Genomic DNA, 72,089 nt, shown 5'->3' with positions numbered 1-72,089 from the left:
ACAATATGGTACACTTTTTGAGAGGGTCAGTGTTTAGAGCCATTTCTGCAATTGTTTCCAATCGCTTCTGGAGTAAGGGGGAGTTTGATCCCTGTGATGCAATGAATGTGGTGTAAGACTATTTCCACAAAAGCCTGTATCTTTTCACTTTCCACCAGCAATATGCATACGTGCCGTGTTGTTGACACCCTTTCCAACAGAAGGGCGATTTTGTAGGACATATGTGTGACATTTGTTGTGGCGTGAGGTACCATCTAGTCATGGTTTTGAGGGTTTGGTGTTCTATGGAAATAATAGAGGATTTAAAATTCGGAGAGTTCCATAATTCTGACCATGTGGCATCATCTAGAGGGAGTTCGCAATCCCTCTGCCATGACAGTCGGTAGGGCAGAGGACCAAGCGATGACTCTCTGAGTAAGAGTTGGTAGAGGGCAGATATCAGGCCACGATTGCGAGATTCAAAGAGTTTTATGATCAATTCCAGATCTGTGTGTGGTGTCTGAAGGAGAGTGAGTATTTTGTGTTGATTACAGTCGTGTTGCAATTGTAAGTACATGTACCAGGGTATTGCTTGACCCAGAACTAATTCTAGCTCTGACTTTTGTAGTAACCCCTGTTTGGAGGCCAGGTTACAGTAAAGTGTGATACCGTGATTTATCCAGCAACTCTGATCTGATGGTGACACACTGTCAAGAAACCAAGGTTGGTTGATGAAGGTGGAGTAACGGGAGGGTTGTGGGAGAAGTTTTCCGGCCATTGTTCTCCACAAGCGAATGGAGGGGTAAAGAAAGATGTGTTTATGTGCCAGGGTTTGTGGGATAGGTTCTGACCCGAAAAGGGGAGTTTTGATATTTTTTTCTTGGGTGTTCAGCTAGTTGGGCTTTGTGTGTATGTGTGGGGTCCACGAGCTTTGTGTGGGGCAGGATATTTCTCAGCTAGGGTTTCCAACTATGGCTTGGGAAATTCCCGGAGATTTGGGGCACTGCTGGGGAGGGGTGGGAGCTCAGCAGGGGTGTGATGCCATAGAATTCCCTTTAAAGCTGCCATTTCTGTGCTGGTTCTTACCTTTAAGGTGGTAAACACCTTGGGGCCAGGGCACCTGAAGGGCCATCTCCTCCCACACTATCCAGACTGCTTGTTTAGATCTGTTCAAACTGTCTGTGTTTCCATGTTCGGAGCTGTGGCACTTGGAGACTAGAGACGTGGAATTTTGAATGGTGATACCTCAATGAAATATCCTGCTAATGCGAAAGTGCTATCCTCTTCTATCTAAGTTTCTTAGAACTGTGTAATGGTGAGTGTGTTTGTGATATTGTATGATTGTGAAGAATTTACAGTAAAGGAAATAATTTTATATTGAAACGTGCCTCTGAGTCTATTCCTCGTGAGCTGGAAAAAGCGGGACCCCTGTATACACTGGTGCTTGCTCCCTTATTTTGCCTATTGCCCTTAATTTCCCCAAATATCAATCAGAATCAAGGCAATTTGAGTCTTGAAACCAAAACTGAGCAAGAGCAGAGTTTTTTTGTGAGTTGTGAGCGGTATAATGGTACAGAAATAGCACTTAGCTGTCATGTACAGGCAAAACTTAAAGCTCAATGGCAGCTGCTTTGAGCCCCCATTTGGATGAAAAAGCAGGGTACAAATATTTTAATAAATAAAACCAGTATTAAAACCAAGAAAATTAATTCCCCTTTGTGCAAAAATATAATATCACTACAGAGTTTTGATCAAGTACTTTTACTGATACATGAAATGTATTCTAACCAATGTATTCTAATCAATATGCTATAAATAAGACACAGTTCTCTCAGTTTTTAACTGCAGTCTGTTCAAGAGACACGTAAATTGCTAGTAGAAGTGAAGATGTGATTGAGTTGGAAAACTCTTTTACTACAAGTTCAGGATGCGAAGCCTTGTAATGACATATTCCAATCTCTAAAAAGTATTCAAATACTGTACCTTGTTGTGAGCAGAAACATTGAGGAAGGCTGGAAAGAGATATCTCGGTGGCAATGGCTAGGGGTGCCTATAAATTTAGGCTGCAGCTCTTGGAGAAGTTTGGCTTTGCCACAGTGACGTAAGCAGTTGCAACATCCAGGCCAGACTATTGTAATACACTCTGTGTTGTGTTGTTTTGAAAAATTATTGGAAAGTTCCATTACCTTGATTTCTTGTTTTCATATGCCTGATATAATTCTCTTAAGCTCTACTTTTCTGTAACTTTAATTTTTAAAAAATTATGTGTATTTCCTTTGAAAAGATGTTGGGCATTTCTTTAGTTTCCACGTGATTGAACATGGTAAATTTACATTAACGGAAACTATCTTTAAACTACAAATACTCAGAAGCAAGATCATCCACACTACAAACTACAAATACTCAGAAGCAAGACAAATTACCCTGCATGTGGTAAAATTCCTAGCAGCTCTTGTCAAATCACGTGACAACTTTTGCAGTAGCAACCTTTAAATTCTTCCATGTTTTCCTGTGGAACAAGGTTTATTGTGGGACGAGGGTTCGCTGTTTATCACTCCGGTTGCAAAAACAGTAAAGACAATAGATAAATAAACTACCAATAGATAAATAAATACCTGGTTGCAAAAACAGTAAAGACAATAGATAAATAAACTACCAATAGATAAATAAATACCAATGGATATGAGACTTAATTTTGTATGTAAAGTGCTGTCAAGTTGCAGCTATCATGTGACTCCAGCAAGGGGTTTTCAAAGCAAGTGAGAAGCAGAGATGGTTTGCCATTGCCTTCCTTCGCAGAGTCTTCCTTGGAGATCTCCCTTCCAACCCTGCTTAGCTTCCAAGATCTTATGAGACAGGGCTATACCATACTGCCTCTCCCTGAAACCTAATTACAAAACAAATAAAAATCCCTAAAGGACACAGCATGAAGTGATGCACTTTATGTATTGGGTTAATAAAATGCCACAGCTTTATTAAGCTTACAACAAGGATCTGGAAGGGATAAAACTAGTTAATACCCCATTCTCTCATCAAAGAGCAAGAAATGAAATTCTTGGGGGTGAGGTAGAAATAGGCCCTCTGCCATACCTGCTCTTTGGTATACTCTACAATGGCTTCTGAATAGTAATAGATACTGTTCAGATGCCTCCTGGACAAACCATCCCTTTGAGGGACCTGCCTATATTCCTTTTTTCCTACCCTTTAAACTGTGGGCCAGGGAATTATAACTACTCCAATGGGGTTCTTGACTCAGTTTCCTAGGCCCAGTTAGCTCTGAGTTGTTGATCTGAGAATGCTCCCAGTGCCATCCAATTAATGGATCTCCAGATTCTCTAATCTAGTTTATATGACATTACCCACACTTTTCTTGACGACAATGAACAATCAAGACACTCTGGCCCGTCAGGGAATTCCTCTCCACCAACATACAATGTAAAGTGTGGTCAATTTAATCAATCAATTAACTTAATTATTACTTAGTTTATTAGATCCAGAGTGTTTTATGACATCCCCCCTTCTTAAGTTTATCCTCACAACAACCCTTTGAAGTAGGTTAGGCTGAGAGTATGTGACTGGTCCATCCAGCAATCTTCCATGGCAGAGTGGGGATTCAAACCTGGGAGATCTTAGCCTGACAGTCTAACCCAGGGGTGTCAAACCTGTGGCCCATGGGCCAGAAGCGGCCCGCCCAGACCTTTAATCCAGCCCAGGATTGGGGCTCTCTTCTTCCCTTCTCCCTTGCCCAACCGCACTGTTCTCAACTTGAGCTGTGTGGGAGTATAAAGAGCCAAGGGTGGGGCTGCCTCTGAGAGCAGGAAGTAGACGGTGGGGCTGCCTCTGAGCAGAGAGCTCAGGGCATGGCTGCCTCAGAGCAGGAAGCAGAGGGTGGGACTACCAAACTTCCCAGCCACTGCTCCAAGCCTCCATAGTCCTTGTTACAGGTAGGAGCTGGGGGTGGTGGTGGTTCTTCTTCTGTGATCCTTGTGCTTCTTTTTTATTTTAAAACTGGCTTTGCAAAATCCCATAATTCCCCCACCTTTCCAGTTTAGGCAGTTTTATTACCTCAAACCACACTGTTAAGAAAAACACCCTGAGACTCTGGAGAGTAGAGCCACTGCCACTCTGAGTAGACCTGGGCAGGGGGAGAGAAGCTTGCAATGCATAGCCATTTTGTGTTCTTCCCCTAGGCCTTAGGCTCAGACCATTTATATTTGTAGTTTATATTTCTGAGGGGGGGGATGGTTGGGACCAGCCAGGGTTAAAATAGAGAGTTCTGCAAACTCAAGGGACTCCAGTTTTGCAGAGAAATATTAGTTTTAACATACACACCCTCCTAATGTGCAGTTCCAATGAAATAATACCAGGAAAAGTGCTAAAGAAGACACCTAAAATTATTATCTCAAACCACCCTGTAACACCCCCCCCCCCAGACCCTGGAGAGCCACTGCTACTCTGAGTAGATCGAGAGTGCGGGGAGAAGCTTGCAATGATCAGTTAGTTGTTTCATGTTCTTCCCCTGGGTCCTAGGCTCATACCATTTATATTTGTAGTTTATATTTTGGTGGGGGGAAGGTTTGGGACTAACCACAGTTAAAATATAGAGTTCAGCAAAATCAAGGAACTTGAGTTTTGCAGAGAAATATTAGCCCCTAATGTGTGGCTCTAATAGAATAGCTGCTTTTTGTTGTTCAGTCTCACAGTCGAGTCTGACTCTTCGCAACTCCATGGACTACATCACGCCAGGCCCTCCTGTCTTCTGCTGCCCTCTGGCGTTTGCTTAATTTCATGTTTGTTGCATTGGTAACACTGTCTAACCATCTCATCCTTTGCTGTCCCCTTCTTCTTTGACCTTCAATCTTTCACAGCATCAGGATCTTCTCCAGTGAGTGCTCCCTTCCCATTTGGTGGCCAAAGTATTTGAGCTTCAGCTTCAGTATCTGGCCTTCCAGGGAACAGTCAGGGTTGATTTCTTTTAGGATTGACTGATTTGATCTCCTTGCAGTCCAAGGGACTCTCAAGAGTCTTCTCCAGCACCATAACTTGAAAGCATCTATTCTTCAGTGCTTGGCATTCCTTATGGACAACTCTCGAAGCCATACATTATATCTTTAATTTTGTTTTCCTGTGTCCTTCAGAAAGTTTATTTCTCTGCTACCTGGCATTACATTTTATAACACATATGGCCTGGCCTGACAAAGTCCAATTTATGTTAAATCCGACCCTGATAAGAAATGAGTTTGACACCCCTGGCCCTACCACTACTCCATGCTGGCTCTGTATTTGGGTTAAAAGGGAGAAAACATGGGAAGGGAAGCTGGGAGCTCTGGTAGTTTCTACAAAGGCCATGTGGTAGCAGTAGTTGAACTAAGAGAGGGAGACAAAAGCACCTCCAAGGGGTGGGAAAGCTGGGTGGCTGGGCACATGCCAGGTGGAGACCTTGGATGACAGCTGATGCCCAGACTCCTTGGAGGGCAAGATGGAACAAGGCTTGCAGGTTGGAAGGGGCTCTTCTGCCTAGGGTTGCCAACCCCCCCCCGGTTTGGCAGGGGTCCCCCGCTTTTTTGGAGCTTCTACCCGCCGGTGGCTAGCTGGCCGCTGGGGGAAGCCCTGCCCCCAAGCCCCAACACTTGCTGCCACCCCTCTCCCTTCTCTCTTGAGAGAGAGGAGGGAGAGGGGTGGCTGCGGGCCAGCCATGCACCCGATCTCTGCTCAGAGATCAGTCGCGTGGAAATGCCGGCTCCCTGCAGTTAAAGGGGCCCCTTTAACCGCAGGGAGCTGGTGTTTCGCGCGCCCGATCTCAGCGGAGGTTGGGCACATGAGGAAACGCCGGCTCCCTGCAGTTAAAGGGGCCCCTTTAAGTGCAGGGAGTTGGCGCCCCTGTCGGGCAGGCAGGACATTCTCAATGTGATGTCATCACGTCGGGATGCCCCGCCCCCTCCTGGAAAACACCCCAAAGTTCCCCGCTGTGGGTGAAGATAGGACTTGGCAACCCTAGTTCTGCCACAGGGCCCAGCGTGGCTCTCTTTTCTGCGCCATCTCTTTTCTACCTTCGTCCTTTTCTAGATGTTTGTTACATTTCTTTAATTTGCAAATTAAGTTCCCATCTCTTAGAGTTCAGAATGTTCATTTCCTTTGAGATTTTCGTTTCCAATATTTTCTAAGGCATATTTTTAATTTTATTATTTTCTGAACTCATCCTTCTAAAATATTTTATTCATCTGCTTATCATTTCCATTTTCATTCATCTTAAAGTCACTCTTCATAAACTTTTGAATGTAAATAATTCATTTCAGAAATCACTGTTCTTAAAATTTTTGCCCACACTTTCTTAACGTCTGTCACACTTCTATCTTTCTCTTCCTCTAAAGAACTCAGAACGGGAAACATGTTTCTTGCCCTCTTTGCAAGAACCCTGTAAGGTACCTTAAGCAGAGAGAAAATGACTGCCCAAAGTCATCCAGTGGGTTTCATGGTTGAATGGGTCATTTAACTCAGGGCTTCTACTCTGAATCTAAAGCTATAACCACTTTACCCCACACTTGGTGTCTTGCTGCCCTTTGTTTTTTGAAGCGGCTTGCAAGTTTCAACTCATTAAAATGCAATATTTTGCAAAAATATGAGTTAAAAAAGACAAATCCACAGACAAAATTCTAATTGTCCAAAAATAAGCTTAGTGAAAACCAAACTGTATGCTGCCAAAAACTTTGAGAAATAGAAGGGTATCATGTATAAAACAAAAACCAGTATCAGTTACATGGGCTTTATGCAAGGACAAAAGGAATGGAAAGAAACGTGCGCCAGTTGCAAAAGAAATAATTATGCATCATTGAAAAATCTAAATTCTTGCCTTAGATACTCTCTTGAGTTTAGTTGCAAAAGAGATGGTTTTGTAAGCCGGCTACTAATAAAACTATGATTTTTTGTTGTTCAGTCGCACAGTCGAGTCCGACTCTTCGCGACCCCATGGACCAGCTCCCGCCAGGCCTTCCTGTCTTCCACCTTCCTCTGAAGTTTTCTCAGTTTCATGTTCGTTGCATCTATGACACTTTCTAACCATCTCATCCTTTGCAGTCCCCGTCTTCTTTAAAAGTAGTTCAAAATGTTTGTGCCAGAATATGGTTATTTCTCAATTACAGAAGCCTGTACCTTGTAAAATATAAGCTATAGAAATAACAGCTGTGTATCACAGTCCCCTAAATACAGAGCATAGTTATGATCTAGACGCTAGGTGCTGCTGTTGTCCATGACTGGAAAGGCATAACTACGGATGCTAACAAAGTGAATTTTCCAAATGGCTCAGAATTCGGGATCGAAGAAGAGCGCACTGATTGTATTTTTGTAGCAAATTCAGCATTCCAATATTTTCTTTTTTTGCCAGAATCATGGATCCCACAGGAGGGAATTATTTCACTGGAAAATCTTTATTTTGTGGCTGCCATGAAGAAACAAGTAACCTAAGATGGTGAGCGCATGGCTGGCATGTTCTATTTCCTTTTAGCCAGAAAAAATGCTTGATGCCAGAGGAGCTGGAACCTGGCATCGTTGTTGTAAAGAATCTGAGACCAAGAGTCAGAAACATTCAAATTCACAGCCTGCCTATTATTTAATGCAATCAAACATTTGGATTTGCAGTATGGGACATGATTGTGAAGGGAGGAGCTGCTTGGGCAGACAGTAAGTTATATACTTGAGCTTATAATCGTTTTGTGGGACCTGGATGTCCATCTGCTCAGTTTCCCAGCACAGGCAATTCTGCTTCTAGGATCTGAATTGCTGCTTGTGGGTTCTATATTTCCAGATGTTGATATAAATGTTTTTGTCCCAGTTAGTGGAGATCCATGGCAGACAAAAGGACTGTTAAGCTTTTGAAAATCAATGGACGGAATGAAAGATTCCATTCCCAATTTAAGATAAAAAGCAAATGATGCCTGGCCTTTATAGAGGCCTGAAATGTTCAATATCAGGATCACTGTACTGGATTCCTGTGACAACACTCGGTATTTGATCGGAATATTTACATCATCAGTATGGACAAAGGCACAATCATTAGCAATATACAGCACAAGAGATAGAAATTATTGGAATAGTGACACTGCAAAGAAATGAATGAAAATGATTTCCTGTAGACGACCACTGGAGATGTAAAGCTTGAAGATGGCCTAGATTTTGAAGGATGTAATTACTGCCAACAGGAAACAGAAGCAGACATTGCAGGTCAGCTTCCATTAACATCCTTTGCTCTGTGTAGTGAAATGTGGTCGACATGGATGAGAGTGTGTGTGTGTGTGCTTGTGCAAAGTCGGCTGCAACTCCACCATGCTTTGCACAGGGCTGCAATTTGTATGGGGGAGAAGTTGTGGAGAGCTTTTTTAGCCTTGTGCCACTAAATTGAAAAAAAATTGGGGGCATTTTCATCGATGCCCTAGTGCAGCTGCATTTGTTGTTGTTGAGTCGCACAGTAGAGTCTGACTCTTTGTGACCCCATGGACCCCATGAATCACGCCAGGCCCTCATGTCTTCCACCATCCTCCGGAGTTTGCTTAGTTTCATATTTATTGCATTGATAACACTGTCTAACCATCTCATTCTTTGCTGTCCCCTACATAGTAATGTTAATTTCCTGTCCTTCCTTGCAAATTTGCTTGGTTTTCTCTTTGTGATTCTCTAATTTGATCCTGCACACTGGTCGTGATTTTGGCAGTTTTTAAACTCCTCCAAATGGATTGTTCCCAAGTGATTCTTAAGTCTGGTGGTTCGCAGAAGATCCTTGTGGCTCAGCCATCATTTTAATGTTAGGCTTCCAGAGACTGCCAAAATGGTCCCCCCCAAAAACTTTGTTCACTAAAGCATTAAAGGAAAAAATGTTTTCAAAGCTTTAGGCTTCCCATCCCAGTGTCTTTCTCTCTCTACATCTCATGTCAGTTTCATTCCACACTGACAATCCCCCCTTTTTGTTTGCATGCAGCACTGAAAGCCTTTTTTTGGTTCACACTGGGGACACTACCATTTGCCTCTTCTCTGATCCCCCTTTCAAGTCAATACCAGCAAGGAACTAAACCTCATGAAGCTCCTTTTAAACCTTTCCTTGTCGTTGTAATTTTTAAAAGTTCAGCTCTCTGAGAGTAGCGATTGTCCCATATTGCTAGACTCATGCTGCTTGTCAAAATAATTAAAAATAGGGACTTCTGGTTTTGGCAACTCAATGGCAGATGTGTCTCTCGGGTGCTCCCGAGGACATGATCCATGAACCAGTGGATTGAGAGGGGGTGCGATTGTACCCACCCCCTAGGGGCCCATCCAAGGGCTCCAAGCCATGGGGCGTTGAGGGTTGCCTCTCCACCGGTGCGTTGCCAGGGGATTGAGGCACTCTGAATGCCCTGAAGGTCTCGCCGCTGCGTTCCCGCACTGGGACTAAAAGGCACACACCAGGACAAGCGTGTGGAGATAGAGCGCTTTAAACGTTTGAAGGCGAGATCAATATGATTGACATTAAAGTGAGTCTGGTTGAAATGAGCACCAGAGAACCGGCTGAAAGTCTCCCTTAAACTAAGTGAGAGGGAGGGAGGGCGGACTTAAAGCATTATTGGATCTAAAGCGGACTTAAAGCATTATTGTTTGAGGGGGACGGGGAGAAAAAGTGATACGGGACTAAAGTAAGGAACTTACAAGAGATTTCCAAGCGGTTTGCAGACTTTAGAGACTTTTGGCAAAATAGAGTAAATGTAAACATCCTCAAAGATGTCGCACAAAAAGACGGAGAAAGACAAGCTTTCGAAACCTAAGCCTCCTTGAGGAAGTGCGAGCCCAGCGAGTGCAGTCACGCGACCAGACACAACCATAGACTTTTAAAAAATGTTAACAGAGGCTTTGCGACCCCTGTTGGAGCAAATGAAAACACTCAATGAAAATCTTGCCACACAACAACAACTAAACGAAACTGGGGAAAAAACCAGAGCAAACAGCAGAGAATTTAAAAGAAGTGGATGCCACTACAAAAAAGCTTCAAAAACAAATGCAAGAGATGGAAAAGAAGAGAAACTCTGATGAAGCGCAATTACTAAAACTTCAAATGGAAAAGGCAAGCTTTATCCTGAGGTTTCAGGGGATTCCTGAGATTAAAGGGGAGAACCTCAAACAGACTATGGCTGATGCTTTGGGACCGGTTGCAGATTTAAAAGTGGATTTCCTTTTAAGTGAGATGGATGTGATCTATGGGTCATAGTCAGAATATATAAAGAAAAATAATCTGCCCGGGGAGGTTGTGGTGAGGTTCTCCAGAAGACGTGAGGGACCAGATCTTAAAAGCTACAAGTGAAACTGCCCTTAAAATCAACGGTAATGAGATAAGAGTTTTAAAAGACATTCCCTTTGAAATAAGGAAAAAGAGGAATAAATACAGAGACTTGGCAATGTTTTTACAAAAGAATAACATCTCTTACAAATGGATCCTACCATTCCTGTCTTCAAATATAAAGACAAGAAAGAAAAAAATTGACTCTGTTATGAAAGCAAGAGAGTTTTTGAGGCCGCGATCAGGACCAGCGGGAGAAAATGATGAGGACAAAGGGAGCGACAACGAATCACCTGCTGAAGAAAGCTCAGACTCGGAACTTGGGGCAGCTGCTCCTAAGCAAGCCTATCATTTGAAAGAAAGAAGACATAAAAAATGAGATGCTGATTCTCTCTGAAGTTTGCTTTTAACTTTATACTTGACTCTAGTTTAGGACCTTACCAAGTCAGACTATCTTGACTCGAAGTATATAAGCAAATTTTATGGTTCACTTGCAATGTAATAATATAACCTCAAATATTACAAGCTAAGATATGTAACAATTGTAGTATCTCCACCTCTTGGGTTTTTAGTGGTTATGTTTTACTTTCTCCCATAGTTTGTAGTTTTCCCCATCCAGTTATTTTCTTGTAGTTTCAGAAAATAAAAAAATTGTTAAAAATAAAAAATAATAAAAAATAAAAAATGGAGCTTGTACGTTGATGAAATGGGAAGGATGGTGGAAGGTGCAGAGTGGGCAGAATGACCTTGATGTGGGCGGGGGAGTGACCTTTGAAGGGCAGCAAAAGGGTGTGTGGGGGAAATCCAAGGAAATTTTGAATTACCTTTGGCTTGGAAGCAAAACAAGGGAAAAATCGGCATAAAAGCACTCTCAGAAGAGCTGGGGAAACAGCAACCAGAAAGTGAACTGGGCTCTGAAGGGATGAAAATCAATACAGGCTGCGGTCACACGGAACAGTAGCCACACTAGAGAGATGGAAGACATGCGGAGTTTCCGGGCGCGATCTCACCGGCACATCTGGGAAACGTAGCGCTTCCGTGGCTCAACTGCGGCTTCCCGCCAAAGAAGCGCAGGGGCAAGGGCAGGCGTCTGATCGCGTTTCTGGTGGCATCCGGCGCCCGCCCATGTCCCCTCGCAAACAGGTTGTTTTGTTTTCCCAAGGCTCCACGGATGCGCACAGGCACCCAACAGAGCATGTGCACACTTCCGTTTTAAAACGTAAACAAAACACAACGATCTAACCGGAGTGACGGCCCTTTTCTTTCTTTGAAGTTTCGGGAGAATGGGGGGGGGAGCGAGGCATTGCCCCTGAACCGCAGGTCTCCGCGCTTTTGCTCTCTGGTGAGTGTTGAGATCAGTCCCCTCCGAAGGGAACTGCCCTGGCTCCAAGTCCAAAGCCGTTTAAGTCAGCGAGGGGTGTGTGTGTCGTGCTTCCGAAGAACTGGGCCTGCGTGTTTCTTGCCAGGTGTAGCTGTCTGCAGCTAGGCTCCGCAGGCGAGGGGCCCCGCTTCTTTGCTTGTGGTGTGATCGGCACCCCCCCTCGCCACGGAACTTCGACGGAACCTCCTCGGGAAGTCTGGTCGTGAAACCGCGGGTTTGTTTGCCCCGGGGCTAACTGCCGCACTTCCCCGCCACAGTTTCCTGGCTGTGTGACCGGGACCAGAGAATGACAAAGAAAACTCTACGGACATGCATGGTGAAAGCGAGGGGAAACACCTGTGCATAATAGAACCATGTGTATACTTTAACCACATGATGGTGCTCTTTATTCACGTGTGAATATTTATGAGGTGGGAGAGAATTTCTCCAAAAGCAAGACCTTGAAAGACAAATGATCCTGGACAAAATATTAGACTCCAGCTGCTACAGACATTTTCCTATCTTGTTCTTTTTCAAATTTGTTTTGCTATAAGAGATCTGCATTAATGACAATTCTACATCAAGATTCTGCATTGAAACTGCTACAGCTGGTTTGCCCCACTCCAAATGGGGAGTGGCCAGCTCCATTATTTTGTTCTGGAGGAATCCCAGTACGGCATTTTTGTGAGCCGCATTGCCTAGGATCTGGACTTGAAGTGGGTGAGTTGGTGCCTCGGATGTTTCAAGTGGAATCCCAAGGTCGTGGCGACTATTTTGATGTAAATGTGCAGAATGGAATTTTGTTTGTTAATTCCCAGATAGACATGGAGGAGCTTTTTTCCAAGATCCAAGAGCCCTGTTTGTGCTATTCATCTGGAAGTGATCCTGGATAAATCTCTGAAGGTTTTCTGTGAGTAAGTAGAGTCCAGACATAAATGGAAATGAGCTAAACATACCACTTGCAGAATCTGTATTGCCTTGCTTTTGCTAACCTTTAGCACACACTTTTTTTTTTTAAGCACACGCTTTTGATCAAGACCTTGGTACGATAGCTGTAATATTTTACCAGCTTAGTTCAAATGGATATTTCATACTAGATGTGCAGAGGAAAAACAACCAGCTGCCCTCAGAGGATATTGTTTTAAAGAATATTAGGCAGAGAGGAGTCACCCACTTTACCATTTGTTACTCGTGACCACTGATGGGGTAAACCAGAGCTGGTTGAACTGGTTAGCACTGTGCTGGATGCAAATGACATGCACACATCTTTAATCTATACATGAAGTAGGTCTCTCTATAAAATGCAATAAATGGGACCCTAGTCATTAAATTAAATGCTATAGACTTGGATGAAGGAATCAATAAAGTGATTTTTAAATTCTATTGTTGTTCAAGTTTCATCCAGTGAGAAAGATGAGTTTACAATGGATACAGGTACCGGTGAGTTCCAAGCCTGGGATGAAATAGATTTTGAAGTTCAACATTTATATGAAATGAAATTCAAATCGAGGCTAAAGATAAAGGTCACCTCCTGTTAACAGGTTATGGTAAAATTATAATAACCATCATAAATGTGAACGACAATGTTCCTGAAATATCTCTGAAGTCCCTTTTGTTGGAAAAGTTGGCAAAAATACTTAGTTATCCAGAGTTTGCAATGGATCTTTGCTTCACTGGAGAGGAGGCATTTCTTTCTTTGTAAAAATATTTCTAAGGGAAGGGTACACAGGAAAAGCTACAAAATAAAAGACCTAAGGCTACATCTCTACAGCTACAGAACAGACAGACCACAGGGTCTCACAACAACAGCAACGGAGATTCTTCTTCTTGGCCCCTAGAAGGAAATCACCTGAATATATTAACCAATGATTGTGAGTAAACAGACTTAGATTTCGTGGGCTTTGTTTTCATTGGTTCTGTGCCAGGTGTCCTTCTAGGTCAGTCTAAACAATAGCACACAAGGTAAATATATTAACCCTATAATGACTGAATTAGACCTTGCAACACACACATATTTCCAATACCTCTTCTCAGGGTCTAACATGTAAGTCATTATTCATGCATATACAAACATCATTCATTATTCACTTTAACATTTGGATCAACCATATTCAACATTTTACAAAGATGTTCAAATTTTTAGTCAGAATGTCAGCCACCATTTCCTCTGTGCGACAATGTTCAATCTCTATTAGCCCTTCTGGTACAAGTCTTTCACAAGCGCACACTTAATTTCAATCGATTTACTTCTTGCTGTGGTGCTTTCTCTCTTACATATAGTAATACAAGCCTGATTGTCCTCAAACATAAGTATAGGTACAGGTTCTCTTATTCCAAAGTCCTTCATTAAATGAAAAATCCATTCAAGTCTACTGCAGGCACTTGCTGCTGAAACACACTCAACTTCTGATGTAGACTGCGCCACAACAGTTTGCTTTCTACTAGTCCAGTCTATTAGTCCATCTTCACAGAAGATAGATATCCGCTTGTTGACTTGAAATTGTTCAATTCTTCTCCCCAGTTGGCGTCCATATATTTAACTAGCCTTGGCCCTTCAGATGGTGCAATTTTCAGTGCTAAGTCCATTGTTCCTTTCAGATACCTTGCTAGTTTCTTTATTGTGCTTCAATCATGATGGTTAGGCAAACTCAGTTTTCTGCATAAGATGCCAACTGCTGCTGTAATGTCAGGCCTCGTGGTTTTGCTTAAATAGAGAAGTTTTCCAACTGCTTCTCTGTATTCTCCAATGTCTTTGAGAGGTCTTCCATCATTTTCCTTTAGATATCCAGGTTCAAGTGGTATGGATGATGCTTTGCAGTTTTTCATACCAACAGATTCTATAAAGTCCATAATTTTTCATTTCTGGCATAGAAGAAAGGTTCCATCCTTGAGTCTTTCAACTTGTATTCCGAGGTAGTGTTTTACATCTCCAAGCTGCTTGACTTCTACTTCCTTGTTCAGTCCATCAGCCATTTCTTTAATATCCTCTCTGTTTTGACAAGACACAATCAAGTCATCAGTGTAAACAAGAATGTACTGGTATTGTCCATTTTAAATTCTAGTGTACAGGCAAAGTTCAGCTTTCTCTTGCTCAAAGACTTGGTTCTGTAGTAGTCCTGTAATTTTGTCATACCAAGCCTTTGCTCCTTGTTTTAGTCCATAGAGTCCTTTGTTGAGTCTGTAAACATGATTTTCTTATCCTTCAACTTTGAAACACTCAGGTTATTCCATAAATATTTCCTCAGATAGTTCTCCATTGAGGAATGTAGTCTTTATATCGAGATGCTCTACTATCATGTCTCTTGATGCTGCGACACTAAGAAGTGTTCTGAACGTTGCTTGATTGATAACTGGAGCAAAAGTCTCTAGTAGCCAGTCCCATATTCTTGTGAATAGCCTGTGGCTACTAGTCGTGTTTTGTATAGTTCTACAGTTCCATCATCTTTATACTTGATTTTGAATACCCATTTGCATCCAACAGGCTTTCTGCCTGGAGGTAATTTTGTTAGAGTATGCGTCTTTCTCATATATGGATAGTATTTCCTGTTCCATTGCTTCAATCCACCTCTCTCTTTCACTCGCAGGTAAGTTGCATACTTCTTTCCAGTTCTTAGGTTCTTTTGCAGATTGAACAGTTTCACAAAATCCATATTTCTGTGGTGGTTGCCCTTTAGTGCTTCTTTCCGTTCGTCTCACACTGGTTGTGAGTTCTGTCGTGGGTTCTGCTGCCTCCTCTGGTGTGGTTCCCACTTCCCCTTCTGTTCTGGTAGTTTCTTCAGAAGGTAGACTACAGGTCACCACAGGTAACCATGCAATCAATTCTTCAGGAGCAGTCTCAGAACTCTTTGGATCAGTTGCATTGGAAGCAAATTGCTTTCATTTCAATACACAACATTGCGTTCCCCAACTGTGTGATTTTGGGGGTTGTATATTCTGTATCCTTTTCCACCAACAGGATACCCTACTACAAGTCCAATTTCAGCTCTGGGGTCAAGTTTTCCCCTTTTCTTTTTTGGTATGTGAGCATACCATTTGGAACCAAAAGCTTTGATGTGCTTTAGTCCAGGCTGCTTTCCAAACCAGGCCTCGAAAGGAGTGGTTCCAGTAACCTTTGAGGGTACTCTATTGTGTAAATACACTGCTGTGTTGACAGCCTCACCCCATAAGGTATTTGGTAGACCAGAATGTATTAGCATAGCCCTACACATGTCCTGGATTGTTCTGTTCAGCGTTTCAGAAGATTCATTTTGTTGAGGCGAGTGCAGGATAGACACTTTGTGTTTAATCCCTTCAAGTTCCAGAAATCTTTTAAATTCTACATTGCAATATTGTCCACCCCCATCAGTGTGTAAGCTTGTTTGTAATCGTGGCCACATAGCATTTGAATTTATTCAGCGTCTCATCCTTGCTCTTCATCATATACACAAAAGTATATTTTGGCTGCGGTCACACGGAACAGTAGCCACACTAGAGAGACGGAAGACATGCAGAGTTTCCGGGCGCGATCTCACCGGCACATCTGGGAAGCGTAGCGCTTCCGTGGCTCAACTGCGGCTTCCCGCCGAAGAAGCGCAGCAAAAAACTAGTACCTCCGAGGTACTAGTTTCCGGAAACTGCGGGGCAAGGGCGGGCGTCTGATCGCGTTTCCGGTGGCATCCGGCGCCCGCCCATGTCCCCTCGCAAACAGGTTGTTTTGTTTTCCCAAGGCTCCACGGATGCGCACAGGCACCCAACGGAGCATGTGCACACTTCCGTTTTAAAACGTAAACAAAACACAACGATCTAACCGGAGTGACGGCCCTTTTCTTTCTTTGAAGTTTCGGGAGAATGGGGGGGGGGAGCGAGGCATTGCCCCTGAACCGCAGGTCTCCGCGCTTTCGCTCTCTGGTGAGTGTTGAGATCAGCCCCCTCCGAAGGGAACTGCCCTGGCTCCAAGTCCAAAGCCGTTTAAGTCAGCGAGGGGGGTGGTGTCGTGCTTCCGAAGAACCGGACCTGCGTGTTTCTTGCCAGGTGTAGCTGTCTGCAGCTAGGCTCCGCAGGCAAGGGGCTCCGCTTCTTTGCTTGTGGTGTGATCGGCACCCCCCCCTCGCCATGGAACTTCGACGGAACCTCCTCGGGAAGTCTGGTCGTGAAACCGCGGGTTTGTTTGCCCCGGGGCTAACTGCCGCACTTCCCCGCCGCAGTTTCCTGGCCGTGTGACCGGGACCATAGTTTTGTTTTCAGTAAAAGTCAAAGTATTTGTTGCTGCCACAGGATGGTGCTAGTGGACCAACAAGATCACTGTACATAGTCTCTAGGAACTTCTCCCAGTGAACTTTGGAGCAGTTCCCTTCGCTTTGAGACATGTCACATTTTTGCCTTATCACAACATACAGCAGAAATTCCACATTCTTTTAACAACTTTTCAACACTCTGCATACGGCGATGTGCAAACTACAAAAGCTATGTATACAAGCAATTCTGATGACTACAAGAGCCATTGCCAGTTTGATAAACTTGTGTCTCATTAGTATCAACAACTTCTGAGTCTCCACTAACATCCACAAGATAATGAAATCCATTTCTCTCCTCCAAATTCAATTCCAGGCATTTCAGCAACAATCTTACTTCCTTTCCTTCTCTTAAGCAACACAGTATGATTACCATAAGCCTTTTGTTTGAAATCAAATTATTAGCTGCTTCAGGAATCAGAGCCACATTGTTTAACTTAACATCCATCACTTCTCCAGTTGTACTGAGGAGTTTGATTGGCACTGTCCCAACACCCTTTACATTGGGAGGTTCCTTATTAGCCTGATACACTTCAGGCCTTTTGTTAGTATCAAGTCCATAAAACAAGTCCTCATATTTGCAAATGTGTATACAGGATCCAGAGTCTACTAAAAATATTTTCTTATTTTCATCATCATCATCATCATCATCATCCATCAATCATCAATCATCAATCAATCATCATCATCATCATCATCATGGTTTCTAAAAGCATGGCCTCTGCTAGATGCATGAAAATTTCCCTTTGTCTGAGGTCTAAAACCTCTGCTATTATTTCCTCTTCCACCAGGTGTCACTCTTTCAGTCTGAATACATGCACCAGTGGTCTTTAGTCTGGCATCCCTTTTAAATTCACAATTTCTGGCATTTTTAAATTCACAGTCCCTGGCCAAATGATTTTCACCACATATAAAACATTCAATTTTCTTTTCTGTTTTAAATCTGTGCGCATGTTTCAAACTCAGAACAGACATCTCATTAGATAAAGCATCCTTACTAGTTCTGGAGTCATACTCTTCCTTTAAAGTCATCAACAAGCCATCAAGTGTTAGATCCTTTTTGTGTCTTAGAATCATTGCTAGCCCTCTGTAACTCGCAGGGAGGCCGTTAAGTATAGCAGCAATCATGTCTAACTGGTCAGGAGTCTTCCCAAGTTCTTTCTATTGATTGTAAGTCCCCATTAGCTTCTTTAATTGCTCAGGCAAAGAGTCACTTTTTTTTACTTTAAAGTCAAAAATCTGAGCCTTCAAGTAATAAATCCTACTGGTAGTTTCCCCTCCATACTTCTCTTTCAGGTATTCAATCATTAGCTTGAAGGTTTCTATGGTATGCAGGCTAGGCACATCATGACAATTAACTGAACCCATAATCAAGGACTTGGCATAGCCATCTTGTCTTTTAAAGGCACTTTTCTCTGGCTCACTTGCAGGGGCTTGCTTTGTTAAGACATCTTCAGCCCCATATACTTGCAGTCTATTTTTAAGGAAGCGCAGCCACCAATTAAAATTATGCTGGGTTAACTTCAGTGGACCTAATCCCCCTGGATTGGGATCTCCGGCGTGGAACATACATCTGATGAAGATGAAGCTCTGGAAGATGTGCTTGAATCATTCATTCTGATCTGCAGGCTTTAGCAGGCACTGAGCAGGGACTTGCGGGGTTAATCCTTTCCTTAGAGCAATTGGTTAGAGCGGCTGGCTGCAAGCGATCAGCTCCCCTGTCCTGATTCCAAATGCGAAAAAACCCTTCAGACATAGTTCTCAGCATATGCAAGGCTGGTGTAGGTGAGATTTCTCTAATCAAGCAAGAGTTAGTCATCACCTTTCACGGCTACAGTATGCAACTTGCAGAGAGAGTAAAAACTTGTAGGAAAAAATTGTTGTTTTAAAAATCAAGCTTTGCAGCCTTGCTAATTAGCCTTTCTCTCAATCCAGTGAGCATTTTTTTTAAACTTGCTTTTATTTAAGCATAACAGGCAACCAAGTAACCATCCAACTTTGCTACCAATATATTGGAAAAATTGGCAAAAATACTTAGATATTCAGAGTTTGCAATGGATCTTTGCTTCACTGGAGAGGAGGCATTTCTTTCTTTGTAAAAATCTTTGCTTCTAAGGGAAGGGTACACAGGAAAAGCTACAAAATAAAAGACCTAAGGCTACATCTCTACAGCTACAGAACAGACAGACCACATGCTCTCACAACAACAACAGCAATGGAGATTCTTCTTCTTATTGGCTCCTAGAAGGAAATCACCTGAATACATCAACCAATAATTGCGAGTAAACAGACTTAGATTTCACAGGCTTTACTTTCATTGGCTCTGTGCCAGGTTTCCTTCCAGGTCAGTCTAAACAATAGCACACAAGGTAAACAGATTAATCCTATAATGACTAAATTAGACCTTGCAACAGACACTTATTTCCAACACCTTTCTGTGCCAATAGTAGAGGACTCTACACCAAGATTTGTGGTGGCCTTGATCAGTGTCTCAGATAGAGACTCTGGTACCAATAGGCAAATGAACTGCTCCCTTTCAAGTTGGTGTCCACATTCAAGAATTATTTCTCACTGGTACCGGCTGAACCTCTGGATTGGAAGAGAGTTTCTGAGTATAGGCTCATGGTGATGGCTCAAGACCAAGGAGACCCATTACTGTTATCCACCCACAGCCTGGTAGTTTCCATTGATGATGTGAATGACAACTTGCCCACTTTTGTGCAGCCCTCCTACACTGTCTTTGTGAAAGAGAATAACTGTTTGTGCCAGCGCCCAGAGTTCAGAAGCTAGGTGTGATCCTGAATGCCTCACTGTCAATGGAGGCCCAGGTCACAGCAGTTGTAAATCTGCCTTTCTCCACCTTCGGCAGGCTTGGCATCTAGTTCCCTACTTCTCTACCCATGACTTAGCTACAGTGATCCATGCAACAGTCACTTCCAAACTGGACTATTGTAACTTGCTTTACACGGGCCTACCTTTGTATCTGATCTGGAAATTGCAGCTGATGCAAAATGCAGCAGTGTGCCTGCTGACTGTGATGTTTTTGCGGGCAGACATTTGGCTGGTGCTCTACGAGTTGCACAGGCTGCTGATAGAGTTCCATATTTGTTTCATGGTGTTGGTACTAACCTTTAAGGCCCTGAGCGGGCAGAGAGCAACATACCTGCTGGACCACCCCTCCCCTTATGTACCCTGAAGAGACTAGGGCCAGGGCATTTTTGGCCCTGGCCCTGACCTGGTGGAATATGCTCCCATTCGAGATCAGGATCCTTTTCTGTTGTGACCTGCCCTGAGCCCACTCATGGGGAGGGTGGGATAGAAGTCCAAGAAATAAAACAAATATAAACCTTCCTGGTGCCCGCATCTTCACAGTCTGCCTCAGACCCCAGTGTAGCTGAGAGTGCCCTGATCAGCTAGTGGCTGGATGAGACGCTCTGGCTGCTATTGAGCTACACCTTGGTGCATTCAGAGATTGGGAAGCTGTATGCCCTGTAGCTCTTGGATTATGAGGAGCTGAAGCTGCTGGAGTTCCAGGTGAGCGCCAAGGATGCTGGGTTGTCCTCTTTGTGTGGCAATGTGACCATCCAAGTCTTTGTGTTGGATGAGAATAACGCACCAGTGAAGTGGGCAGCTGGTCGTATTCCAATCGTCACAGCCACATCTTTGCCGTAGGGGTTGAGGAGGTTGGTGGCAACAGTGACCTCATGGTCTTCAGCCCTAGTGTTCCTGTGGCTCCTGAAAAAGATATAAAGGCCCCAGGCACATGGGAGGTTTAGGGCCGGAAGAGGGACAGATTGGGGGCGCAGCAAACGGGCGTGATCCCACTGCAACATCTGGGAAGCGGCGCGCACCCGTCTCCGATCCGGCCCTTCAGGCCGAAAATCCACAGTGAAAACAAACCAACTACAGAGGTGGACTTACCAGAAAGGCCGTGGCAAGCGTGGCCATGAGATCGCCAGCACATCCTTCTGCTGGTGCATCCGAGGCACCTGGCCGAACTGCGCATGCGCACACATGTGCATCTGGCTGCTTCGGTCTCCCATCGGTGGTTTCCTCCCTGGCATCTGATCGTGCCGGGGAGCAACGGCGTGGCGGCTCAGGGCATCTGTGTGATCCCGCCGCCGCGTGTCTCTTTTGGTGCGGCTCTGAATAGCCACACTTTGGCCGTGTTTTTTTCTGCCGTGTGGCAGGGGCCAAAGATGAGAAACGGATCTGGGAACAATCTGTGCAGGTCAGGCTCACATTTATGTCCAAAGATATTAGTTCATTTTTAAAAAGGAGAATATGAAGAAGAAGAGGAGATTGGATTTATACTCTGCCCTTCGCTACCCAAAGGAGTCTCAGTGCGTCTCACAATCTCCTTTCCCTTCCCCTCCCGACAACAGACACCCTGTGAGATAGGTGGGACTAAGAGAGCTCTGAAAGAACTTGTGACTGACATAAGGTCACTCCAGCATCTACATGTGGAGGAGTGTGGAATCAAACCCAGCTCTCCCAGATTAGAGGCTGTGCTCCCAATGACTATACCAAGTGTGGAACTATGACTGATTTAAGGGAAACAAATATGTAAAATCTAAATTGGTCATAACAGCAAGAAATTGGTCATAACAAATGTAGCAAGGGGGGGATAGGAAAAAAGTGAATTCCACGGAGCTTCTCCCCACATCTCAAGCAGTGTTCCCTCTAAGCTGAGCTAGTGTGAGCTAGCTCACAGTTTTTTAGCCTCCGGCTCACACATTTTTGTCTTAGCTCAGGAAGGAGGGCTCCAGAACTAGCTAATTTATGCAGCAGCCAAATCGCTCGCTCATGACTTTAATGCCAGTAGCTCACAAAGTAGAACTTTTGCTCACAAGATTCCACAGCTTAGAGGGAACATTGATCTCAAGCAGTACTGAATGAAAAATTTCTTGGCGTTTTTTGAATCATGCTAGATTTTTTTCATCTGCTTTGATCTAATGTTTCTTCTGATGATTAATACAACTTGGAATTTGTACTGAGGAATGAATTGCAGATTTCTGCATAAAATAAATACACTTTTTGTCTCTGGTGAATTCACTGATTTTCCACCGAACAAAAGAAGTTATGAGAATGTCCCCCATTCAAAATCTCAAAATATAAATTTGGGGAGGAAGCATGTCTGGAATGCAAGGCAATTCATGTGGTCTCCCTTTCAATGTCAGCCATAGATGTTATTCCAGATATTGTAAACTTTGTGCCATAATTCCAGGTAAATGCCATATAAAAGGTTGTCATTTACAGAGCTGCTTTATAAGTAGGGTGTGGCTGAACAACGATTGAAACTCCTAGCAGAGTGACGCTGTAAAAGATTATATTAATACTAACAACAATAATAATGGAACAAACACCAAAGGAACAAATATTCATTCATATATCATGCTGAATTTAAAGGTGGAAATACTTACTTGATCATGATGGCCAAATGGAGACAATATACATTAGAAAATATTTCTGAAGAAAAAAGGTTATCCTGGCTATTCATCATACATTTAAATATCAGATTGTAAAACAGAGTATATAATTGTATTTATTCATTTAGTCGCATGATGTCGCTCTCTGCTCAGATATCTTGTTGAGAACAACAGTGGGACAAAGGGCTCTTCCTCTGCTTTGTCATCAGTCTTCTAACTGGAGGAGCAAGAGGAATATTACCAGAGTGGATTGACTTTTTACTTTACTTTACAAAAGTATGGTACAAAAATAGGGGAATGGAAAGGAGTATTTCTGAGATGGTTATTCCAAGAAGAGGCTTCTTGCTGAGGAGGCAGCTCATGCAGCTGGTTCTGTTACATGCTGCCTGGGAAATGGGGAGCAGCCAACTCCATTATTCTGTGCCAGAAGAATCCCAGCATGGTACCTTTGTGGGTCGCATTACCCAGGATCTGGGATTGGATGTGAATGAGCTGATGCCTCGGATGTTCCGGATGGAATCCCAAGACCGTGGGAACTATTTTGAGGTAAATCTCCAGAATGGGATATTGTTTGTTAATTCCCAGATAGACAGGGAGGAGTTATGTGTCAAGAATTCTGACTGTGCTGTTCACCTGGAGATGATTATGGATAAACCCTTGAGGATCTTCCATGCAGAGGTGGAAATTCAGGATATAAATGACAATCCTCCCATATTTTCAGCAGGGAAACAAACTCTAAATGTTGCAGAATCAATGCTTCCTGGGGCGCATTTCCCTCTGCAGGCAGCCTCTGATGCAGACATTGGTTCTAATTCTCAGTTGAAGTACAAGCTTAATTCCACAGAATTTTTTGTTGTTGAAGAAAAGATTAATGACCAGCACAGTACAACATTGGTACTTGTTTTAAACAAACCTCTGGACAGAGAAAAAATAGCTGTGCATCATTTATTACTTACAGCCACTGATGGGGGTCAACCAGAATTCACAGGGATGGTCTATCTTGAGATCACTGTAATAGATGCAAATGATAATGCACCAGTGTTTAATCAGTCTGTTTACAAGGTGAAATTATTTGAAAGTGCAGCAGATGGGACACTGGTCATTCATCCCAAAACAACAGACTTAGATGAGGGAATTAATCAGGAAATCTCTTACTCTTTCAGTAATAACGTTCCTTCTAATATATTTACTATTGATTCTGATACAGGTGAGATAAAAGTGAAAGGAAAAGTGGATTTTGAAGAGAATAGTGTTTATAGCGTCGAAATAGAGGCAAAAGATAAAGGAAGCCCTCCTTTATCTGGACACTGCACTATCCTTATTGAAATTTTAGATGTAAATGACAATGCCCCTGAGATATTGTTGAAGTCCATGGTGGTGCCACTGCCAGAGGACTCCCCACCAGGGACAGTGGTGGCCTTGATCAGTATCTTGGACAGGGATTCTGGGGCCAATGGGCAAGTTAGTTGCTCCTTGTGGCCCCCTGGACTACCATTCAAACTTATATCCACTTTCAAGAATTACCACTCGCTGGTCCTGGCTGAGCCTCTGGATCGAGAACAAGTAGCAGAGTTTGGACTGCTGGTGATAGCCCAAGACCAAGGGGATCCATCACTGTCAGCTCGTAGCAGCTTGGTTCTTCCCATCAGTGATGTAAATGACAATGCACCCACTTTTGCACAGCCCTCCTACACCATCTTTGTGAAGGAGAACAACCCACCTGGAGCACACATCTTCACAGTGTCTGCTTCGGACCCAGATGTGGCTGAGAACGCCTTGGTCAGCTACTGGCTGGATGAGAAGCAATGGCCGCTGTCGAGCTACATCTCAGTGCATTCGGAGAGTGGGAGGCTGTATGCCTTGCAGCCCTTGGATTATGAGGAGCTGAAGCTGCTGGAGTTCCAAGTGAGGGCTAAGGATGCTGGGTTGCCCTCTTTGTGCAGCAATGTGACAGTGCAAGTCTTTGTGTTGGATGAGAATGACAATGCCCCATCAGTGTTAGGGCCAAAGGGGAGCCCCATCCCACTGATGGTTCCCATCACGGTGGGGCAAATAGTGGGCAAGATCCATGCCCTTGATGCTGACTCAGGCTACAATGCCTGGCTGTGCTATGAGCTGCATGAATTGACTAGTGGGCCTTGGCAGGTAGGGCGCTACAGTGGTGAGATCAGCACCACAAGTGTCCTGGATGTGGCAGAGGGCGGCAGCACCTATGACCTGCTGGTTCTGGTAAAGGACCATGGCAAACTGCCACAGTCAGCAACAGCCACTTTGAGTGTCTCACTGATGCTCACCGCACAGATAATCCATGTTGATGCCCATCTACCTGGGATGGGAGGTAATCCTCATGCACGGGTAGATAATGCCAATGTATATCTAATCATTGCCATATGTGCAGTGTCTAGCTTATTCCTGTTTGCAATCATAATATATGTGGCTCTACGGTGCCAGAGCCAGGTGGAGGAGACAATGGTGTATGGTCCTGGCACAGCCACATTGGTGTGTGCCAGTGAAGTGGGCAGCTGATCGTACTCGAATCGCCACAGCCGCATCTTGGCAGGGGTGAGCGGGGAGGCTGGTGCCAAAAGCGACCTCATGGTTTTCAGCCCCAACATACCCATCTTAACAGAAAATGGAGAAGTGAAGAATGGAAAGGAGCTACTTCCAGATCCATCTGGAGAGGTGAGTTCCAAATGTTTTCCTTAGATTTATTACACTGCGGTATTTCAGTTTGTCACGTGGCATGTTAGTCTTCAGCGTACTAGAAATGTTTTTAATACTGACCATTGAAAAATCAGTCATAATTTCAGAATGAAAAAGGTTTTAGCTTGAGATTTTCTTGATTTTGCCTTTGGTATATTGTCGCCTTGCTTATTTAATATATATGCAGAGTACATCATGCGAAATGCTGGCCTAGATGAATCACAAGCGGGAATTAAGATTGCTGGGGAAAAGATCAACAACCTCAGATATGCAGACGATAGCACTCTGATGGCAGAAAGTGAAGAGGACCTCAAGGGCCTCTTGTTCAGGGTAAAAGAGGAGAGCGCAAAAGTGGGCTTGAAGCTCAACATCAAAAAAACTAAGATCATGGCATCCTGCCCCATCACTCCTTGGCAAATAGAAGGGGAAGTCGTGGAAGTAGTGACAGACTTCACGTTCCTGGGATCCCAGATCACTGCAGACTGTGACAGCAGTCATGAAATTAAAAGACGCCTGCTCCTTGGGAGGAAAGCGATGGCGAACCTAAACAGCATGATGAAAAGTAGAGACATCACCCTGCCAACAAAAGTCCGCATGGTCAAAGCAATGGTATTCCCAGTAGTCATGTATGGCTGCGAGAGTTGGACTATAAGGAAGGCCGAGCGCCGAAGAATAGATTCTTTTGAACTATGGTGCTGGAGAAGACTCTTGAGAGTCCCTTGGACTGCAAGAAGATCAAATCAGTCAATCCTAAAAGAAATCAACCCTGACTGTTCCCTGGAAGGCCAGATAATGAAGCTGAAGCTCAAATACTTTGGCCACCCAATGAGAAGGGAGCACTCACTGGAGAAGACCCTGGGGCTGGGAAAGACTGAAGGTCAAAGAAGACGGGGACGGCAAAGGATGAGATGGTTAGACAGTGTCATAGATGCAACGAACATGAAATTGAGCAAACTTCAGAGTACGGCGGAAAACAGGAGGGCCTGGCGAGATCTTGTCCATGGGGTCGCAAAGAGTCGGACTCGACTGTGTGACTGAAGAACAAAAAAGTAGTGCCTTTCTCCAGGCATGTCAGTTGTAACATACCGCTGTTCTGCTGGGTCTCCCAGTGTGCCCCTGTCTCATGCCTCCCACTTGGGATACTTCAAATCCTCAGCCTATTTCTGCTTCATCCCCATATTTTCCTGAACCCCAGCAATTCAAAATACAGAAGTAAAACAACGTATCTAATATATATCTGAAGAAAAAGAATGCAGGTAACTTCCCATCTTGTGCTGCGGCATCTGGTAGACAGAACCGTATTTGGCACTGCAGTGATACTCATATCAGAAGCATACCATTTTGTAGGCCCCGGAGAGAAGTGGAAGAGATACCACTGTGGAGAAACACCTAAAATTTTGTACGGGAAGTTATCAAATATACACAAACAGTGTAAATAATAATTCTGTATTTTAAAGGGTAATGTTTAATATTATGAAGCAAACATGAGCTGATTTTACTTCTGGGAGGGAAGTAAAGCTAGGTCTTGGAGCAGTCTGCTGAGGAGCTGATACCGACTGTTGCCAAGGGAGTGGTTTTCTCTTCAAGGTATTCAGTGAGTCTTGTGTTTATATATGACACAAGGTTTCAAAATGCTTTATGTTTGATTGGTCAAGTTTTTTAGCATTAAGATTTTTTTTTATTGTTTTCCACATAAGGTTGTAAGTATAACAACAGATTTCCTGTAACCCTACTGCCCACTGTCTGTCCACCCTCTTCCCCAACATAACCAATCATCATCATCATCAACAACAACAACATAAGAACATAACATAAGAACATAAGAGATGCCAATGTTGGATCAGGCCAAAGGCCCATCCAGTCCAACACTCTGTATCACACAGTGGCCAGAAATACCAGGTGCCATCAGGAGGTCCACAAGTGGGGCCAGGACATTAGAAACCCTCCCACTGTTGACCCCCCCCACAAGCACCAAGATGACAGAGGATCACTTGCCCCAGAGTCCCTATCTATACCTTGTGGCTAATAGCCACTGATGGACCTCTGCGCCATATGCTTATCTAATTCCCTTTTAAAGCCGTCCATGCGTGTAGCCGCCACCACTTCCTGTGGCAGCCAATTCCAAGTGTTAATCACTCTTTGGGTGAAGAAGTACTTCCTATTATCCATTCTAACCCGACCGCTCAGCAATTTCATGGAGTGCCCACGAGTTCTTGTATTGTGAGAAAGGGAGAAAAGTACCTCTTTCTCTACCTGCTCTTTCCCATGCATCATCTTATAAACCTCAATCATGTTACCCTCTCAGTTGTCGTTTCTCCAAGCTAAAGAGCCCTAAGCGCCTTAACCTTTCCTCATAGGGAAAGTGTTCCAACCCTTTTATCATTTTACCCTTTTAACAACAAAATGAAGTAGGAGATGCATACACTCAGGCAGCTAAGAGTAGAGATTAAGAAAAACAAAAAGAGAGGAAAGAGAGGCGAGAGTGAGAATGGGGTGGGGGGAGGTAAGAGGTAGTAATATGGATCCTCTAAGCAAGGACTGGAGAAGGCGAGACATCACTACTCAAAGAGATACAGGAAATCTTGCCAGATAGAAATGAAGGTCTCAGGAACTTCTCTTCTGTTGTATGTGATTTTCTCCCTTATACAGAGAACTATCATTCATCCCTAATTGGTCAAGCTTGTGATTGGTCAATTAGTGGATATTTTAACTATTTTAATTGGCTTTAACTTAGAACCAATGAGATGAGAGCCTGTGACATAGTGAACTTTAACTGGGTGAAGAGTCTGGTAAAAAAGGTAAAGGTAAAGGTTCCCTTGCTCGAAAGCCAGTCGAGTCTGACTCTAGGGTTGCGGTGCTCATCTCCATTTCAAAGCCGAAGAGCCAGCGCTGTCTGAAGATGTTTCCATGGTCATGTGGCCGGCATGACTAAACACCAAGGCGCACGGAACGCTGTTACCTTCCCACCGAAGCGGTACCTATGTATCTACTTGCAATTTCTTGCTTTCGAACTGCTAGGTTGGCAGGAGCTGGAACTTCTCTGTCATGCGGCACCCGGGTCTCGAACTGCTGAACTACCGACCTTCCACAGCCTGCAGTTCAGCGTCTTAACCACTTGAGCCACCGCAGCTCCGAAGAGTCTGGTGGGAGAGTATAAAAGGTCAGTTTCAGCCTGGTTGCGACAATTTGAGAAGAGGGGATCAAAGAGTGAGCCAATGTGGGTGTGTGGAGAATCAGAGGATGATGGGGGAGGCAACAAAAAGCTGAATAAGGTAGCAGAGGAGTTGCTTTCTGAAAAAAGAAGCCTGTGATCTTGCAGGTGGAACTGAGAGGAAGTCAGAGGGTGGAGGGAAAAGGAACTGGAGAAGGTAAGTGGAAGAAAAGTGGAGTTTTCCAGGCACAGCACCTTGATGTCCTTATTCCCGCCTCTTCAGTGAAGTAGAGGCTAGAGGGAAATCACTAGCATCACGTGTTTGCCAATAATGCTTTCAAGATGAAGAACAAGTGCTGGAAGAGCCTGATCAGAAAGAAGATTCAGAGCAACAAAAGCAAGGCTCTGTGACTACTGGCATGGGGTGAAGGCTAGAGAGCAGTGTTCCCTCTAAGCTGAGTTAGTGTGAGCTAGCTCACACTTTTTTAGCCTCCAGCTCACACATTTTTGTCTTAGCTCAGGGAGGATGGTTCCAGAACAAACTAATTTATGATGTAGCCCAATCGCTCGCTCACAACTTTAATGCCAGTAGCTCACAAAGTAGAATTTTTGCTCACAGGACTCCACACCTTAAAGGGAACATTGCTAGAGAGTATAGGAATTTATTAGGGAGAAGAAGAAGCATAGGAATTGCCACCTTTCTTAGTTACAGTAATGCTAAAGAAAGCAATACAAATGGGCAGGAGTGATTGAAAGAGGATTTGCTCAAGGGTCAGATCATCTACGGTTCAATGTGTGCTGAGGTTCACCTACATCTCAAATGCTCCCAAGATTCAGCTGCAGTCTGATGGGTCTGTCAAGGAAGAGGGGAGGAAAGGCCAAACACAGTTGCAAAGAAACAAACAAACAAAAGCCTTCAAAAATAGCTGTGATCGTAAAATGATCAGACTCTCCAGTCATTGATCACAACCACACAACGTATATGATCTGTCTATGTAATTCCAAAAGTCCGCATGGTCAAAGCAATGGTATTCCCAGTAGTCATGTATGGCTGCAAGAGTTGGACTATAAGAAAGGCCGAGTGCCGAAAAATAGATTCTTTTGAACTATAGTGTTGGAGAAGACTCTTGAGAGTCCTTTGGACTGCAAAAAGATCAAATCAGTCAATCCTAAAAGAAATCAACCCTGATTGTTCCCTGGAAGGCCAGATAATGAAACTGAAGCTCAAAGACTTTGGCCACCAAATGAGAAGGTAGCATTCACTGGAGAAGACCCTGATGCTGGGAAAGATTGAAGGTCAAAGAAGACGGGGATGGCAAAGGATGAGATGGTTAGACAGTGTCATTGATGCAACGAACATGAAATTGAGCAAACTTCAGAGGACAGCGGAAGACAGGAAGGCCTGGCGTGATGTGGTCCATGGGGTCGCGAAGAGTCGGACTCGACTGTGCGACTGAACAACAACAACATGTAATTCCAAAGTCTTTCCTTGCCAGTCCACTAACCAGTTTCAGACAGAAGTGTATTTAACTATGATCAGATGACTTTTGATAATGTGCTTTACAACAATAGACTGTGAAGAGTCTGTCTCCAAGAAGTAGTATGGTACTTCATAAATACTGACTTCCCCAGAGCCGTGCAATCCTTTACTGGGGAATTCACATATTTGCCTAACTAATTAAATAAAAGGAGCAGCATTTAAACACTTAAAGATATAATTAGTTTCATAAGAAGAGTAAACCGTAAGATGACAGTGATATATTAACAAGACATATAGTATCAGCAGACCTTCTGGAGAAGTGTGTTTCAAAAATACATATAGAGATAACTGTGAGCATTCTGCAGGGAAGCTTCTTCTGAAATTGAGTTGTCTTCATTTGATAAGGATTAAAAATATTCATGCTTATATTCTAAGGATGGAAGTTTCAAAGTTAGAGAAGCAATGAGGAATAACCAACACCACGCAGGAGTTATTGTACATTTTAATATATTAAAACATTTTCTTATGTGTTGAGTTATTACAAAGGCAAATAAGAATATTTCTGTATACACCTGAGGAAGGGGAAAAAAAGCACAAATGACACAAGGCAGAATAAAGGCCTCACAAAATATTGAAAGAATTGCACTTACAAATCTTTTCGCATGGTGTCGCTCTTTACTTTTAAATATCTTGTACTGGCATACAAAAACAGTTCCTCATTTTCATTGTCTTCAGAGAAATCCAGACGTTGCCTGAATCTGAAGGAGCACAAAGGGCATCAACAAGACAGATCAACATCTTTTCCCAAGGATATAGCAAAACGCAGGGGGATTAAATGGAATGTTTCTGAGATGGTTGTTCCACGGAGAGACTACTCAGTGTGGAGGCAGCTGCTGCAGCTGGTTCTGCTCCACACAGCCTGGGAAATGGGGAGCGGCCAGCTCCATTATTCTGTGCTGGAGGAATCCCAGCACGGCACCTTTGTGGGCCGTATCGCCCAGGACCTGGGACTGGAGGTGAGCGAACTGGTGCCTCGGATGTTCCGGGTGGTTTCCAAAGGCCGTGGAGATTACTTTGAGGTAAACCTACAGAATGGGATCTTGTTTGTGAATTCACAGATAGACAGGGAAGAGCTGTGTGCCAAGAGCCCTGTTTGTGCCATTCACCTGGAGGTGATTGTGGATAAACCCTTGAGGGTCTTCCATGTGGAAGTGGAGATTACAGACATAAATGACAATGCTCCATTTTTCACAGCAAAGGAGGAAAGCTTGTTCATTCTAGAATCGAGACTTGTAGGATCCTTTTTCCCTCTGGAGGGAGCTTTAGATGCTGATGTTGGTATAAATGCTCAGTTAAATTATCAGCTCAGTCCTAATGAACATTTCTCGTTAGATTTCCAACAGAGTGGTGATAACTCCTTAGGTTTTAAAATAAAAAAGTCTTTAGACAGAGAAGATATTCCTGTGCATCGCTTACTGCTCACAGCCTTTGATGGTGGTCAGACAGTGCTAACAGGAACAATTCATCTGGTGATTACAGTCCTTGATGTGAATGACAACCCTCCTATCTTTAGCCAGTCAGTATACAAGATCCAGATGTTAGAAAATGCCTCCAATGGGACATTAGTGGCTAAGATCAATGCCACTGATTTGGATGAAGGTATTAATAAAGACATTTTATACTCCATTCGTAGTGTAACTCCACCTAAATTAAGTACCATTTTTAAGATCAATCCAAATACTGGGCAGATCAAACTTAATGGAGAATTAGACTATGAAGACACTAATTCATATGAAATTCGAGCAGAAGCAACAGATAAAAGTGCTTACCCCTTATCTGGACATTGCAAAGTTTTAATTGATGTTCTGGATGTAAATGATAATGTTCCAGAGATGTTGGTGACTTTCCTTTTGGTGCCAGTGCCAGAGGACTCTTCACTGGGAATGGAGGTGGCCTTGATCAGTATATCAGACAGGGACTCTGGGGCCAATGGGCAAGTGAACTGCTCTCTGTGGCCACCCAAGCTCCCGTTCAAGCTGGTATCCACCTTCAAGAATTACTACTCACTGACACTGGTTGAGCCCTTGGATCGGGAGCAGGTAAATGAATACAGGATGGTAGTTATTGCTCGAGATGAAGGGACTTCACCACTTTCAGCCAGCAGCAGCCTGGTGGTGCCCATTGGTGATGTGAATGACAATGCACCAAGTTTTGCACAGCCCTCCTACACCGTCTTTGTGAAGGAGAACAACCCTCCTGGTACCCACATATTTACAGTGTCTGCCTCAGACCCAGATATGGCTGAGAATGCCTTGGTCAGCTATTGGCTGGATGAGAAGCTCTGGCCATTGTCAAGCTTTATCTCTGTGCATTCGGAGAGTGGGAAGCTGTATGCCCTGCAGCCCTTGGACTATGAGGAGGTGAAGCTGCTGGAGTTTCAGGTGAGGGCCAAGGATGCCGGGCTGCCCTCCTTGTGTGGCAACGTGACCATCCAAGTCTTTGTGTTGGATGAGAATGACAACGCACCTGCAGTGTTTGGTCCTGCTGAGGATACCCCCTCTCTCGTGAAGGTTCCAGTGGCAGCTGGGCATGTGGTGGGCAAGATCCATGCCCTGGATGCTGACTCGGGTTACAATGCCTGGCTTCGCTATGAGTTGTATGATGCATCCAGCAGCCCATGGCGGGTGGGACTTTATAGTGGTGAAATCAGTACCACACATGCTCTGGAAGAGGCAGAGGTCAGCAACAGCCAGAATCTGCTGGTTCTAGTAAAGGATCATGGCAAGCCAGTACTGTCAACCACAGCCACCTTCAGTGTGTCACTGGTGGCTAGTGCCCAGGCTACTCAGAGTGATGCCCGCCTCTCTAGGATGGGTAGGAATGCAAAGCCCTTGGCAGATACCGCCAATCTCTACCTGATCATCGCCATCTGCTCAGTGTCCAGCTTGTTCCTACTGGTGATCCTTGTGTACGTGGCGCTACGATGCCAGAGCCAGGCCAAGGAGGCAATGATGTACGGCCCTGGCACAGCCACGCTGGTGTGTGCCAGTGAAGTGGGCAGCTGGTCGTATTCCAATCGCCACAGCCACATCCTGGCAGGGGTGAGTGGAGATACTGGTGCCAAAAGCGACCTCATGGTTTTCAGCCCCAGCATTCCTGTGTCTGTGGAGAATGGGAAGCAACAGGATCTGCTCTGTGTTACGGTTAGTGATACCCTTCTAAAGCTCCTATTGTGATTTGTTTGTGTTTGCTTAATATGCTTTGCCTTCATTTTATATTCATTTCCTTTCCTAGTTTTAACTACTATTTTCTGTTAAATATTTTGGTTTAATTTTCCCCAGATTTTTTTTTAAGGAAGCCTGTGACAATTCCGTGCTTTCTTTGTAGTTTTCTGAATGATATATTGGGCTGTAGGGCTTACACCATGTGGTTCTCTTGGGCAACATAAAAAATAAATAGCATGAGACTTTTTATGCATGCTTCACAAACCTACTAGACAGTTACAAACATATTATCTTATAATATTTTTATGCAAACTGTTTCAGAAAGCTTTTTATGAGGTTAGTATGAATGCCTTAGTATTACCCCCTTCCAGTCATATTGAGACTTTGATATTTTTTTTCAGTGCTTAGTGAAAAGGCCCTCTGAAACAGTGGTAGATGAAAATGCAGTGAGATTTCTGAGAAGACCCCTGGCCAAAGAATGAATATGTTGAGGAAAGTGGCTAGTGGATGTCACTATGGATGCAAGCTTCTGAACATACTGCATTTAAATTAATGCTATTCTTAAAATGCATGTCTGTGAAAACAATCTAACCTCTCTCTTTTTTTAAAAAAAATGCAAGCCTGAAGCATGGTATTTTACTTTCCAGGATCAAGTGTTTTTAAGTTTCATTCAAAGTTATAGTACAGAATTGTGCAGAATTGTACAAAATTGTGCAGTCCTGGTGGATCAGAATTCTCAGGGTGGGTTTGAGTCCAACAAACAGAAGGCAGTGGGCATTAGATTTATTTGAATCACTGCTGACGGCCTCATGGCAACAGCAGAATTTAGGTGTCCAAAATGCTGAGTGTTGATCTGCTTCCCAGCATTACGTACTTAGGCTGGAGTGGTCAACATCATAAGAAAAGGAGCAGATGATAGGACAAAGCAACATTATGTTTCTTAAGCAAACATTGTCAGACAGGCAAGTAATGTTTTGTATGGTGGTGTAAATTGTTTTTCCTTGCTCAATTGAGGCACATTTGCCCACTTTTTCTTTTGTTTTCACATTCCTCTTGGGGAGGTAGAAGTGTATAAGCATTTACTTCAAGTCCATGTTTCAAATATTGTGTTTGTTCCAGTAAAATATTCCACTTGGCCTTTATTTTTAAATATTTAATCCCTTCAGTGTTGCAGAGGTAGGCACAGTATCTCAGATAGTAATCTCTTACTTAACCATTCCAGTCTGTGCTACTTGTCTCTGTAAATAATGGTTGGTAGGAGTCAATGAATGAGTTGTACAAAGCTTTCAGTGATCCTGTATCCTCTCACTTAACCTTTGTTTTTATTATTATTACTACCTATTACTATATATTATACATTATACATTAGTATTACTATCTATTATTAAATAGTGGTGAAAATAATTTTAATATTACGTGGCATTTTATACTGTTCATAGAACATCATGTGCATTGTCTCGTTTCAGTCCTTGTAACAGTTCCTATCCCTATACTGCAGGTATGAGAAAAGGAGAGAGGCACTGCATCAGGCTACCTAGTGTGATCAGAGTAGAGGACTTCAGTCTCTTACAAAGCTGTCCTAAGCAGAATTACACTCTTCTAAGTCAACTGACTTCAGTTGATTGAGAAGGGTGTAACTCTGTCTAGGATGGCATTGTTAGATACTATGCTACATCTGGTCTTATGAACACTGCGTGAATGTTCTTTATAATATTCAAATCATTTTACATTTATTATTTTATTGCAAGCTTTACAATGATCAGGTAAAGTAGGTCAGAACAGATATTTCTTCCTGAATGAGGATCACATACATAGCCTATTGGTTTGTTGCGCAATAAAACATCCATCACAATTTTGTAGCCTTAATGAGATGAGGGGGGAAAAGCTTAAATCTATGTATGCAGACAACATAAATCAAGTGTTAAATATGATTTGTAAAGTGAAACAGTCAGTGGCAACTTGAGTGCTAAGAAATGAAAAAGCCTTTGATTGGCTGGAATGGTAATGGAAAACAAAAGAATGACTATACATCTGCATTTGTAAAGGGCATGAGCATTCTATTGAAAGTGAAACTAGTGTCTTACAGCATGATTCAGTCAGGCGAAGCACTAATCAAAGGTATTCTCTAGCCACCTTTATTTTTCAGTATAGCCATAGAGCCTCTTGTTAGAACCTTCTGATAGAACTGACAAAGTATATGTTGGGAAAGCTATTCTTCTGCTTCATGTGAATACTGAATTGCTTCCTAGTGCTCAAGAGGGTTCACACAAAACAACTGAACAATATGATAAGCATCTAAATATCTATACTGGTTATCTATACTGGGTCAAATAGTACCACAAGCCACACTAAAAGAGGAGGGGAAGATGGCTTTGTATGCAGCACTACCCTGGCAGCAGCCAGCATAGATATGATGGATTTTGGAGTATGTGTAGAAGAAATGACTGAAGATGGGAATATAAATATGAGTTTCTCACTGTGGATCCAACCCTATGATGTCTGGATAACCAGTTAATTAAAACGAGAATCAATGAAATGGATACCAACAATAACTTCCAGAAACCATTAATAGAATGCCAATGGGATGTTTTATAAGTGCTTCAGAAAGCTATTCTGAACAAATCAGATGCAGCAGGCATTAGCCTTTTGATATTCATGAAGGACTGACCCATTTTACAACAGGGCAACTACAAAGGTTGAGATGCAAACTGTTTTCCCAAGCTACAAAATGAGTCAGGGATCCGGGGCTTACCCACCCACCTTTACTGCTTCTCTTTCCCAAATTTGCTGCTATTCCAAGCCACCTTTCTGTCTCTGCCTACATTTATGGAATCTAATATGTAAAACTTCATGCAGACTATTATAGCTAAGGAACAAGTGGTTACCTAAGGCAACAAAATAAGAAAAGGGAAGGGATGGAATCAGCACCTACATCTCCCAACCTTTCCCTTCTCTTCTGAGTCACGTTTTCTTTCATTACCATCACTTGGTATTTCTACCATGTGTAGGCCAAAGGGGAACCCTCATGCAAACTTCCTCAACAAAGCAACACTGTACAAACTGAACCTCACCTAGTTCCATTTAAGGCTTTGGCCCACTGAGAGATAGCAATGGTCTGTATATTTTACAGATGACCGGCTGCTGAGGTTGGCAAAGCCACAGAATGATGAACAGCAATGATGGGATGTACAACCCAATAAATTCCCACTCAGCATGGAGTGCCTGTAAATATGTCTTTCACTCATCCTTTATTACTTTCTGCTCAATACACACATCTTCCTTCTTGAGTTAAGATTTAAAGATGAGTCAACTAAAAATAGAGTCTTTCAAAGATACCTTTGTCAACTTTCAGTCAACTGTGCCATGTTTCAACTTCATGCAAGGCCTGTCAAAAGTTGGGCTATGTGAAGTAAGAATAAGAATTTAAAAAGACACCCTGAGAATACGAATAGCTGTCTTGCCAACTAAAACACCTTTTACATCTCCCCATTTGCACACACACCCATTATTCTTTCTTTGGACAAATGTATTTTGAGATATGGTCTCGAACTAGAGATTTGTGTCTGTGTGTTAAGTACCAGCAAGTCACTTCTGATTCATAGCAGCCCTATGAATGAATGACATCCAAAAATGTCCTGTCATTAACTGCCTTGCTCAGGTCTTGCAAGCTGAGGGTTGTGGCTTCTCTTATTGAGAATCCATCTCATGTTGGGTCTTCCTCTTTTCCTGCTGCCTTCAGTTTTCCCTTGTCTCCTCATAATGTGACCAAAGTATGATAGCCTCAGTTTGGTCGTTTTAGTTTCTGGCTTGATTTAATCTAGAACCCACTTATTTGCCTTTATGGCGGCCCATGGTATATGTAAAACAGGCCTCCAATACCACATTTCAAATAAATCAGCTTTGCTCTTGTCACCTTTCTTCATAGTCCAACCTTCACACCCATACATACAAATTAGGAATATATCATAGTGTGAATTAACTTAAGCTTGGTCACCAGCAGCACATCGTTACACTTAAGGAACTTTTCTAGCTCCTTCATGGCTGCCCTCCCCAGTCTCAGTCTCCTGATTTTCTTGATTGTAGTCTCTCTTCTCGCTGATGCTTCAGCCAAGGAATAGAAAATTTTTAACAATTTCAGTTTCTTCGTTGTCATCCTTAAAATTGTGTAATTTCTCGGTAGTCATTAGTTTTGTCTTCTTGTTGTTCAGCTGTAATCTTGCTTTGGCTGTTTCTTTTTTAACCTTTATCAGTAGGACAATGGAGGCAAGATGGCAATGGTGTAGCAGCACACTGAACGTCTCTCTCACTTTCTAATCATTTTATGGCTTTTTTCCTGCTGCATTATTGTTTAATTGCCAAATCCTGAATAGGCAGACAAAGATAAGCTATAGCATCCCTGAACTACTCAGAGATAAATGAAGCTTCCTATGAGTCATTTATAAAACCATAAATTAGTTTAAATCAGCAGAAGTAGCTGGAGATGCAGCTCATTATGAAGAAGCAAGGACCTAAGAAGAAATGACCTAGATCAGACTCCCACACTCAAGAGAGAGAAAAATCTTCGAAACAGCTGAAGATGAATAAGTAATTTAATGACCAGTACTGCCTCATGGAACCAAGTGAACTCGTAAGTAATTTACATTCCATAAATTCTTCCAGGGCTTTAAGAGGACACTCCCCTTTAAGGAAAAGAGACACACTTTTGACTGATACTACTCAGGTTTGAGAGAGTCCCATTTAGGAAACAGAGATGCTTCCCTGATTGATACTGAATTGAGTAATGGGGCTAATAGTGATACAGACACAGACTTGGAAGAATTGAACCAAGAAGAAGCAGGGAAAGATGACTGTGTCCCTGAAAACATCTGGGGAAAACATTCAGGCCTCTTGCAACAATTTCAAGCAAATCCCTTCTGCTTTGTCACTGATCAATGGCTGTTACTGGCAAACACAGTCATTTTGATCTTTGAACAGCTAACAAAAATATCTAAGGAAATAGAAGCCTTTAGGAAAGTTCTTGAGTCATTTATGGAAAATCTGAGATCTATCAGCATGGAACACTTTCAAAATAACTTGGTCAAGTTCCTTGTGACCCTTTGATTCCTTGAATCTTGTGGAACAAATCCCTTGTTGTTCTCTTCTGTTTCTTTATGCTGGTTATTATCATAGTTCTCATTGTCTCTATGTGCCAGTCGCTGGAACACTGCATTTAGACCTGATTTTATTTCTTTCACCTTTTACTTTTGCTTCTCATCTAACTAGCAATCCTAAGAGTTTTAACAGTCATTCATTGAGGCTTTTCATTTCTTTTGGCTACAGGAATAGTCTCTGTGCATTCTTCTTTGGTAATGTCTCTGCTTTCAGCCCATAGTTCTTCTGGTTCATATTCATTTGCACTTAGTAATGCAGATCTGTTCTTTACATGGTCTTTAATCTTTTCAGGACTGTTGTTTATATTGTAATTTGGCACTGTGAATGTTTTGGTGTTTTTCTTCAGCTTTATTCTAATTTTCGATATTAACAATTAATGTTCCATACCACAATCAGCTCCTGGTCTTATTTTAGCAGAAAGACTAGAGCTTCTGTGTCTTTTGCTTCCAGTTATGTAATCTATTTGATTTCTGTATTGGCCATCCGGTCATGTCCACGCAGTCGTCATTTCAGTTGCCTGAAACATGTATTCACAATAAACAACTTTTTGCCATAAAGTGCTTCAGCTGCCCATTTCCACATTTTAAGCATCTGTTAAAAGGACTGGAGGAGCTGCGGTGGCTCAAGGGGTTAAGACGCTGAACTGCAGGCTGTGGAAGGTCAGTAGTTCAGCAGTTCGAGACCCGAGTTGCCGCATGATGGAGTGAGCTCCCGTCTCTAGTTCCAGCTCCTGCCAACCTAGCAGTTCGAAAGCTAGAAATTGCAAGTAGATAAATAGATACCACTTCAGTGGGAAGGTAACAGCGTTTCGTGTGCCTTGGTGTTTAGTCATGCCGGCCACATGACCACGGAAACATCTTTGGATAGCGCTGGCTCTTCGGCTTTGAAACGGAGATGAGCACCGCAACCCTAGAGTCGGACTCGACTGGCTTTCGAGCAAGGGAACCTTTACCTTTACCTTTTTAAAAGGACTGGACATTTTTTCTCCAAGTTTGTTGGCAACCCTGTTTTTAGATATTCACATTTTGGTTAGTTTTTCTACACATGCATGTACTATGTTTGCTCTTTGCTCATTTCCCCTCATTTCTTTTTCCCTCTGACTCTTACACAAGTGCTTTCTCCACCATCCTCTTTATACACCTTTGTCTGTTTCACTCCTCTGTGTGGCTAAACACAGACCATACTTTGGGGGAGAGATGAAAGTCATTAGAGAGAACAAACGTGAGATAAGGGGAACACAGTTAGCAGTGTGTGCACGTATATTTGTTTTGTTTGTCCACTGTTATCTTTGGTCAAAGAAGTTTTGCATGGGATCCCCGCATACCAATGGGATGAGTGTGCATGCCAAAAATAGCAGCCCCTTTCCAAACTCCCTTCAGTCCCTGGAAAAAAATGTTTCTGTCCCCCAGCTCTTTCTTTCTGCTGGCTGTCCCCACTGCAATTGTCAATAAACAACTCCCACACGTGATATTAGGGAGAAAAGATAATGAAGGGGCCTGGCTCAGTGGCAGAGCATCTTCTTGGCATGCAGAATGTCCCAGGTTCAATCTCTGGCATCTCAAGTTAAAAGGAACAGGTAGGAGGTGATGTGAAAGACCTCTGCCTGACTGAGACCCTTTAGAGTTGCTGCCAGTCTGAGTTGACAGTACTGACCTAGATGGACCAATGTGAAATGTAGACATCCAAACAGCATACCTTTCGAAGTTACTTCTGTGACTGCTGCAAAAGAACCCTCATTTGAGGAGAAAGAGTCAAGAGCCTCACATAGGAAAAATGAGGAAGCGTGGACAGCCACTTGTCCATATGGATGTTGGATTCATGGCTAGCCTACAAGATAGTTAACATATTGCATGAGTCATGCAAAGGAGACATCATTATGGAAGAACTGCTTCTCCGTAATGTATTCTTGCACTGCTCCACAAAATGGATGTATAAAGGCACTGGGTGGAGGAATGATGCGGTTTCTCTGCTGGGCAACATCTGCATAGAAAGGAACTCCATCACCCCCCCCCCCCCAGGATTCCTTCACATGCAGGTTACAGGATCAGTGTGGAATCAGTTCTTGGGAATTAGTTCACATGCCACTGCAAAGCAAATATGAGTTGACTTCTCCAAACAACTCTCACAGGTAGTCTGTTGAACATCGCTTATGGCAGAGCTATTTAATGCCCCATTATGGAGCGAGGCAGTGTGCGGACAGAAGAAACTAATTCTGAGGCATTGTAAAGCCTTGTTATTTAAGGCAGCTTTTGAGAATAAGTGGTGAACAGGAAATGATGTGTACAATTTTAAGACTGTTGTTTGTTGTGGTTTTAATCAACTTTGGGCATTGTTGTATACACTTCTGCCTGTAAGCTGCCTTGTGCTGCCATCTGAGGATAGGAAAGATGTTGTATAAGTATTTTAATTAAAGATGAACATGATGATGGGAGAGGTGAGGTATAAATATTTCAATTCAAAGTAAACATGATGATGGGAAAAGTGAGGTATACGTATTTCAATTAAAAATAAATGAACAATGAGGAGAGGATGTACCAGTAACTTGGTGGACATGGGACTTACATGCCCATTAAGTAAACCAGGCAATGCCACTGCTGCATTATGCTGAAGTATACAAACAGACAACCTCATTTAATTAGTGTTGGGTCGGTAGGATATTCAAATACATGTAAAATGTATTTTATTGAAAGTTAAGGAACTCAATGCACTTTAAGTTCAGTAAGACACAGTGCTGAATATCAGGTAAGGAGAACACCATCTTTTTGATATTAAATATTTCCGTCACATGGTGTCGCTGTTTAATAAAAAATAGTGTCAGCAGACAAGAAAAAGGGCAGCTCCTCCTTCCTTTGTGAAGACGTCTGCAGGAAATAAAGGCACCATCTTGACTGTTTGACATAGGACTAGAATGGCACATTTGCAATGCACTTGAATTGATTTTTTAATTATTTGTCCGCCTAGAAGAGCAGCAAGAGAGCGTATTTCTTTACTTTCTGCATGACTACTATTCACCATGATTCTTTGCCGACGAGGCTCCTGGATAAGGAGCTGCCTGCTACCCTTGGTTCTGTTTCACACAGCCTGGGAGATGGGAAGCAGCCATCTCCATTACACTGTACTGGAGGAGTCCCAGCATGGCACTTTTGTGGGACGCATTGCCCAGGATCTGGGATTGGCGGTGAGTGAGCTGGTGCCGCGGATGTTCCGGATGGAGTCTGAAGACCATAGGGATTATTTTGAGGTAAATGTACAGAATGGGATTTTGTTTGTTAATTCCAGGATAGACAGGGAAGAGCTGTGTGCTAAGAGCCCTATTTGTGCCATTCATTTGGAGGTGATTGTGGAGAAACCCCTGATAATTTTCCATGTAGAAGTGGAGATCAAGGACATAAATGACAATCCACCTATTTTCTCTGTGAATCAGTTCAATCTTTCTATATCAGAATCAACAGTGTCTGACTCTCGCTTTTCACTAGAGGGTGCATCAGATGCAGATATTGGTAAAAATGCTCTTATTACATACAGGGTCTGCCCAAATGAATATTTTGTTGTGGACGCTCACAATAAGCATGGCAAAAGCACATCGCCAGAGCTTGTTTTAAAGAAGACTTTGGACAGAGAGGAAATCTCTTTGCATCATTTATTGCTTACAGCAACAGATGGGGGTCAGTTGGAACTCACAGGGACAGTACAGCTAGTGATATCAGTGCTGGATGTTAATGATAACAGACCTGTTTTTAATCAGTCAATCTATGAAGTGTGTTTACTGGAAAACTCAGCTGATGGGACCCTAGTTGTTAAAACAGAAGCAACAGATCTTGACGATGGCATCAGCAAGGAAATTATTTATGCCTTTAATACACCCCTAGCCTCAACTGCTCAAACCATGTTTGACATTGACCAAAATACTGGAGAGATAAGGCTGAAAGGTAAACTCGATTTTGAAGATGAAAATGTATATGAAATCCAAGTGCAAGCTATTGATAAAGGCCAACCCCCAATGATAGGTAACTGTAAAGTTTTGATAGAAGTGTTGGACGTGAATGACAATGCTCCTGAGATATCTTTGAAATCCCTGTCAGTGCCAGTGCCGGAGGACTCTCCGCTGGGTACTGTAGTTGCCCTCATCAGTGTCTCAGACAGAGATTTTGGAACCAATGGCCAAGTGAGTTGCTTCTTGTGGCCTCCAGGGCTCCCTTTCAAGCTGACATCAACCTTCAAGAATTACTATTCATTGGCACTGGCTGAGCCTTTGGATCGAGAGCAGGTGGCTAAGTATAAGCTGGTGGTGACAGCCCGAGACCAAGGGGACCCATCACTGTCAGCCAGTAGTAGCTTGGTGGTTCCTGTTGGAGATGTGAATGACAATCCCCCCACATTCATGCAGCCCTTCTACACTGTCTTTGTGAGAGAGAATAACCCGCCTGGTGCTCACATCTTCACAGTGTCTGCCTCAGACCCAGATAAGGACGAAAACTCCTTGGTTAGCTACTGGATAGATGAGAAACTGTGGCCGCTATCAAGCTACATCTCAGTGCACTCGGAGAGTGGGAAGGTCTTTGCCTTGCAGCCACTGGACTATGAGGAGCTGAAGCTGCTGGAATTCCAGGTGAGAGCAAAGGATGCTGGGCTGCCGTCCTTGCAGAGCAACATGACCATGCAGGTCTTTGTGGTGGATGAGAACGACAATGCACCTGCAGTGTCTGGGCAAGAAGAAGAGATTCCCCTCCTGCTGGTAATTCCTGTGAGGGCTGGACATGTGATTGGCAAGATCCATGCCTTGGATGCTGACTCAGGGTATAATGCATGGCTACGCTACGAGCTGCTTGAAGCTACCAGTGGCCCTTGGCAGGTAGGGCTGTACAGTGGTGAGATCAGCACCGCACGTTCCTTGCATGAGACAGAAAGTGGAAACAGTCAGAGAATGCTGGTTCTGGTGAAGGACCATGGCAAACCAGTTTTGTCAACTACAGCCACACTGAGTATATCATTCGTGCCAAGTGCCCAGGCTGTTCAAGCTGATGCTCACCTTTACAGGATGGGAGGGAGCCCAAAGCCTTTAATGGATAATGCCAATATGTACCTAATCATTGCCATTTGCTCAGTGTCTAGTGTGTTCTTGCTGACAATCTTAGTATATATGGCCCTACGATGCCAGCGTCAGGCAAAAGACATGGTGATGTATGGCCCAGGCACAGCCACGTTGGTATGTGCCAGTGAAGTAGGAAGTTGGTCATATTCAAATCGTCATAGTCACATCCTCGGGGGTGTGGCAGGAGAGGCTGGTATCAAAAGTGACCTCATGGTTTTTACCCCCAATATACCTATCTTGGGAGATGGTGGAGAGGTAGGGAATATGAAGGAGATGGCCCCAGATTCATCTGGACAGGTAAGTACCTGATTTAAATTTTAGAAATGCTATGGTTTGAGGTTGCGGTGCTTCATATGTCAATATGTATGGCATGCATTTATGTTCTAAGCATGACTGTATATAGTAACATTTATGTGGTTGTTTTAGTTCTTGATTGGTTTTCTGTAGGTTATATCTTGCCTTAGCCTTTGAGGCATAAATGGTATGAATGTTTTAAGAAAATGAAACAAATACACTTGATCATGTGAAACAATTTGTCTCTCTCCAAACATTTGACTTGGACTAAGTGGACTTGGGCCTGATTTTCTAGAGTTTTGCTGATTTCTTGGTTCCTCCCTCGTGTTGCTTAGCCCTGGCATTGCCAGTTCTTCTTCTAATTATGAGATATTTTGGGGACTAAGTCTTACTTGTCACCTCTCCAGTATGATTAAATTGGTTTCAAAACAATTATTGTTGTTCAGAGTAGCTACACATGAAAAATGGCATTGCAGGGTATATCTTTCTTTTTACTTTCTCACTTGCTTCAGTGATCTGCAACAATTTGCTCCATAGGCAATTTACTGTACTCACTCTCTGCTTGTGAGTCATGGTGGGCTGAATTATGTTAATGAATCCTCAAAATATGTATATGTGTATGCTTATTCTGTAGTTTTAAAGTGGCAGGGAAATTCTTGTGTCGAAAAGTTGGTGGCAAAAATAAGGGGCGGGGGAAATTGATGAGTTTTACGATTCCGTTTTGCAAGAAGGCATCAGGAATGTTCAAACCAACTTAAGCTGTTGACTGTAGGAAATGTTATCAATGCCAGTGGAGGGAGATGACTGAAGGAAATCACAGAAGAACTCTAAGAGTCTTCATACTTTTAGGAATAAATAGTTTGTGCTAGGAAATTTAGGGAGCAGCTTGAGTCAACTATTTTTTTTAAATGCTGATATAACAGGATGTGTCACAGCGTGTTCAAGATCGGTGTAGTACAATCCTGTAGAGAGTTACTGCAGTCTAAATCCATAGATTTGAATGGGTTTAGACTGGATTAGTTCTCCATAGGATTACACTGTTAATTTTGTATGATCTAGGCAATGACAGATATTTTAAATTCAGTTTTGTAAGCACAAAATTGGAAGGAGCTGCAAACACAAGGAGTAAAAAAGGATTCAAGTCTAAGAGGACCATGAGAAATTAAAGCTTGAAGCCATAAATAACAAAACAGAATTTGCAGAGTTTTGCACATTGGGAATGAAAAATAACAAACACAAAATGCAATGGGGTTGGCTAGGCAACCGTATTTTTTTAAAAAAATCCAGGGACTGCAGATCACAAAAGATGAGTTCATAATTTAAAGAAAATTGCATTTTGATTTTGTATTTGCAATACTAATGTGCTTCTATTATAATCTCCCTATGTATCATATAATCCCCAATCCTTTGTGACCATCACATGGGTGCACTAGTGCTTTCCCAGCAAATGAGATCTCATAGCCTTGTATGCAAACTATGAGGAGCAGGAATAGGGGTGAGATGGGGGCTATTTAGGGATGAAGTCATTGGATGCTCCTCGGTGAAGCATTTTTCTTACTATGAATGGTTAGATGTACTGTAGCACTTCAGTGGCTCACTTGTTTGGAGCTAGCACATAGACAGAAGGGAAGACCCTTTACCACCCTACTTTCTGGGGCAGCGTCTAAACTTATATGGGCTGTAACCCTGGAGGGCATTATTACTCTTCCTTTGAGGTTTCATTCTAGTTTATAATGTCTGGCTCGTTCACCTTTGAGGAAGAATGTTTCAAAAAGGAGACATATTTTCAAAACACAGCACACAACAATATTATTTATAAAAAGGTAAAGGTTTCCCTTGCTCGAAAGCCAGTCGGATCCGACTCTAGGGTGCGGTGCTCATCTCTGTTTCCAAGCTGAAGGGCCAGTGCTGTCTGAAGACATTTCTGTGGTCATGTGGCCAGCATGACTAGACACCGAGGTGCACGGAATGCTGTTACCTTCCCACTGAAGTGGTACCTATTTATCTACTTGCAATTTCTTGCTTTCGAACTGCTAGGTTGGCAGGAGCTGGGACCAGAGTCGGGCACTCACTCCATCGTGCAGCACTTGGGTCTCGAACTGCTGAGCAACCGACCTTCTAGCCTGCAGTTCAGCGTCTTAATCGCCGAGCCACCGCACCCCTAAATATTATTTATATTTATTTATTTAGAACATTCCTGCCTTCCCTCATGGTTCAAGGTGGCATACAATAATACTTGAAAACATTTTCAGTTAAAACCAAAAATAAAATACCAATCCTCAGATCTCTTCCCCTTCCCCCCTGAAAAGATGGCTACCCTTCAACCCTCCCAAACCCTGGGAAACAGGCAGGCCTTGGAGCACTTCCTGAAGATTCCCGAGGACCCCCCCCCCTTCAGGAAGCCCATTCCACAGAGCTGGAGCCAAGATGGAAAAGGCCCAGGCCCTAGTCAATGCCAGATGGGCCACCCTAACTGGTGGGATAACCAGTGGATAGCTGCCTGATGATCATAGTTGGCACACAGGGACATATGGAAGGAGATAGTCCTTCAAATACAGAGGACTATCTGTCTTTAATTGCTGATCACTCAGACAAGGAGGAGTGAGCCCAACCTGGCACAAAATAGATCAAGATTTTGGTTGCAGCTAGTAATTCCTAACTGGAGTAAACAGCTGGGGAGTAGAATAGATAAACTGAAAATAGCAAAGGAGAGCAATCCAAAATATGCAGGAAAAATAGCTATATAGGAAAAAACATCATCCTTTACTCTTAGAGTCCAATCAGACGGCTCTTTAGATCTGCACGAGGCACAATTGACTCACGGATCTAAAGGTAATGTCCAGACACAAACATCTTGGAAATGTCCCTCTTCCGTGGGCATCCCGTTTTGCCACACTTCGGAGCTGTACTTAAAAGATAGCACTTTCGGTTACCTGCGGGACAACTGTGTACTTTCAGCCGTCTGATCGTTCCACCAGTGTGCAATCCTCCTGTCGGGGTGGTCTGACGTCAGACCATCCCAAGCGGGCACCATTTAAAAAAATCTCTACACATGCGCGGATCAACAAGGTCACGTCTATGCGCATGCGCAAAAAGTGTTTTTAAACCCCCCCCCAACTGCACATGCCTCCTTCAGTGGACGTCATCTAGATTGCATGGTTGGTCATTCACTTCTGTTATTTGATGGTACGTCCCAGTTTGCCTACAACATGCTTTCTTCTACATTTTGGAGCCTACTCTTTCAGAGGGAATAACTGCAGTTATCAAGTCTGGATATTACTGATGCATAGATCAACATACAAATAGGAGTTCTGTCTAGGAACGTTAAGAGTCACTGTGCAAGATGAAGATGAAAAAAACATGCAGGCAACCATGGCCAAGCGTTTTCCATGTTATGCGTATACCTGTTCTAAATCCTTCATGTTCACATTTTCATAAATAGATAATACTATAGAACAGTAGACTTCAAAGTAATCTGGACACTGAAACAATTTCTACAGCAAGCATATTTGAATGGAAGCACAAAACCATGAAGATAAACTTTGGCTGATAAGCAAAATAAGGTCCAAGTGGATGTCTCTGGGCCAACTTTGTTCAACAGGAGTCTGATCCTGGGATGGGTTGCTCATGACCTAGTAACACTTCTTTGATTTTACCTATTTACAATTTCTGGAAAGGAAGACAACCCTAAAAGATTAACATAATCAAAGTTGAGACATAGCCGCTACATATTAAAAACAATCCGTAGATGAGAGGAAACAGTGTTGTGCCAATCCAGTGCCTCCCCTCTCCCCAAGGATGGTGCTTCTGAATACAGACACATGATGTCGCTCTTGTCTACAAAATCCCTTTTGGAAACCCGTGAATATATCACCCCACCCTCAGATGAAAAGCAAAGCCCTTGATGAAAGAACACAGGGAAAGCCACGGAACACAATTTGTTCAGCTCAGCTTCGTTCCTGTGAAAACGGGGATTCCTATGTTTTCAGAGCACTACTCCTTAACGAAAGGATGAATTCTTAACGTGAAGGAACCAAATATTTTTGCCATCATTCTTACGAAATTTGACTTGATGGGGAGAAGGCAGCTGCTGCAGCTATCCCTGCTCTACACAGCTTGGTTGATGGGGAGCAGCCAGCTCCATTATTCAGTACTGGAGGAATCCCAGCATGGCACCTTTGTGGGCCGCATTGCCCAGGATCTGGGACTGGAGGTGAGTGAGCTGGTGCCTCGGATGTTCCGGTTGGTTTCCAAAGACCACAAGGATTATTTAGAGGTAAATGTCCAGAATGGGATTTTGTTTGTTAATTCTCGGATAGACAGGGAAGAGCTGTGTGCCCAGAGCCCTGTTTGTGCCATTCACTTGGAGGTGATTGTGGATAAACCTCTGATGATCTTCCATGCAGAGGTTGACATCAGGGATATAAATGACAATGCTCCAGTTTTCCCAGTAAATGATCACAAACTGTTTATTTTAGAATCTAGGCTCCCTGGCTCATATTTCCCACTAGAGGGAGCTTCAGATTCAGATATTGGTTCCAATAGTCTGCTTACCTATAAACTTAGTTCTAATGATTATTTTCAGTTACGTGAAGAAAAGCACAGTGACCGCAGTAAGTCTCTAGCACTTGTGTTACAGAATGCCCTGGACAGAGAAAAATACTCTGAACATCATTTATTACTCACAGCCACTGATGGGGGACAGCCAGAGCTCAGTGGCACAGTACAGCTGGAGATAATTGTATTAGATGCAAATGACAATGTACCTTCCTTCAACCAGTCTGTATATGAAGTTCTTCTGCCAGAAAACATCACAAAGGGAACCTCTGTCTTTACACTAACTGCTTATGATGTGGATGAGGGAACGAATAAAGAGATATCGTATTCGTTGAGCAATATGATGCCTTCCCAGTTAAAACGCAGTTTCTCTATAGACTCAAACACGGGGGAAATTAAAGTGAAAGGAGAGATAGATTTTGAAGATACTAATTTGTTTGAACTACAAGTTGAAGCAGCTGATCAAAGCCCATATCCCCTGGTTGGACACTGCAAAGTACTGATCCAGGTTCTAGATGTGAATGACAATGTCCCAGAGCTATTAGTGACATCCCTGTCCGTTCCAGTGCCTGAGGACTCCTCAGTAGGGACAGTGGTAGCCCTGATCAGTGTCTTTGACAAAGACTCTGGTGTCAATGCACAAATAAACTGTTCCCTCTGGCCATCTAGGCATCCCTTCAAGCTGACATCCACCTTCAAGAATTATTACTCACTCGTACTGGCTGAGCCACTGGACCGGGAGCAGGTGGCCGAGTATAGTTTGGTGGTGATAGCCCAAGACCAAGGGGACCCCCCACTGTCAGCCAGCAGCAGCCTGGTGGTGCCAATCAGCGATGTGAATGACAATGCACCTACCTTTGCAAAGCCTTCATACACAGTATTTGTGAAGGAGAACAACCCGCCTGGTGCTCACATCTTCACAGTGTCTGCTTCAGATCCAGATGTGGCTCAGAATGCCTTGGTCAGCTACTGGCTGGATGAGAAGCTCTGGCCCCTATCGAGCTACATCTCAGTGCATTCGGAGAGTGGGAAGCTGTATGCCCTGCAGCCCTTGGATTATGAGGAGGTGAAGCTGCTGGAGTTCCAAGTGAGGGCCAAGGATGCTGGGCTGCCCTCCTTGTGTGGCAACGTGACCATCCAAGTTTTTGTGTTGGATGAGAATGACAACGCACCTGCAGTGTCTGGTCCAGCTGAGGATACCCCCACTCTGGTGAAGGTTCCAGTGGCAGCTGGGCATGTGGTGGGCAAGATCCATGCCCTGGATGCTGATTCGGGCTACAACGCCTGGCTTCGCTATGAATTGCATGATGCAACTAGCAGCCCATGGCGGGTGGGGCTTTACAGTGGTGAAATCAGTACCATACGTACTCTGGAGGAGACAGAGGGCAGCAACAGCCAGCGTCTGCTTGTTCTAGTGAAGGATCACGGCAAGCTGGTACTGTCAACAACAGCGACCTTCAGTGTGTCACTGGTAGCTAGCGCCCAGGCTGCCCAGACTGATGCCCGTCTCTCTAGGATGGGTGGGAGCGCAAAGCCCCTGGCAGACACTGCTAATCTCTACCTGATCATCGCCATCTGTTCAGTGTCCAGCTTGTTCCTACTTGTGATCCTCGTGTATGTGGCCCTCCGATGCCAGAGCCAGGCCAAGGAGGCAGTGATGTACGGCCCTGGGACGGCCACTCTGGTGTGTGCCAGTGACATGGGCAGCTGGTCATATTCCAATCGCCACAGCCACATCCTAGCGGGGGTGAGTGGAGATGCTGGTGCCAAAAGTGACCTTATGGTTTTCAGCCCCAACATTCCTGTCTTTGCCATGAATGGAGAGGTAGGAAATGTGAAGGACCTTGTTGCACTTTCCCCTGGAGAGGTGAGTAATGTAGAGTCCTTATGATCACTGAAACTGATATTTTATTTTTTCTTCTAGTGTGGAAATATTGAATAATTTTTCTGGAGCATGGGGCAGCTATTGCACATCAAGGGGTTTTTATACCACTGTACTCTCCGTAATCTCTAACTGTTCTCCCATTTATTGAATTTCATGTCTATGTTTTGATCCAGGCTCAAGGCATGATAATGTTGCTTAAGCTAGAACAAAAACTTTTCTACTCTCATTACTTATTCTGATCTTGGATGAACCCCCATTGAACATATTGCAGAGAGGTGAGGACATGGGGTTGTACTATCCTTGGTTGGTGAAGTGAGGAAAGCTTCATGAGCTATTCAAGTTATGCCCTTGTATAATAGGTACTTCGTGATGAAGGTCTTATAAATACTTTAGGAAAACTTACTGATATAGTTGATAATCTGTCCCAGACCTGAACATTGCTGACACAGATATGTTTTACACTGGTGGTTTGGTTTTTCAATTGTAAATGAGTATAAATTTGTATAAGGCTGTATTTCTTTGAACTGTGGTCAAATTTCAGTCATTATGTTACACTGAAACAGTATATTACCAGTTTCATAAATACTGGGCAAGATCCAGATACTGTTGGAATAAATGGGCCTCAGACCTGTCTTTACATGCTGCAGAATGAGGTGGTAGAATGGTAGAATGGCCACTGCAAGGGATAGTGGTTATGGTTTTCAAATTTAGCATTAACAACTCCTTATAAGTAGAAAGCTAGAGATAGGCATGAACTCCTGTCCTTCATGTACTCAGTTTTCACTTGCAGGGTGTTTTTACGTGGGGGAGCACAAAGCATGTGAGTAATCAAACATATCGAAGGTAATTTAAAACGTAATTTAAAACGAAGGTAATTTAAACCAAGAACTCCCCATAGGAAATGGATAGTGTTGAATTCCTGGCTGCAGGGACAAAACCTCTTCTTAAATATTGATTGGATGCAGCCTAAATTTTCCAATGGTGGGATGGAACATTCCTGCCTCTCTCCTCTCATTGCAGCCCACTATGAATGCTACTCCTGGAGGATGGGGGCCCCAGAGGAATGCTGGGTTGGGTTTTTTTGCAATCACAGGAAACTGTCCATTTAGTCTGGATTCAACACATCGTATGTTAATCTCTGAGTATTCTATTATTAAAAGGTAAAGGTTCCCTTGCTCGAAAGCCAGTTGAATCCAACTCTAGGGTTGCAGTGCTCATCTCCGTTTCAAAGCCAAAGAGCCAGCGCTGTCCGAAGATGTTTCCATGGTCATGTGGCCGGCATGACTAAACACCAAGGCGCACGCTGTCACCTTCCCACCGAAGTGGTCCCTATTTATCTACTTGCAATTTCTTGCTTTCGAACTGCTAGGTTGGCAGGAGCTGGAACTAGAGATGGGAGCTCACTCCGTCTTGCGGCACCCGAGTCTCGAACTGCTGAACTACTGACCTTCCACAGCCTGCAGTTCAGCGTCTTAACCACTTGAGCCACCGTAGCTCTATTATTATTATTATTATTATTATTAATAATAATAATAATTCTATTATTACCATCAACCATACTGTGAATTTAACTTATGATTCAAGACGACCTGGTTTAAATGATATCTTTAGGTAAGAATCCTATAATGTAACACTCTGGGCTTGTCACTTAGTAAATATTAAGCAATACTAGAAATAAATTCATGAACATTTTACCATTGACAGCATTGGGATGTTTGGCCACATATACTAGTGTATGATACATACAACATGTATTTTTCAGCATCAAGTGGAGATCTGTTGTTGAGTTCTATTATTGATTTCATGGTTTATTAGCTAGCAAATACTTGACAAATAATCTTGATTAAGTAGTCTAATGTGAAAAAAGAGTTTTGTCAAGCATGCTCTGATAGTGAAAATATAGAATACATTGTGATGAAGGGGCAGGTAATGTGTGTTGATTAAAACATATTATCTTGTTGTTCCTAGCGCAATTATGTTAGAATGGTTTTAGTGTTAACCTCTTGTAATGGCCATTGGCCCTATGCAATAAAACTGAATTGAACTGAACTGGTCTCAGGAAAGGGCACATCACGGGCATCATTTAGCATTTAAATGAGAATGGGCAAGAAAATTTTGACTTTTGATAATATGTGTAAAACCTCAAGTGCCTTCATTTGTTCTGCTAATAAGAAAAGTAAAACTGAAGAACAGAGAGCTTTGAATTACAGGGTAGTTGTGTTTCTGTGCCCCTTTGTTTACTAATTGCTAGCTTATTTTTGCCCTGACCTGGATAGCCCAGGCCAGCCCGATCTCATCAGATCTTGAAAGAGGAGGAAGAAGAAGAGTTGGATTTATACCCCACTGTTCACACGGAGTCTCAGAGTGGTTTACAATCTCCTTCCCTTCCTCTCCACACAACAGACACCCTGTGAGGTAGCTAGGGCTGAGAGAGCTATGAGAGAACTGCTCTTGGGAGAACAGCTCTGAGAGAACTGTGACTGACCCATGGTCCCCCAGCTGCCTGCATGTGGAGAGGTGGGGAATCAAACCCGGTTCTCTAGATTAAAGTCCACCGCTCTTAACCACTATACCAAACTGGCTTGGCCCTGGCTAGAATTTTGATTGGAGAACACTAAGGAATACCAGGATCATGATGTGGAGGCAGACAATGTCAAACCACCTCTGAACGTCTCTGCCATGAAAACCCTACGGATTCGCCATAAGTTGGCTGTGACTTGACAGGAATTTTTTTTTTAGTTTTTTTTTTGACACGGATACTATTATTGTTAAGTCACTTGCTTAACAAAGAAGTCGGAGAGCGATTCAGCAAGAACACAACTTTATTCTTCAACTTGAACACAACTCCAACACGGATCAACATCTGATAGCCAGAACAGAACAGTTCAGCTTTTACATTGCAGTTGTCCTGCTTTTAAACTCTCCCGGCTAATGTAGCCACGCCCACTGTACAAATACCAACCTATACGGTTGTTCATATAAGGACCAATCACGGACGTTCCCGCTCAGGGAGCTTGCTGTAAGTGATTGGCTAGGTGCTTTCTGGGCTAGCAATGCGATTGGATGGATTTGGATCCTAGCCCAGGACGAAGCTCAACATGGCAAGTCAATTTGATGTTTCACATACATCATGCATTCAATGGCAGCTATTGAATACTTTACAATTATAATAACTAGAAAAGCCAAGAAAGATGAAGCAGTGCAGGATGGCCAGACTTACTCCCTCCTAGGGAAAAGAGCTCTTCAACTCTAGATTCTTGTGCTCCTCAGTTTAGCCAAAGCCTCTCTGCCGGCCCTGACCATTGCTGTTTATAGAAGAGAGGAAATACAGAACAATATTATATGGAAGGTGACATATTTCAGATGCTTCAATTAAAGATGTCCTTATGTTGATGAAAATATTTTAACAATGGCCAAACCCACGATGTTTTGAGGAATCAGGACTTCTAAAGGGAACAATAATCTGAGGGAGCAAAGCAGATCAGGCTGTAAGAAAAGGTTGGATATATATGGATAGAAGAGAGGAAATATAGAACAATATTATATGGAAGGTGTCATATTTCAGATGCTTCAATTAAAAATGTCCTTATGTTGATGAAAATATTTTAACAATGGCCAAACCCACAATGTTTTGAGGAATCGGGACTTCTAAAGGGAACAATAATCTGAGGGAGCAAAGCAGATCAGGCTGTAAGAAAAGGTTGGATATATTTAATGTATACTGTATTTAAGAAGGATATTTTACTGTGTTCATTTTTATGCCTCTTCATTTCTGACTTGCATAGCCCAGCTCAGCTTTGTAAGACTGAAAGTACTTTGATCTAAATTTATTACTATTTAAATTTACTCTTTAAAGTTAATAGGTACTCCACCTAACCTGTTGGTTTGCTGTTGTCTTTTAAAACATAATTAAAGTACCTATTTAAGACTTGTAGGTAAACTTTACAAGGAATTACATTGGCAAATAATATCTGCAAACTGCATGTGAATTCTAGCATTAAATATATATATATGGCATTTATACCAATTGTCACAAGATGTCGCTACCCACTTAAAAGTGAAATGCTCTTTTGAGACAAAGACCAGAGCCCCTCCCAGCTATACAGTAAGAACAGACACTGTCAGATAACAGGATGGATACAATGGTTTAGTTACAGGGGGTTTCGTAGCATTTAATTTAAATATTTAAGAGGTGATTTAATTTTTAGGAACAGGAATGAAATTTGCCATTGCTATGGTCATTTTGCTTCAACGCTGCTTGGCAAGGAGGCGACTGCTGCAGCTGATTTTTCTCTGCATGGCTTGGAAGATGGGGAATAACCAGCTCCATTATTCAGTGCCGGAGGAATCCCAGCACGGCACCTTTGTGGGCCGCATTGCCCAGGATCTGGGGCTGGAGGTGAGTGAGCTGGTGCCTCGTATGTTCCGGATGGAATCTCAAGGTGGCGGGGACTATTTAGAGGTAAATGTCCAGAATGGGATTTTATTTGTTAATTCCAGGATAGACAGGGAGGAGCTGTGTGTCAAAAGCCCTGTTTGTGCCATTCACCTGGAAGTGATTGTGGATAAACCTCTGAAGGTCTTCCACATAGAGGTAGAGATCAAGGACATAAATGACAATGCTCCTACATTCCGTCAAAAGGAACAGAAAGTCTTTGTGTCTGAATTGAGAATACCTGGCTCATTTTTCCCATTGGAGGGAGCGTCTGATGCAGATATTGGTCCAAACTCTCTCATCTCCTATACAATCAGCCCTAATGACTGCTTTACTCTTGATGTTAAGAGAAAACATGATGAAAGCCAATTATTAGGACTTCTTTTAAAGACCTCTCTAGATAGGGAGGTCAAGGCTATGCATCGTTTGCTGCTCACAGCCACTGATGGGGGCAAACCAGAGCTCAGTGGCACTGCTCAGCTGGTGATTGTTGTGCTTGATGAGAATGACAATGCACCAGCCTTTAACCAATCTGTTTACAGAGTCCAAATGACAGAGGATGTTCCAAGTGGGTCATTAGTGTTTAGATTAAATGCCACAGACCCAGATGAAGGAATAAATAAGGATATTACATATTCCTTTCAAAATCATGTACCTATTAATTTAAAAAATATATTTGGCTTAGATTCTGTTAGTGGAGAAATAAAAATAAAAGAAAACTTAGATTTTGAGGGAAATCATCAATATGAAATTCAGGTACAAGCGAGTGATAAAGGGAGCAACCCAATGACAGGATACTGTACTGTTGTGATTGAAGTGCTGGATGTCAATGACAATGCCCCTGAGATGTCACTGAAGTCTTTGATGGTGCCAGTGCCGGAGGATTCTCCTCTGGGGATGGTGGTGGCCCTGATCAGTGTCTCGGATAGGGATTCTGGAGCCAATGGGCAAGTGACATGCTCTCTACACCCTCCTGGGCTTCCCTTCAAGCTGGTGTCCACCTTCAAGAATTACTACTCAATGGTGGTTGGTGAGCCCCTGGATCGGGAGCAGGTGGCAGAATACAGACTGGTTGTGACCATCCAAGACCAAGGGGTACCATCACTGTCAGCCAGCAACAGCCTGGTAGTACCCATTGGTGATGTGAATGACAATGCACCCACTTTTGCTCAGCCCTCTTACACAGTGTTTGTGAGAGAGAACAACCCTCCTGGTGCTCACATCTTCACAGTGTCTGCCTCGGACCCAGATGTGGCAGAGAATGCCTTGGTCAGCTACTGGCTGGATGAGAAGCAATGGCCACTGTCGAGCTACATTTCAGTGCATTCGGAGAGTGGGAAGCTGTATGCCCTGCAGCCTTTGGATTATGAGGAGGTGAAGCTGCTGGAGTTTCAAGTGAGGGCCAAGGATGCTGGACTGCCCTCATTGTGTGGCAACGTAACCATTCAAGTCTTTGTGTTGGATGAGAATGACAACACACCTGCAGTATCTCCTCCAGCCGAAGATACCCCCACTCTGTTGAAGGTCCCAGTGGCAGCTGGACATGTGGTGGGCAAGATTCATGCCCTTGATGCTGACTCAGGCTATAATGCATGGCTGCGCTATGAACTGCATGAGGCCACCAGTGGCCCATGGCGGGTGGGACTGTACAGTGGTGAAATCAGTACCACACGTGTCCTTGATGAGGCGGAAGGTGATTTTATTCACCAGAACCTGCTGGTGATGGTGAAAGACCATGGGAAGCCAGTGTTGTCAGCTACAGCTACCCTAAGTGTGTCACTGGTTACTGGTACCCAAGCAATCCACAGTGATGTTCGTCTTCTCAACATGGGAGGGAGCCCAAAGTCGCTGGTGAACAATGCCAACATCTACCTCATCATTGCCATCTGCTCAGTATCCAGCTTGTTCCTGTTAGTGGTCATAGTGTATCTGGTCCTGAGATGCCAGTGCCAGCCAAAGGAGGTAATGACATATGGTCCTGGCACAGCCACACTAGTATGTGCCAGTGAAGTGGGCAGCTGGTCATATTCCAATCGCCACAGCCACATCTTGGCAGGTGTAAGTGGGGAACCTGGTGCCAAGAGTGACCTCATGGTTTTCAGCCCAAACATCCCTCCTCCTCCAGGAAGTGAGAAACAGGAGCAAATTCTTTATGATTCATCACTACAGGTGAGTCATATATTTTGAGGAAAATGTTGTATTTTTTAAATCATATCTCATTGTATCAATTGTATATTTCTGTGCTTATTGGTAATTATTTATTCAGTTTCAGGGAGGCAAGGGCTTTTAATCTTTCAAAATCTTCAGTGTTTATCACAAACAATTGTGGTTATCATCATCCCTTCTTGCTACATTTCAGACAAGGGTTTAAACATATGTATACCCTCTGCTGTAAGAAATGACTATATTCCACTAATCTGTTATTTAAATGTATGTTTGCCATTTTATTTTAAAGGTATTCCTTATTCAGAAACTTCAGTAGGACTGCAGGGAGCAATATGCGTTCAGTAATTCGGCTTGCTAATTTCATTAAGTCTTTTCTGTTCATCATCTTTTTTTGTTTCTGAGAATATGGGTTTGTAAAACAGATCCACAAAGAAATCACAGTCCTTGGATCCAGCCCATCACCAATCATTGCTTATGAGTAGTGATCTCCAGTCAGGTGGCATCTCTACGACTTCCTTAGATACATCTGTTAAACATAATAGCAATCAGATGAGCATTTGAAAAGGCAGCTATATCCACAGAAGTTGCATGTTCATACCTCCTTTGCAGGATGATTTTAATGCAGAGTTGTTAAATTAGTCTTACCTGAAAAGCAATATTCAAGGTGTGAATCCATTTTCCAGTCTTTTCCTCCTGAAAGGCATTACATCCACTGAGTAGTTAATTGCTGTATTCTTTACTGAGGGCTGCTGTACATGACTGAGAGCCTCATTTGGCCAAACTCTAGCTGGGCAGTACCACTTCAGACTATTGCTTAGGGCACCGCATGACCATTTTGGCAAGGTGGGACCATAAAGGAAGATTGCTTCAGAAATGGAATAGAAAGAATGAATAGAGAATAGCAAATCTCCCAGCACAAACTGTTTTTAGGGACTAGGAAAAGGACATACAAGGCAATTATTGTTTCACTGATGGCCATTTGGTTGGATCCAAATTAGTCACACTTCAAGTGGCAGACACTTCCACTCATGCAAGGGGAGGGAGTGGGTTTGTACAATTTCTGTTGATTGCATCATCAAGCAACAGCCTTTCACACCACTTCCCACGCTGCTTTCCAATCCTCAGGAGCGACTTCTCTGTGGATGCGTGTATAGGGCACTGCAGCAGGAAGGGGGAGGTGGGGAAGATCTGTTTTATGAGGGGAGAAGAATGCATTGTAAAGGTTTCTTACATTGATATCTAATGAAAAATGTAACAAACTATGTGTCATATCTAATTTTGTCACAGCCATATATTAACATGACTTCGATATGGGACTTTGTTGACAATTATTACATAGTATTTGTGATCAATGACATTTCTAGATAAATGTCATACTGGAAAATTGGATTGCTTGCAAATTCTGGCAGGAGAAATGAAGGGGTAATTCTATACCTTCCTTCTACTAAGTTGGATCCTAGTACCTCCATTCTTTTGGATTAACGCTAATTTACTGAAAAAGAACTGTAAGATCTGTCTGACAGTATCTCTGAGACAGGATTTATGAGGCTCACGTTGCACAGTATGGGTGTGTGTACTCACACGGTGCATAATTATGTAATTCAGGAAAATTATGAGTACAATAATGACACTAATATCTATATACACATTTTGGTTCTTATATACTCTATTTATCGATGTATTGATAATGATTTTAATATGGAATTTGGGGGATTATGTTCAGAAATTGTGAACATTGTACTAGAAACAAAGGTTTTCAGACCAAAACCTGGAACTGCAGTAAATTATTATTTTTAAAGGACTGTGGAAACCTAGAATGTGAAATGTTAGATAAAAATTCAGTCTGCACCGGTTGCACGTTTCTCTTATGTGAAGGGTGACCAGCCATCCATGTTTTCAATGCTAAATTGGTATTCCTATTACTCTACAGGGTTCCCATTTGGATTAGTGCTTTTAACCAATGTTTTGAGCAAATTCAGGTGATATTTCTGTACTGTATTTTGGGGGTCTGAAACTGTGTAAGCTGTGCAGCCATGTGTTTGGAGACAGGGCAGACTAGAGCTTTTAGAGACTAGAGCTTGACTCCTAACCCTGAAATTTTGGCTACACCTCCATTATAGGGCAGAATGCCCTAGCTGTCTGCTGTACATGCTGTCTGATTCCTCTCTAACTAATTTTGCAGAAAATACAGTCTATTGGTATCCCTCTTGATTCTCTCCTTATGTTAGAAGAATATCAAGCTTTTAGATCACTGAAACAGAGACCTTTGGATATTGAAAAACAAACTGTCTGCTCTTTAGCAAACAGGACATGCTCCCCGCTGGAGTTTGGTATCACATCTGATCATGGGGTTCTAGCATGCTATTTTTTACACTTAACATCTCCTTGATTACATTGAGCTTTTATGCTTGCAAGGCTTAATGTTCTTTTTGGAAGATTTTCAAGATGTTCCTTATCATGAAAGAAATCTTGAATCTGTATCCCATGTTTTACTTTATTGTGACTTCTATGTTAAATGGCGAGATTCTTCAATTAGTCCTCTTCTGCACAACTTTCATTGATATCCTGATGAGAGGCTTGTTTATTATCTTCTGTTAGATCAGCACCCTTATATTGCTTGGTAAGTAGCAAAGTATCTTCTAATTGATAAGAGGATTTGGGAGCATGAGGTAAAATCCTCTGATGGGGAACTTCTCCCTTTGTAACACTAGAATTGTACTTGTTTTCTTTCTTTTGTTGTGTTTATAATTTATGCCAATAAAGGTACTGAACTGAATTCAGGTAGATTTTTCTCTCTCTGTTTTTTTCTTATGCTAGAGCTATCTGTGACCACTAGCTTTTCCCATTAAATGTTAATATTTTAAATAGCTTGATGAAGAGAAGTACAACTGCAAGTGCTATTTGAAAAAAGGGCATATATTTTATCGTGGAAACATACAAATGTCAGCTGATCAATCTCGTCAAACAGTTCTTCAAAGTTATTAAATGATGTTATGTTATGTTATATGTTAAGTGTAATGGCATTTTAATTGAAATAAAGGAATAATATCAACTGAGCAATATGTGATATTTAAAAACATCCAAAACAACCAGTGCATCTTTTTAATGGGCTACTCACATGGTGAATGATTGCTTTTGCTTGATTACATGTACCTTATGTTCCACAACCATTATTTTACATTAAATGCATGAGGAAATTCAATACATTCGTAGAAGGGAGAGGCTATGGATCTGTATTTAAAGCAACTATTGAAATACTTCTAAAATGATGTGAAAGATAATAATGTACAAGACATTTGGAGGACTCAAAACACTGCATGCAGAGACTACACTTTCCCCAGCACCAATCCACAACTCATATTCTCATATTGAATATTTCCTGCAGACTTATAATATTTAAAATTGACCAATATACCACAAACTTGACTATTAAAGTTGTAAAATCTGACATTGCAATGTAGCAATTCGGTACTACTCTACTACAAAATCTGAAACAAAAGAAATAGCATGAAAATTTTATTTATTTTATAAAGATCTAAACAGTTGTTTTGCCTGTATTTTAATACGTTTGTAATGAATTTATAAAGACATAGAAGGTCATAGAAGGTCTCCCACTTTGGCAGGAGACATCCCCCCCCACCAGCCATTCCTCTCTGAGCTGGGTGGTGGGAGGAAAATGTACAGGACATGGGAGCAGGGTGAGTGCCAGCTATGCAATCATGTCACTTATGGCATGACTGGAAGTGACATCATTGTGTCACTAGCAACTTCAAGGGGACCCCCACTGGTTGCCAGCCTCATTCTCGTAATACTTAGAATGGATATTATTCGAGACTGCTGAATCTTTATGGCTTGTTTTATTCATTTTCAAAGAAAATTTCCATGCCACCCCTCCAGAATCTGCATGAAACAGCACCAACAATAAAAACAATAAAAACAAGTCAAACCAATAAAAGCATGCCAGCCCGATAAAACAGGTCAGCATAAGCAAGCCAAGACATAAGAGCATCATAAAAAGCCATCTGAAACAATATAGTCCTCATGTTCAAAGCAGACAATAAAACATTTAAAAAGATGGATCATTTAAGTTAAAATCCAGCATAAGGAGAAAAGTTTTGGCCTAGTGCCTAAAGGAAAGGAAAGTTGTTGCCAGGTGAGCCTTACAAAGGGTGGGGTGGCATTCCCAAGGTTTTATTATGGTGTTGTTTTTTAATTGTATTGTTTTTATTTTGTGAACCAGTTTATGCCACATATAAATTTTCTAAGCAAATAAATGATGCAAAAATTCTAGCAGTACTAGGAAAAGGTCCTAGACACCCAGATTCTTATATACTTATTTTTCTTATTTATGAAGATTATGTTTTTCTGGCATTCGTACCGAATTATCATATTGGTATCTTAGTATGTCATTATATCAGCCCAGAATAAGTGAAGTTAAGACAATTTTTTATTTTATCATATTAAAACAATTATCAAGTATATTTTAAAGCTAAAGCAAGAGGCCAGGTCAGCCATTTTGGGGCTCATCAGTGTTCATAAGGCATTTGATAGATTAGAATGGTCATTTTCAAAAGGAACCTGGAAAGAACTTGTGCTAGTAAAAACATTCAATAATGGTGTAGAGAATAACATACCATTAATCTACATGTGAAGATTATGATAAATGGACATTATTTAGGGCCTTTTTATTTCCAGAAAGGTACTTCTCAGGAATGTTCACACTCTCTTATAATATGTGTAGTACATATTTGCATTTGTGCTATAGATCTGCAGAGATAGATAAGGGACTGACAGCATTAAAATCATTCAATTATGATGTATGTGGATGATGTTTAATTACACTTTAACTCAGTTCAGAAGGTATTGAACATAATATTAAGCCATAGTGAGAAATAGTGTAAATGTGGGAAAATCTGGAATATTTGCATGCATATATTTTTAAAAGAGCCAGCTTGGATTGAATATGTTTGTATAATACGATGGGATATGGCAAGAAATAATGACTTACTGGGAAAAAGATTTAAATAAAGTGGTATCTAACTATATTCAGAACTTTTACGTTTTAAAATGCAGAATGAAGACCTGGTTTATTGTATAAGGATTAGAAATATTCGTGAGGATAAAGAAAGAGGAAAATAGAGTTAGAAGAAAAATGCTCACCTACCTTCCTTGTTAGGAACTGATTTTCAGGAATAGTTTGAATATACAAAAAGAATAGGAACAAATTTTCACAAGTAACCTTGCAATCATGAGAGTTAGAAAACAAAATTATGGTATTGCCCTGAGAAGGTATAATAGTTTTGCAGTACATTCCTAGAAGTAAGACCTATTTAATAGACGGAAGAGAGGCTATGTTTTTCTGAGGAATTTGACCCACAGTTGCACAATCACACTGTCCTTTGAAGCTGCGGGTGCAGTCTGTCAGTGCATGATCAGATGCAACTGTGGGTGAGTTAGGGTTTTTTTGGTGCTGTTTTCCCCCCATGTGCTTCACCAATGGATCGATGAATCGCACCTCCACACCGAGGGCTCCCTATGGAGTTTGCAATGATGCACATACTGCGAAGGGGGAAAAACAATGGCACAGAGTTGGGATGGCCTGATCAGACCATCCTGATTCCATGAGAGCGCACTGGAACGATCAGACACGGGAAAGTCACAACCGGTTAACTATTGGATTTCCCCCGGTGTCTTTTACCTTCGCTTCTGTGGTGGAGCAGAAGGGTTTCCGATGGCTGTGGGGTGCTTCCCAGATGTTGTTGTCTGATCGCGCCCTTTAAATCCGTCCAGCATTTGTGCCTATGTCGGGTCTAATTGTGTGTCTGATCGCAGCCTGAGTTTGGTTTTGAATAGACCTGCTTAGAATGGCACTGTTACTATACCAGGTGGCTTAGATGTTCAAATCCTGATGGAAATTGTAACAGTAGAGGGAATTACAGTGACTGTTTGTTGGGATATTTGCAAGTTCTGTCTCTGAAGTCATGAAACAGTTAACCTGTTTGTTTATGTATGCTAATTGCTAGTTATCTTAGGACCAATGAGCTGTCGTGCACTTATTTCCTGTGCTAGAAGGAGGAGTCTTATTCATAATGAAGTGACCTTTAGCCTGGTCGTTGGCTGATCAATATTTGGGTGATGTTACCTGAGATTTTGCATATACACATTTGGGGGGTTTCTTCTTCCTCTTCTTGTTCTAAGATGAGATGTGAGAATCCATCTTGGAGTAACCAGTAACTAGAAAGATGTAGCTAGTTAGCTAGACTTTTTATTGTTTTTATCCTCTCATGTAACCCTTCCTAATTTTCTTAGTAAACTTTCTTTTAGCTAATTTCTACATGTGTGCTGTGTCATTGCTTTACTCTGCTAAATATCCAACACAAGGTTATGTGCTATGGGAACTAGGAAGCCTCTGCTGAGACACAGCATGTAAATTAGAAAGGCAGCAACTCAGAGTAGAAAGAATTTTTGAGAAGAAATCAAATTTTTGTTTTCTAGGGCATTTTTCGCCAAACCTTGTTGGATTACAAAACAAAGAATCTTTCCCTTAAAGCCTGCCTAACCAGCATGGACAGAGGAGGCATTTCTATGGCTTGTAGTCGACAGAGGAAGGGGAGAACTACCAAAGTGTTCATTTATTTTTTTAAATATGTGCATGTGTATGTGAGTGTGCGTGCACCTGGAAGTCATGGTGACCTCTAGTGACTTACCCCTACTGGGGGCTTGGAGGATATTCAGAGATATGGCTGAATAAAGCCTGCCCCCACATCCCACCTCTGGTATTTCAAGGAGGTCTCCCATCCAAGTACTTGCCAGAGTTGACCTGAGATACATTGCTGAGATATAATACCTGAGATACAATGCTGAATCTGTGTATCATACAAGGCAAGGCAAATGCAACCATTCAGACTGCATCTTGGGCTGGCACTGGAAAGTTGAGCATAGAAATTTCCAGTCTGTGAAAAGGTTGTTGAAGGATTGTGATATTAGTGACTGAATGTGAACAAATGAAAGCTTGCTGTGAAGTTTGTTTAAAGGCCAAAGCTACTGCCCTCAGTTACAAGAAGCAGCAGAGTATTCCCAGTGAAGGACTCTTATAAAATATGTATTCAGATTTGGTTGGCCCTTTTCATCCTTCTCTCAGAGGGAACAAGTATTTCTTGACGTTCTTGGATGTTGGAAGTCAAGGCATATGTTTATTTAATAAGCTCCAGGGCTCAAGTGCTGGAGAAATTCTGCTATGTTGCAGCTGTGAAAAATAAATTCAGTAAGGCTCTAGAGATTCGGTTTACAGACAAGGGGATTGAGTACCATAGTAGTGAGTTCCAAAAATTCCTGGAGCAAGGGGGGATTGAGCATAATACAAGTGTGACATACTCTCCCCAGCAAAATGGCTCTGCTGAATATCTTAACAGGAACATTCAAGACATAGCATTCAAGACATAGCCTGCCCTGACCACTACTGGGCAGAAGCTTTAACTACAGCAGGTTATTTGTACAATAGAATATCTTCAAAGGTGACAGGAAAAATTCCATTTGAACTGTGGTTTGGAAAGAAACCAGGCCTAAGACGTTTGACCATTTGGGTCCAAAGTTGTTGCGCATGTATCCAAAGAAAAACAGGGGAAGCTGGACCTCAGAGCTAAAATGGGAATCCTTGTTGAGTATGCTACAGATGGAAAATGTTTTGAGTTAAAGACTGCAATATGGTACATATTGATGAAGGAAGTGTGCTTCAAACTTCAAAGCAATTAGAGTCCACAGTGCCAATCAGCCAGGAGGCTGAGGATTGAGGCTTTTTTGTGATATGACCATTTGCTTGCCTGCAGGGACTGCCTGTTCACAGGCAGGTCAACCAGAGACCCCACAATCAATAGGGGAAGTGGGGCAAGAGAAGAAAGAGACTACTACAGTCACAGAGAAGCAATAAGGGAGTACCACCTCAAAAGTACACCTTGTGTGTAAATGTGCAACCTGAGAGTGAATCTTCAAGCTGTGAGGAAGTGATTGAGCAGCTTGCACTAGTTGTCAAATACTCCACCTTCAGGGCACTAGTAAGTATTGCAGCATCTAGAAAGATGCATGTTGAGCATCTGGACTTTAAGACAGCATTCCTCAATGGAGATCTATCTGAGGAACAAGCTACCATAGCATGGATTGAGAAATTAATTATGCTGCTGCAAAGTCAAGGCTTTCAACAAGGGAAGGCAAACACCTGCCTATTTGCCAGACTTAAAGATGGACTGTATCAGTATGTACTGGCATACATGGATGGACTGTTATTATGCTGCCAAACCAAAGAAGATGGTCAGGAAATTGCAGATAACTTGAACAAAAAGGTGGAAGTCAGACAGTTGGGAGAACTGGGCTGCTACCTTGGAATACAAATTAAAGGAACTGAGAATGGGAGTTTTTTCCTGAACCAAAGAAACAAGATTATGGACTTTGAAGAGTCCCTGGGCCTAAAGGATGCCAAAGGAGTTAGTACTCCACTTTAAGCAGCCTACCTCAGACTTAAGATTGGAGTGTTGCTTGAGAGCAACCAACAATACAGAGAAGCAACTGGCAAACTTCAAGACCTGACATATCTGCAGCTCTTGGGATATTATGTAGAAAGACCAGTTCATCAAATAATTATGACTGGAATGCTGTAAAGAGACTGGCCAAATGCCTCATAAAAACTGCTGACTCGGAACGAAAGATCTCAGCTTGGGACAACCTGAGACTGGTTGGAGACATGGACACTGACTGGTGTGAAGACCAGACTGATTACAAGTCAACAAGTGGCTACCTATTCTTCTATGGAGACAGCCTGATCAGCTGGACTAGAGAAAAGCAACCAGTAGTTGCCAAATCAGTAGCCAAGGCTGAGTACACATCTGCTGCAAATGCCTGCAGTGAAAAATTGATCATCTGTCTACTAAAAAACTTTGATGTTGATGAACCTAAACCAATAACTTTGTTTGAGGACAATCAGGCATGCATAGCCTTATCCAAGAGTGAGAGCATCAAAGCAAGAAGCAAGTATATTGTGGCCAAATATTATTCTGTGAGAGAGATGCAGCAACAAGGGCTAACTGAGATCAAGTATTGTCCCTCAGAAGAGATGGTTGCTGATATACTTTCCAAGCCACTCGCGAGAGGGAAATTTGAATGCTTGTGCAAGAAGCTGAACCTTCGTGACTTCCGTACATGAACCTGAGAAGGGGTGTTGCGATATTTGCAACTTCTGTCCCTGAAGTCATGAAACAGTTAACCTGTTTGTTTATGTATGCTAATTGCTAGTTATCTTAGGACCAATGAGCTGTCGTGCACTTATTTCCTGTGCTAGAAGGAGGAGTCTTATTCATAATGAAGTGACCTTTAGCCTGGTCATTGGCTAATCAATATTTGGGCGATGTTACCTGAGATTTTGCATGTACACATTTGGGGGTTTCTTCTTCCTCCCTTTGTTCTAAAATGAGATGTTAGAATCCATCTAGGAGTAACCAGTAACTAGAAAGATGTAGCTAGTTAGCTAGACTATTGTTTTTATCCTCTCAAGTAACCCTTCCTAATTTTCTTAGTAAACTTTCTTTTAGCTAATTTATACATGTGTGCTGCATCATGGCTTTACTCTGTTAAATATCCAACACTGTTTCTATGAAATTGCCCTATTAACTTATTCATAATGGTCTTGCACAGCTCCAGTATATTTCAATGGCATTTGTGTAGTAAAACGTCTCAATGTATTATACCCTACCATTTAAGTTAAATCAGAGTTTTTCTGATGCATTAAACTCAAACTATCTTATTTACTATATGAGACCCACATGAGATCTAATGGACAGCCAGCACTGTGTAGTGGGTATAGAGTGTTTGACTAGGAACTGGGAGGTGCAGGTACAAATCCTTACTCGGCCATGGAAGCTTGCTGGGTGACCTTGGTCTAGTCACACACTCTCAGCCTAACCTACCCCACAGGGTTACTGTGAGAATAAAATGGAGGAGAGGAGAATGATGTTAGCTTCCTTTGGTCCCTGTCGGGGAGGAAGGTGGGTAAAAGGTAAAGGTTCCCTTGCTCGAAAGCCAGTCGAATCCGACTCTAGGGTTGCGGTGCTCATCTCCATTTCATAGCTGAAGAGCCAGCGCTGTCTGAAGACATTTCCGTGGTCATGTGGGACATAAGTAAATAAATGGTGTACCGGATAGAATGTTAGCCTTAGCTGGAGGGATCTGAGATCAAATCCCTTACTGTCTTACTTGTTTTTCTACTCAATATTGACAACCACTCCCCTGGAGATATATATATTTGTATCATCTCTCCTCAGGGCCAATACCTTGAAGGGTAAATTTGAGTGGGAAAATTTCTAGAGGTGAAAAGAAGCCCTTTCCTCTGCTAGTCCTCTGTTCTAAGCTGCAGTTTGTATGACTCTTTTTGGCAAACAAAAAAAGATGTGGCAAAATATGTGACTCAGTGCCATGAGTAACTTGGACTTCATTCATTCTGGGTTTCCTTACATCTCAGTGGAACAATTCACCAACATATCACAGTAGCTTTTTAACACCTTCGGTTTCAAGATTCTAATATGAATTTTCCAATATTCTTTTGTTCGGTACTTTGCTGCTCTCCGTTTCATCATGGGTATTAAAAGCCTGGGGGACATTATTGGGCTAGAAATTAAGATGAAGGTCAATTATGAACAATCTGCAAACGCATATAAAAACTGAGAATTCATGTACCCAGATATATACTACGATGCCGCTCAGCTGGTTTTGGCAATGTACTTATCTAAGGAATTTTTATCCCACTTTTCTGCTTTAAAAACAAAGTCAATAAAAGTAAACATCTAGTATAAAAGAAACAATTAATCCAGCTATGAAGCCATGTATTTCAGGAAGCAAAAGTTCTTGCATATGTTCTGAAGGATGGGCTTCACCAGCAGCTTGAAAGATATTAGTATAAGTGCTGGCAGAATCTAAGTAGAGAAGGAGTTTCACTATTAGGAAGCCACCACAGAGAAGGGCAGTAGCTATCTGCCTAACTTCAGAAGGTGGATGCACATGGAAAAGGGGCCTTCGTCTGAATTGATGCGCAGGTTCATATGGGAGGGTCTTTATGATAACCTGATCTGAGATCATTTAGGGCCTTACAGGTAAATCAATTTGTATTGGAGGGAACAAATGAAAGTCAACGAGCTTTCCTTATAGAAGAAACATGTTCCCCGGGCCCAGATACTAATAAATCTGCTGTATTTTGGACCTGCTGATGTTTCTGAACCATCGTCAAAGGCAGCCTCCCATGGAGAACCTTGCAGTAATTAACCTTGGAAGTCGCCAGACTGTGGGAAAGAGGGGCAACCATAAATAAATGAATTAAGCATAAGGGATTGTGAAAAGTCGCATAAAATCAAAAATGAAGGAAAAAAATCCATGCTATGCAAAACTAGAGTGAAAGAACTAGAAAAGGTCATGAGGTCTTCCTTTCCCCACAAAGATTTCCAAGATGATTGATTTCTATGAGTTGATATAAACTGGTTCACTTAGAAGAAAACCGTGAGAAGCATTTAGGCAAAAGATAGAAACATAGCTTCGTCTGCACATAACATAGTCAGTCACATGGTGTCGCTATTGCCTAAAAAATCTCCTTGGCACTGTAAAATACTGCTCTGGACCTTTTTTTGGGGGGGAGGGGGGAACACAGGAGATACCCAATTGTGATAAGATTTTATTAGTGATGTGACTCTCTGACTGCCGGTGGTTTCCTAAGCCACCCATATTAGCTTTATTTGCTACAAACAATTTGGAGGAAGCATCCTGATTTTATATCTCTATGGTTATTATGTGGACAAATTCCTTGGAGAGGAGGTGGCTGCTGCAGCTGGTTCTCCTTCACACAGCCTGGGAATCAGGGAGTGGCCAGCTCCATTATTCCGTGCCTGAGGAATCCCAGCATGGCACCTTTGTCGGTCGCATCGCCCAGGATCTGGGGCTGGAGGTGAGTGATCTCGTGCCTCGGATGTTCCGACTGGAGTCCCAAGGCCGTGAGGACTATTTTGAGGTAAATGTGCAGAATGGTGTTTTGTTTGTGAATTCTCGGATAGACAGGGAGGAGCTGTGTGCCAAGAGCTCTGTCTGTGCCATTCACCTGGAGGTGATTGTGGATAAACCCTTGGGGGTCTTCCATGTGGAAGTGGAGGTTGCAGACATAAATGACAATGCCCCTGTTTTCTCTGTCATTGAACAAACACTGTTTATTCCAGAATCAAGACTGCCACATTCTCCTTTCCCACTAGAGAGTGCTTCTGATTCAGATATTGGCACAAATGCTCTGTTAACCTACAAGATCATTCCAAGTGACTATTTCAGGCTCAATGTAGTAACAAATGAAGACCACAGTAAATCTGCTGGGCTTGAATTAAAGAAACCCCTAGACAGAGAAGACATCTCTGTGCATCATTTGTTACTGACAGCTAATGATGGGGGCAAACCGGAACTCACAGGGACACTTCGGATAGTAATAAATGTGCTGGATGTAAACGATAATGCTCCCTTATTCAATCAATCAGTCTATAAGGTTCAGGTGCCAGAGAATCCAGTTAATGGGACACTCATAACTACACTCAGTGCCACAGACTTGGATGAAGGAATGGCCAAGGAAGTTGCTTATTCTTTTAGCAGCCTTGTTTCTGCCAGAGTTAAAAATGTTTTCCAAATAAGTGAGATCACTGGTGAAATCAAGACTGTAGGGCTATTGGATTATGAAGACCTTAATTTATGGGAAATTCAAGTTGTGGCAGAAGATAAAGGCAATCCTCCACTGGCCGGACACTGCAAGGTTGTGGTAGAGATCATAGACGTGAATGACAATGCTCCTGAAGTGTCACTGAAGTCCCTATCAGTGCCGGTGCCAGAGAACTCTCCCCAAGGGATGGTGGTGGCGCTGATCAGTGTCTCAGACAAGGACTCTGGAGTCAATGGGCAAGTGATTTGCTCACTGTGGCCTCCTGGACTTCCCTTCAAGCTAGTATCCAATTTCAGGAATTACTACTCTCTGGTGCTGCAGGAGCCTTTGGATAGGGAACAAGTAGCTAAGTATGAGCTAGTGGTAACAGGCCGAGATGAAGGGACTCCATCGCTGTCAGCTACTAGAAGCTTGGTGGTGCCCGTTGGTGATATAAATGACAATGCACCCGCTTTTGCACAATCCTCCTATAGAATCTTTGTGAAGGAGAACAACCCACCTGGCGCTCACATCTTCACTATGTCTGCTTCAGACCCAGATGTGTCTGAGAACGCCTTGGTCAGCTACTGGCTGGATGAGAAGCTCTGGCCGCTGTCAAGCTATATCTCAGTGCATTCGGAAAGTGGGAAGCTTTATGCCTTGCAGCCATTCAACTATGAGGAGCTAAAGTTACTGGAATTCCAAGTGAGCGCTAAGGATGCTGGGCTGCCCTCCCTGTGCAGCAATGTAACAGTTCAGGTCTTCGTGTTGGATGAGAATGACAACACACCTTCTGTGTCTGGGCTAGAGGAGGCCCCCACCTTATTAGTGGTCCCTGTGATTGCTGGACATGTTGTGGGCAAGATCCGTGCCCTGGATGCTGACTCAGGATACAACGCCTGGCTTCGCTATGAGCTGCATGAAGCAAACAGTGGCCCTTGGCGAGTGGGACTGTACAGTGGTGAGATCAGCACCACGCGCATCCTGGATGAGGTAGAGGGTGGAAGCAGCCAGAATCTCCTGGTTGTGGTGAAGGACCACGGCAAGCCTCCGCTCTCAGCCACAGCCACTCTGAGTTTGTCTCTGGTGGCAAATACCCAGGCCATCAAAACTGATGCTCGTCTTCCCAGGACAGGGGGGAATGCAAAGCCGCTGGCAGACACTGCCAATCTCTACCTGATCATCGCCATCTGTTCAGTGTCCAGCTTGTTCCTGCTGGTGATCCTCGTGTATGTGGCGCTGCGATGCCAGAGCCAGGCCAAGGAGGCAATGATGTACGGCCCTGGGACAGCCACACTGGTGTGTGCCAGTGAAGTGGGCAGCTGGTCGTATTCCAATCGCCACAGCCACATCCTGGCAGGAGTGAGTGGGGAGCCTGGTGCCAAGAGTGACCTCATGGTTTTCAGTCCCAACATCCCTGTCTTTTCATCAAATGGGGAAGTAGGAAATGTGAAGGAGCTGGTTCCAAATTCATCTGGAGAGGTGAGTCACATTTTGGAACTGTTAAAGTTCAACACTCTTATTCCATTTCGTGTGAAAATATGGAAGCAAATTATGCTATTGGTTCAGGGAATGTCTGTTGAATAGCATGGGGTATGATAATGAGGTATCTGCATTTCTCAAAATCTAATCTGTGTCCACATTTATTGAAATTTTTACCCTTATCTCCCAGATGCATAGGTACCTAAATTAAGCGGTTTAATTTATTCTTATGATATTTGGTGGACCTGCCATAAGAATATTGCAGAGGCAGGACTGGTGCAGTGGGAAAGGAGTCCTTCTGTTTTACTGACTTAATTTTTACCCTGCCTTTCCTCCCAATGGAGCACAGCAGCTTACATCATTCTCCTGCATTTTATTTCACAACAACCCTGTGAGGTAGGTTAGGCTGGGTGTGTGTGACTGGCCCAAGGTCTCCCAACAAGCTTCCATGGCAGAGCAGGGATTTGAACCTGGATCTCCCATATCCTGTGCCTACATGCTGAACACTATATCATGCTGGCTAATATTTTGTGTGAATGAATCACTGTAGATGGGCACTTTTCACACAAGCTGAAAAATGCACTTTCAATACACTTTGCAATTGGATTTTACTGCGTGAAATGGCGACATACACATGCGACCAGTCTCCAAAGCGGATTGAAAGCGCATTGTCCAGCGTGTGTGAAAGCACTTTCCATCTTTGAAGATGATATTTTATCTATGTAAGTTTTTTTAGTAACTTAAGTTTTTAGAAAGAACAGGATCATACTCCTAGCCTAAATTCATAATTTCATTGTTGATGCTTGTGTTCCCTTGGAGCATTGTTCTTGCCTTGGGTTGTCATTGTAAAGTCTAAATTCCTTAATGTGCTTTTATCAATCTTCTCTCTAAATAAATATATCTAGAACTGAGACTTCAAAGATAATAAGAAAATAAATGTAGGCTCCTCTTCAAGCATTTCTGTAGTGTGCTGTAAGCAGGGGTCATTTCGTAGAAAAAGAGGTGCAGGAGCTCATTAGCATAATTTATTAGCATAACTTATTTGCATATGCAACACCCCCTGACATCACCGGAAGTGTGTCAGAAGGCAACACCCACCGCTCAGGCTCCACTGGACTGTTTTGGATTGCTAGCTATTGGGGGGGTGGGGGAACATGCAGATCTGTCCTTGCAGAAAAGGGAGAGCTTGTACCTGAATAAAACTTGGTCTTAAAGGTGCCACTGGACTGTTTTGGACCGGAGGTGGGGGGGGGGGCTTCTGCAACTTACCTGGCTGCTTCTTGCTCTGACTGAGGGCTGCTGGGAGCAGGGGTGGGGCTTGTTGCATGCACCCGCCCCCTGGGCTCTTTACTGCTGGAACTCCGCTCCTGTGCACTCCTGCAGGAAATGACCCCTGGCTGATGGTACATGGAGATTACAACTGAGCTCCAGATGGTA

At 42.8% G+C, this 72,089-nt stretch overlaps 2 protein-coding genes and 4 pseudogenes across 2 annotated transcripts; all 6 read left to right on the top strand.

Moving 5' to 3' along the window:
* Positions 1 to 13,057: 13,057 nt before the first annotated feature.
* Positions 13,058 to 19,693, top strand: LOC107122735 (annotated as a pseudogene).
* A 2,957-nt stretch (positions 19,694 to 22,650) lies between these two features.
* Positions 22,651 to 24,858, top strand: LOC107122738 (protocadherin alpha-6-like). Its single transcript, XM_015425869.1, has one exon. It carries the CDS (start codon positions 22,651 to 22,653, stop codon positions 24,856 to 24,858), a length of 2,208 nt encoding a protein of 735 aa, XP_015281355.1.
* A 5,659-nt stretch (positions 24,859 to 30,517) lies between these two features.
* On the top strand, positions 30,518 to 32,902 carry LOC107122734 (annotated as a pseudogene).
* An 8,152-nt stretch (positions 32,903 to 41,054) lies between these two features.
* LOC107122732 (protocadherin alpha-6-like) lies at positions 41,055 to 49,926 on the top strand. The gene is made up of 3 exons (XM_015425866.1): positions 41,055 to 43,430; positions 47,458 to 49,809; positions 49,909 to 49,926. The coding sequence occupies exons 1-3, from the start codon at positions 41,055 to 41,057 to the stop codon at positions 49,924 to 49,926; spliced, it is 4,746 nt and encodes a 1,581-aa protein (XP_015281352.1).
* Positions 49,927 to 54,103: 4,177 nt separating this feature from the next.
* LOC107122737 lies at positions 54,104 to 58,859 on the top strand (annotated as a pseudogene).
* A 6,345-nt stretch (positions 58,860 to 65,204) lies between these two features.
* On the top strand, positions 65,205 to 70,863 carry LOC107122731 (annotated as a pseudogene).
* Positions 70,864 to 72,089: the final 1,226 nt, after the last annotated feature.

The sequence above is a fragment of the Gekko japonicus genome, unplaced genomic scaffold (genome assembly GCF_001447785.1).
Source record: "Gekko japonicus isolate JY-2015 unplaced genomic scaffold, Gekko_japonicus_V1.1 scaffold2546, whole genome shotgun sequence".
In the NCBI taxonomy this organism is placed as follows: domain Eukaryota; kingdom Metazoa; phylum Chordata; class Lepidosauria; order Squamata; family Gekkonidae; genus Gekko; species Gekko japonicus.
This window is presented reverse-complemented; position numbering and strand designations above follow the sequence as displayed.

Coding starts and splice junctions, on each gene's coding strand:
- LOC107122732 (XM_015425866.1), top strand. CDS start 41,055: ATGATTCTTTGCCGACGAGGCTCCTGGATAAGGAGCTGCCTGCTACCC. Junction 43,431..47,457: donor CCCCAGATTCATCTGGACAG/GTAAGTACCTGA, acceptor CTTAACGTGAAG/GAACCAAATATTTTTGCCAT.
- LOC107122738 (XM_015425869.1), top strand. CDS start 22,651: ATGGTTATTCCAAGAAGAGGCTTCTTGCTGAGGAGGCAGCTCATGCAG.